Source organism: Zea mays, chromosome 6 (genome assembly GCF_902167145.1).
Source record: "Zea mays cultivar B73 chromosome 6, Zm-B73-REFERENCE-NAM-5.0, whole genome shotgun sequence".
NCBI lineage: Eukaryota > Viridiplantae > Streptophyta > Magnoliopsida > Poales > Poaceae > Zea > Zea mays.
In genome coordinates this window covers 10,707,848-10,779,936 of record NC_050101.1, presented here as the reverse complement: position 1 = coordinate 10,779,936, position 72,089 = coordinate 10,707,848, and the positions used below count along the sequence as shown (strand labels likewise).

Sequence of the window (72,089 nt, the reverse complement as noted above, 5' to 3'; positions counted from 1 at the left end):
GATTTAGAAGTCATCCTTATATGAGTAATTATAATCTCGCCAGATCGCCTTAAGTCACTGCTGACTTAAGTCGTTTGCTTTTGTCGGTAGGGCATAGTGGTCGCCCCGAGTTAAGTAAGCGTGAGCATGTCGCACTGCCTTAAGTCGTTGCCGACTTAAGTCTATTGCTCTGTTAGCAGGGCATAGTGGTCACCCTGAGTTAAGTGAACGCGAGCATGTTGCACCGCCTTAAGTCGTTGCCGACTTAAGTCGATTGCTCCGTTAGTAGGGCATAGTGGTCACCCTGAGTTAAGTAAGCGTGAGCATGTTGCACCGCCTTAAGTCGTTGCCGACTTAAGTCGATTGCTCCGTTAGTAGGGCATAGTGGTCACCCCAAGTTAAGTAAGCATGAGCATGTTGCACCACCTTAAGTCGTTGCCGACTTAAGTCGATTGCTCTGTTAGCAGGGCATAGTGGTCACCCCGAGTTAAGTAAGCATGAGCATGTTGCACCGCCTTAAGTCGTTGCCGACTTAAGTCGATTGCTCCGTTAGTAGGGCATAGTGGTCACCCCGAGTTAAGTAAGAATGCAAGTCAATCGTAAACAAACTGAGTATCTCGGAAACCCCTTTTTTATTGATGACATATTTCCATTTTACAGAGTACATCGTCGTACCGATAGCTTTTGAAATTCAACTAGGGATAAAACTTCCTGAGGTGTTCTATGTTCCTGGAGTTCCCGACCTCTGTGTCGTCCATCTGAGTGAGACGATATGATCCTGGCCGAGTGACTTCTGCTACCATGAAGGGTCCTTCCCATAAGGGTGATAACTTGTGCCGTCCCTCCCCCGTTAGAATTCGGAGGAGGACGAGATCTCCTACTAAGAAGGATTGTTGTCGCACAGCCTTGTCGTGATAGCGCCTTAGAGTCTGCTAGTACCGTGCTGATTGGATTACCGCGTTTAGCCGTTCTTCTTCAAGTACATCAATGTCCTCCAGCCTGGTGGCCTCAGCTTCTGCTATGCTTTCGAAGATCAACCTTGGCGCCCCAAACTTGAGATCGGCGGGTAGCACTGCCTCCGACCCATAGACCATGAAGAAAGGAGTGTTTCCATGCAAGGCTCGGCTAGGTTGGGTTCTTAAGCTCCAAACGACGTAAGACAATTCCCTTATCCACTTTCCTGCGAATTTTTCATTCTTATCGAAGACCTTTTTCCTGAGTGCCTCCAATATCATCCCGTTGGCCCGCTCGACCTGCCCGTTGGCTCTTGGATGTGCTACAGATGCATACTTGATCTGAATGCTCTTTTGCTCGCAGAAGTCAAAGAATTCCGAACTTGTGAAGTTGGATCCTAAGTCAGTTATGATGCTGTTTGGTATCCCAAACCTGAATATTATGTCCTGTATGAATTCTACGGCCTTAGCAGATGTTAAAGAAGCAATGGGCTTGAACTCTATCCATTTAGTGAATTTGTCGATTGCTACCAATATATGAGTGTATCCCCCCTGAGCTTTCTTGAAAGGTCCGATCATATCCAGTCCCCAGCATGCGAAAGGCCAAGTTACTGGTATGGTCTGCAGTTGCTGTGCTGGCAGGTGTTGTTGTTTTGACAAGTATTGGCAAGCTTCGCACCTCTGAACTAACTCGGCTGCATCGTTCTTTGCTGTTGGCCAATAGAATCCTGACCTAAAGACCTTCCCGACTAGTGTTCTGGAGGCTGCATGAATTCCACATTGCCCGGCATGGACCTCCTCCAGAAGTTGTTTCCCAGTGGACGGGAGGATGCACTTCATGAGGACGCCTGACGCACCCCTTCTATACAATGTTTCCCCAATGAGTGTGTAGTGAGCCGACTGTCTGGCAATGCGCTCGGCCGAGTTCTTGTCATCTGGTTCTTCTTCAGTCTTTATATATTTGATGATTGGCCTTCTCCAGTCATCAGAGTCTGACTCGGGTAGATCTATAATGTTGCACTCTTCTGTTTGATCCATTGAGATACTCGGCTGCAGTATTTCTTGCACAAAGACCCCGGGTGGGACTTGAGCTCGACTGGATCCTAGCTTGGACAGTACATCGGCTGCCGTGTTCCGATCTCTTTCTACATGATGAAATTCTAGACCCTCAAATTTATCTTCCAGCTTTCGGACGGCAGCGCAGTATTTTCCCATTGAATCGCTTGAGCAATCCCACTCCTTGTTTATCTGGCTGATGACCACCAGAGAGTCTCCGTATACCATTAATCTTTTGACGCCCAATGAGATGGCGATGTTCAATCCATGGATCAGAGCTTCATACTCGGCTGCATTGTTGGAGGCCGGAAATAGCAATTGGAGGGCGTATTTGAGGTGCTCGCCTCCAGGTGCGGTGAAGAGAATTCCTGCTCCTGCTCCCTGTAGCTTCAGCGAGCCATCGAAATACATTCGCCATACTTCTGCAGTCTCTGGATTATCTGGTACTTGCTATTCAGTCCACTCTGATACGAAATCAACCAGTGCTTGAGTTTTGATGGCAGTGCGAGGTCGGAACTCGATGTCATGAGATCCCAACTCGCAAGCCCACTTGGCTATTCGGCCAATGGCTTCCTTGTTGTGAAGAATATCCCCTATTGGAAAACCAGTGACTACTATGACTTTGTGGTCATCAAAGTAGTGACGCAGCTTGCGGGCAGTTAGAAGTACTGCGTATAATAGCTTCTGAACTTGAGGATACTTTTTCTTTGAGGGGCCTAGAACTTCACTGATGAAGTAAACAGGATGTTGTACTGGATAGGCATGTCCTTCTTCTACTCGCTCGACTACCAACGTGGTGCTTACCACGTGAGTCGTGCAAGAGATATACAGTAGCAGATCTTCAGCTGGTTGAGTTGACGTAGCTCGTCGGGGTGGCTTCAGTACTGGTGGTGTTGTCAAGAATTTCTTCAGTGCATCTAGAGCTTCCTGTGCTTCTGAAGTCCACTGAAACTTATCCACCTTCTTGAGTAGCTTGTAAAACGGCAAACCTTTTTCCCCCAGCCTGGATATAAATCTGCTCAGAGCTGCCATACATCCAGTAAGTCGCTGAACCTTCTTTTGTGATCGAGGCGCTTCCATTTTCATGATAGCTTCAATCTTATCTGGATTAGCCTCAATTCCTCGGTGGCTGACGATAAACCCGAGTAACTTTCCAGCTGGTACCCCAAAAACACATTTTTCAGGATTAAGCTTCCATCTATACCGTCTCAGACTGTTGAAAACCAGCTGTAAGTCTTCGATGAAGTTTTCCGAATTCTCCGTTTTGATTACCACATCATCTACGTAGGCCTCCACACGCTTGCCCCAGTGATCGGCTAAGCATGTCTGAATGGCTCTCTGATAAGTCGCTCCAGCGTTTTTGAGGCCGAACGGCATGGAGGTATAACAGAAAGCACCAAACGGAGTGATGAACGCCGTTTTTTCCTCGTCTTCCTTCGCCAAACTAATCTGATGATATCCGGAATAGCAATCCAAAAAAGGCAGCACAGAACATCCAGCGGTGGAGTCCACCACCTAATCTATCCTTGGGAGCCCGAAGGGATCCTTCGGACAGTGTTTGTTGAGATCAGTATAGTCGACGCACATGCGCCAATCCACTATTCTTTTTTAGTACAAGAACAGGGTTGGCTAACCACTCGGGGTGTAGCACTTCTCTAATAAATCCAGCTGCGACCAAGCGAGCTAACTCGGCGCGAATGGCCTCTCTTTTGTCGGGCGTGAAACGTCGTAGCTTTTGCCGAATCGGCCTTGCTTGGGAATAGACTTTCAGTTTGTGCTCGGTCAGTTCTCTTGGGACTCCCGGCATATCCGCAGGTTGCCATGCGAATACGTCTCGGTTATCTTGCAGAAACTGGACGAGCGCGCTTTCCTATTTGTCGTCCAAGCTGGAGCTGATGATGGCAGTCTTGCGTTCATCAGCGAACCCCAGGTTGATCCTCTTGGTTTCTTCAGTCGGCCGCATAGAAGTCGCGGCCTGAGCTTCATTTGCCGGTACTGCAAGGTCCTCTTCAGGCTTAGAGTTCGCCAGTGTCGAAGAAACCGCCGATGGCTTGGTGGTGAGGGCTGCTTGTATGGCCACTCGGAAACACTCTGTGGCGCCTTGGAAGTCGGCGCGCACAGTTATGATTCCTTGCGGTCCTGGCATCTTCAGTATATGGAGTATCATATACGTGTAATGAGGGATGGCCATAAACTTGGCCAGTCCCGGCCTTCCGATGATGGCGTTGTACCCACAGTCGAAGTTCACCACTTCGAACCTCAGGAACTCGGTTCTGTAGTTCTCTGGAGTTCCGAAGGTGACTGGCATGTAGATGTGGCCCAGCGGGTATTCCCCTTCCGTTGTCACGATGCCAAAGAAAGGAGTGTCCGACTCGTGGAGCTCTTTGAGGTGAACTCCCAAGCCTTGGAGTGTCCGGGGGAAGGTGACGTTGATGCTGCTCCCCCCGTCCACTAGCACCCTCTTTACCCGGCTCTCTCGGATCACCGGATCGACGAGGAGCGGGTATTTGCCTGGATGGTCGAAGTTGAGCCATTGATCCTCCCGAGTGAAAGTGATCGGATGTTCCGACCACCGATATGGGGCGGGAGGACCGGTGGTCGCCACCAGTATCTGGCGGTCGTTGAGCTTTTGTTGTCTTTTGTTCTCCTGCGACCCATGTCCGCCGAAGATGACGTTGACCTCCCTGTCAATGTAACACCTGGCTTTAAGGGACAAAACCGGGTGCATCTCATACATGCGCCAAGAAGACAACATATATAATAACAGAGTGTATAGAGATAAATGTCATAAAACATCAGAGTATTTATTACATAGCGGAAGACTTATTACAAAATAAAATAATAAAGATAAAGCGAACTAAGGATCGCCGGCGCCAATGTCGACCGAGACACGCCACCTAGATCAGATCGAACTCCTTAGTGTTAGGCGGCTCCTCTTCGACCACCTGTTCTTCTCCTGTGGGGGGGTGTGAGACAGCAAGAGTGAGCTCACATACGTTCATAGCTCAACAAGTCGTGGGGAATAATGTGGCATGAACTCACCAAAGGTGGGAGTTCATGAAGTGTAAGGCTGATCAATGAAATAGAGGTTGAGGCTGAGCATTGCTTTTATAAGTTGGTCAAAATTTTATTAGCAATTACTAAGTGTAAGTAAATACCAAACCTTAATAATAATAAAGAACAGTAATAGTAAAATAATCCCAAATGCGATGCAAATGTCAAATTGAATTTAAGTTCCATAATTAATCATGTGAGGGTCCGAGCCGCTCTTGACCGTGAGCACGGCTAGTATACTAGTTTTACACTCTGCAGAGGTTGCGCATCTTTACCCACAAGTCGTGTATCCCATGTCGCCTGGGTTTGCAAGGCCCTTAGACACTACCGAGGTGAATGGCTAGGGATCCACTACGAGGCCTTTACAAAGTTCCACTAGCTTCCGAAAACCCGCTACAGTTTATAGGAAGATCCAGTACAGGGTTCCTGGCTGACAGCCATCGCAGCAAAATCAACCAGGGACCTCCCCGCACTGACCTCTCCCCTACTGCCCTTGCCCCTTTCGGGTAAGGTAGTCTTCCACTAGCTTTCCTAATTAGTCAGCCAAGGGCGTCCCATTATACCCTTGTGGTAGCACTGTTTTCCCGGGTGGTCGCTCCATGTTCCCATTAATTTAATGATCTTAACATGAACAATAATAATAACAAGTTAATAACAGAATAATCATGAATAGTGTATCTCCATACCCAATCCACATAAAGCAATAGCAAGTACTACCCAAAAATATTTCAGGGGTGAACAAGGTATAGAGGTAATCAAAACTGGGGTAACATAAAGGCTCCCATCAAAATTATCCTATGCAGATCATTAAAATTAATAAGAACATGGCTGGGAAAGTAAGTGATCAAGGGCACAACTTGCCTGGCACTTGAGATTCCAGGTACCAACTTGCTTTTCAGATGACACGTGTCCTCGCGCTAGTCGTAGCAATACAAACAGACATGGTACAGATAAAATTAACATCACACCAAACATAAGAACATATCGTATAATAATGATCTACGCGCATGTACGAGACTAACGCAACTTGAACGGCTCAATTCGGAGTTAAAACGGATTAGTTATGATTTTCCTAGGGTTTCATGTGTTTGATACGGAAATAATTAAGTGGTCAAATTTAATATAGTTTTCATGCTAAAACAGAGTCATTAAGTGCTAAACAATATTAATACAAAATTATAGAAATTGGAACGGGTCAAAAACGAGTTAAAATGAATTTTCTATGATTTACACAAGTTCTAGTATTTATTTTTTGCATTAAAAATAAATTCCTATTTCAATTTTCCCGATTTTCTAATTTCCTAGACTGGGCGTCAATTATAGGAAAGCACAGGGGCCTCGGTGAAAAAGAGTACAAGACTCAGGCTATCACTGGACTGGACCGCGGGTTAATTTATAAAAATAACAGGGACTCATTAAGCAAAACGTCCACGGCGAAGGGGTATGGTGGCATCTTGACCGTAGGATTTGATATGGAGGGCTCAGATTAAATCTTTCCCCCGCCCGAACCGGTACGCATTCAGGGCCCTAGGATTCCAGATCTACGGTCGAGGTGCCACTACTCAGGCCCAATACGATCACGATGCTTTAATCCGTGTCGTTGCTTTCGCAATTGACGGTAATGGCATTATCTTCTACCTCCGGCCTGGGACGCAGCGGCGCACAGGTATCCCTACGATGATGCTCGCCGCCGAATAGGGGAACATCCCGGTGCCTATTTTCAAGTTAAGCCGAGTCTACGCATAGAGGCGATCCAACCGAACATACAGGAGGTCAACTCACCACGAATTTCGGAGACAGGAGCTCACCCCTATGGCGCGAAGTAGATCGGACGCCACCCACCATTCCGGAGAGCAGAACCCGGACGCACAGGTCCTGCCTTCGCACGACGAGGCCATGGATCGCTTTGGCATGTCCTGGAGCACCCCCTGGGTGAATTCCAAGGCCGGGTGCAGGCGCGCCGTCGCACTGCCCGTGGCCTGCCAGAGCCCTCACACATAGACGAACTACCAACCACCGGACCCGAACGTCGACTCGGACATAGTTGACTCCGGCGACTACCCCTCTTCTCCTTCTCTCTGCTCGACTAAATTCACATGGGATCTTTTGGTTTTGGGACTGGCTTTCTGGTGTTGACGAGCGAGGGCGAGAGGCTCGCGTGTTATATACCCCTGAGTTTGTTGCAGATATTTCATTTTCAATGCCGAAGAGGAAACTGATTCCCGAGCTACGCGGAGAAGATAACGCTGACAGGAGGCTCCACGTGCCGGTCTCCGCATGACGAGAACGCGCGAGCAAGCGTGCTCCAGCCGCATGCACCAGCCGCCAGAGGAGTTCGGGTCACGGAAGAAACAGGCGGGGTTCGGTGGAGTAGAGAAAAATCCGATCTGGTGAGGGTCTGTTGGAACGGCCGAATCTGTAGGAGCTCGACGGGGAGGAAGGGGAGGGCGCCGGCTTGGGCGGCAGGTGGACCAGGGGCACGGCGCGGCCATCAGGGCGCCATGGCTGGGCGTTGATGCACCCCTGGGGGAGCAGGGTGAGATTGGGCCGTCAGGACAATTTTGGCCCACGAGGGGTGAGAGGAAAGGGAGTCTGAGAAACTTCTTTATTTTCTACTTCCTTTCTTTTTTTTTTGTTTTGACTTTTGATTTAAAATGTCCAATCGAATTACAATATGAGGTAACCGTTACAGTTATCATTCATTTTTTTTAATGTTTACTTATAGGGAAATAATTCACTGAATCAAAGTGTTATTCTAAGAATCCAAGTATAATTATGGTCCAAACTTCAAATTCAACTTTAGATGTAACACCACAGATAAAACTTCAGCATGATGCATTATTTTGGATAATTATTCAAATTTTTTTTTACAAAGAGACACATATTCCATTAATAAAACACGAATTCAACATAACCCTAATATCATTTTTTGAATGGCTAATGTCGTAGAAACCTCTACTATTATTCTTATAAAGTAACCAAGAACCAGCTAAATATCCATACAACATTATTCAGGGTTTACAAATCCTACCCCCCTTAAAAAGAATCTCGTCCTCGAGATTTAGGAAGATCTAGGGAATAGGTGGGGAAAATCTATGCGAAGTTCTTCTTCTCTTTCCACGTTGCTTCATCTTCTCCATGGTGACTCCATTATACTTTACACATCTTTATAACCTTACTTCTTGTAACTCGAGTCAAAGTGACAAGAATCTTGATCGGGTACTCCGTGTAGGTCAAATCACCTTGAACACTGAGCTCTTGCATGGGTAACTGTTCCTCGGGAACACGGAGACACTTCTTAAGTTGAGACACATGAAATACATTATGCACATCAGATAGATTATCAGGTAGCTCGAGTTGATAGGCCCTCTCTCCAACTTGCCTAAAAACTCAGAATGGTCCAATAAAGTGAGGGAACAATTTGCCCTTGACTTTGAATCTTCTCATTCCATGAAGTGGTGACACTTGAGGTACACATGATCTCCTTCCTCAAATTCAAGTGGTCTTCTTCTATTATCAGCGTAGCTCTTTTACCTGGTCCGAGCTACCCTCAAATTCTCCTGAATTATACGGATTTGTTCTTCTACCTCTTGAATAAGTTCAGGTCCAAAGAACTGTCTTCCCCTAGTCTGATCCAATATAGAGGAGTCCTGCATTTCCTGCCATATAGGGTCTCGAATAGTGACATCTTCAGACTGGCCCGGTAACTATTATTATATGAGAACTCAGCATAAGGTAGACTCTTGTCCCAACTACTACCATGCTGAAGGGTACAAGCTCTCAACATGTCCTCCAATACTTGATTAGTCCTTTCAGTCTATCCATCAGTCTGACGATGGTAGGCCGAACTAAAATTCAACCTCGTATCCATATTCTCATGAATACTTTTCCAAAATCTGGGGGTAAACTATGATCCTCTATCCATAAAGATCTTCTTTGGTACACCATGTAAAGACAAAATCCAAACCATATATATCTCTACCAATTGAGATACCTTATAAGTAGTCTTGACAGGAATAAAATGAGCCACTATGGTCAGTCTATCCACAATAACCCATATAGAATTATATCCTTTCGAGGTACGAGGCAATCCATTAATAAAATCCATACCAATCTCTTCCCACTTCCATTCGGGTATCTTCAGTGGATGCAGTAGTCTAGCTAGCCTCTAGTGTTCAACCTTAACTCTTTGACACACATCGCACATAGCCACATGTGCAACCACATCTCTCTTCAGTCCATACCACCAGTACTTCTGCTTCAAATCCTGATACATCTTAGTACCACCAGGATGAACAGAATAATCTGAGTCATGTGCTTCCTTTAGTAGAGTCTCATGAAGGCTATCAATCTCAGGAACACATATCTGATCCTTGAACCATATTGTGCCTTGTTCATCTTTCGTGAATTTCGGACCTTGACCTTCAGTAATCAGATCCCTAATCTCTTGTATCTTAGCATCACCAATCTGTCCTTTTTGCGGATTTCTTGCTCCAAGGTAGGTTCCACATCAATAATAACTCCTTCAGTGTGAGCAACTATCCCCAGGTTAAGTCTCCTGAAATCCTCAACAATCTCATCGGGTAGCTAGGCAACAACAGATGAATGAACAAGCTCCTTTCGACTCAAGGCATCTGCAACCAAATTTGCCTTGCCCGGGTGATAGTGAATCTCCAAATCATATTCTTTAATAAGCTCCAACCAACGCCGTTGCCTAAGGTTGAGATCCTTCTGAGTGAATATATACTTCAAACACTTATGATCCGTGTACACTTGATACTTAGTTCCCAAGATATAATATCTCCAAATCTTAAGCGCATGCACAACGGATGCCAGTTCCAAGTCATGCGTGGGGTAGTTCAACTCATGTTTCCGCAATTAATGAGACGTGTAGGCAATCACGTGTCCTTCTCGCATAAGTACACATCCAAGCCTTGGCCACAGGCATCACAATCAATATCAAATCCCTTCTGTAGATCTGGCATAACCAATACTGGTGGTGACATCAACCTCTTCTTTAATTGATCCAAGCTTTCTTGGCATTTCTCGTCCCACTTAAATTCTCTTCCTTTCTCCAAAAGTGAAGTCATAGGTTTAGCAATCTTAGAAAATCCTTCAATAAATCTCCGATAATATCCTGCGAGTCCCAAGAAACTCCGAATCTCCGTAACTGTAGTGGGCACTCTCCACTCCATTATCTCCTTTACTTTAGCAGGATCCACAGCTATTCCTCCATTAGAAATAATATGACCAAGGAATGGCACCTTGTCAATCCAAAACTCGCACTTGCTGAACTTAGCATAGAGTTGATTATCTCGTAACTTCTGTAGCACCAACCTTAGATGTTGTTCATGATCACTTTCATTCTTAGAATAGATAAGAATATCGTCGATGAATACCACGACGAACCTGTCCAAATACTCCATAAACACCTTATTCATCAAATTCATAAAATAAGCTGGTGCATTGGTTAATCCAAACGACATAACAGTAAACTCATATAATCCATATCGAGTCGAGAAAGCCGTCTTGGGAATATCCGATGGTCTAATCCTCATCTGATGGTATCCCGATCAGAGATCAATCTTCGAGAACACTCTAGCACCTCTCATCTGATCAAACAAATCCTCAATACGGGGCAACGGATACTTGTTCTTCACCGTGACATCATTAAGAGATCTATAGTCCACACACATCCGTTGCGATCCATCCTCCTTCTGTACGAATAACACCGGTGCTCCCCAAGGTGAGGAACGCGAACGAATGTACCAATCCTCCTGTAACTCCGTTAACTGCTTCTTAAATTCCTTTAGTTCTTCTGTGGACATCTTGTATGGCCGTTTAGAAATAGGAGCAGTTCTAGGTAAGAGATCTATGACAAACTCAACTTCCGTATGTGGTGGCATCCCTGATAACTCCTCTGGAAAGACATCCAGAAAATCCTTAACCACACGGATGTTGTCACCAACAAACTTCCCATCGACCAAAAATGCCGCTTGTTTGGTGGCGGTAGTTACTGCAATTCCAACTTTAAATCTTTCTCTTTTGGAACTGGTGACTTCTATGGTTCCTTTAGCACAATGTATAAACTGCCTTTGCCTTTCTTAACCATGACATACCAAGGATCACGTCTATAGTGCTCTCTTCTAACACTATAGGGGTAGTTCATCTGGGTTAGAAATACAGGGTAAGAAAGGAAGAATTGTAGACAAGGCGAGTAATTACGAGAAATGTTACTGCGGGGGATTTATTAGCTAAGTAGATTAGTGTGTTATCCACTAAAGCTAATACATTACCTTATGGTGGTACATGCTAAGATGCCCGTCTATACTATTTCAATCAATCAAAGAAGCAAATCAGACATTGATCATCAGAACAATCAACCAACATTTTTAATAGAGAAAATAATTTTAATTTTATCTTAGGTTCCCTATCTCTGGAAAAGTTCATAGTTGTAGGATTCCAAGGTGTGAAATCCATCTTGTCTTGAAGTAGAAAAGGTAAGAATCATCAGAGTAGAACAGTAGAAGGTGAGACAGGATCAAGATAAGTGTAGAAAGAATCAGAGTAAGGTAAGTGTAGAATGAATCAGAATGAGATAAGTAGGTAAGGGTTTGTCCATTCTATCTAGGTTTCGTCCTACAGTCAACATTTCCTCTGATACCACTTCTGTAACACCTGGCTTTAAGGGACAAAACCGGGTGCATCTCATACATGCGCCAAGAAGACAACATATATAATAACAGAGTGTATAGAGATAAATGTCATAAAACATCAGAGTATTTATTACATAGCGGAAGACTTATTACAAAATAAAATAATAAAGATAAAGCGAACTAAGGATCGCCGGCGCCAATGTCGACCGAGACACGCCACCTAGATCAGATCGAACTCCTCAGTGTTAGGCGGCTCCTCTTCGACCACCTGTTCTTCTCCTGTGGGGGGGTGTGAGACAGCAAGAGTGAGCTCACATACGTTCATAGCTCAACAAGTCGTGGGGAATAATGTGGCATGAACTCACCAAAGGTGGGAGTTCATGAAGTGTAAGGCTGATCAATGAAATAGAGGTTGAGGCTGAGCATTGCTTTTATAAGTTGGTCAAAATTTTATTAGCAATTACTAAGTGTAAGTAAATACCAAACCTTAATAATAATAAAGAACAGTAATAGTAAAATAATCCCAAATGCGATGCAAATGTCAAATTGAATTTAAGTTCCATAATTAATCATGTGAGGGTCCGAGCCGCTCTTGACCGTGAGCACGGCTAGTATACTAGTTTTACACTCTGCAGAGGTTGCGCATCTTTACCCACAAGTCGTGTATCCCATGTCGCCTGGGTTTGCAAGGCCCTTAGACACTACCGAGGTGAATGGCTAGGGATCCACTACGAGGCCTTTACAAAGTTCCACTAGCTTCCGAAAACCCGCTACAGTTTATAGGAAGATCCAGTACAGGGTTCCTGGCTGACAGCCATCGCAGCAAAATCAACCAGGGACCTCCCCGCACTGACCTCTCCCCTACTGCCCTTGCCCCTTTCGGGTAAGGTAGTCTTCCACTAGCTTTCCTAATTAGTCAGCCAAGGGCGTCCCATTATACCCTTGTGGTAGCACTGTTTTCCCGGGTGGTCGCTCCATGTTCCCATTAATTTAATGATCTTAACATGAACAATAATAATAACAAGTTAATAACAGAATAATCATGAATAGTGTATCTCCATACCCAATCCACATAAAGCAATAGCAAGTACTACCCAAAAATATTTCAGGGGTGAACAAGTTATAGAGGTAATCAAAACTGGGGTAACATAAAGGCTCCCATCAAAATTATCCTATGCAGATCATTAAAATTAATAAGAACATGGCTGGGAAAGTAAGTGATCAAGGGCACAACTTGCCTGGCACTTGAGATTCCAGGTACCAACTTGCTTTTCAGATGACACGTGTCCTCGCGCTAGTCGTAGCAATACAAACAGACATGGTACAGATAAAATTAACATCACACCAAACATAAGAACATATCGTATAATAATGATCTACGCGCATGTACGAGACTAACGCAACTTGAACGGCTCAATTCGGAGTTAAAACGGATTAGTTATGATTTTCCTAGGGTTTCATGTGTTTGATACGGAAATAATTAAGTGGTCAAATTTAATATAGTTTTCATGCTAAAACAGAGTCATTAAGTGCTAAACAATATTAATACAAAATTATAGAAATTGGAACGGGTCAAAAACGAGTTAAAATGAATTTTCTATGATTTACACAAGTTCTAGTATTTATTTTTTGCATTAAAAATAAATTCCTATTTCAATTTTCCCGATTTTCTAATTTCCTAGACTGGGCGTCAATTATAGGAAAGCACAGGGGCCTCGGTGAAAAAGAGTACAAGACTCAGGCTATCACTGGACTGGACCGCGGGTTAATTTATAAAAATAACAGGGACTCATTAAGCAAAACGTCCACGGCGAAGGGGTATGGTGGCATCTTGACCGTAGGATTTGATATGGAGGGCTCAGATTAAATCTTTCCCCCGCCCGAACCGGTACGCATTCAGGGCCCTAGGATTCCAGATCTACGGTCGAGGTGCCACTACTCAGGCCCAATACGATCACGATGCTTTAATCCGTGTCGTTGCTTTCGCAATTGACGGTAATGGCATTATCTTCTACCTCCGGCCTGGGACGCAGCGGCGCACAGGTATCCCTACGATGATGCTCGCCGCCGAATAGGGGAACATCCCGGTGCCTATTTTCAAGTTAAGCCGAGTCTACGCATAGAGGCGATCCAACCGAACATACAGGAGGTCAACTCACCACGAATTTCGGAGACAGGAGCTCACCCCTATGGCGCGAAGTAGATCGGACGCCACCCACCATTCCGGAGAGCAGAACCCGGACGCACAGGTCCTGCCTTCGCACGACGAGGCCATGGATCGCTTTGGCATGTCCTGGAGCACCCCCTGGGTGAATTCCAAGGCCGGGTGCAGGCGCGCCGTCGCACTGCCCGTGGCCTGCCAGAGCCCTCACACATAGACGAACTACCAACCACCGGACCCGAACGTCGACTCGGACATAGTTGACTCCGGCGACTACCCCTCTTCTCCTTCTCTCTGCTCGACTAAATTCACATGGGATCTTTTGGTTTTGGGACTGGCTTTCTGGTGTTGACGAGCGAGGGCGAGAGGCTCGCGTGTTATATACCCCTGAGTTTGTTGCAGATATTTCATTTTCAATGCCGAAGAGGAAACTGATTCCCGAGCTACGCGGAGAAGATAACGCTGACAGGAGGCTCCACGTGCCGGTCTCCGCATGACGAGAACGCGCGAGCAAGCGTGCTCCAGCCGCATGCACCAGCCGCCAGAGGAGTTCGGGTCACGGAAGAAACAGGCGGGGTTCGGTGGAGTAGAGAAAAATCCGATCTGGTGAGGGTCTGTTGGAACGGCCGAATCTGTAGGAGCTCGACGGGGAGGAAGGGGAGGGCGCCGGCTTGGGCGGCAGGTGGACCAGGGGCACGGCGCGGCCATCAGGGCGCCATGGCTGGGCGTTGATGCACCCCTGGGGGAGCAGGGTGAGATTGGGCCGTCAGGACAATTTTGGCCCACGAGGGGTGAGAGGAAAGGGAGTCTGAGAAACTTCTTTATTTTCTACTTCCTTTCTTTTTTTTTTGTTTTGACTTTTGATTTAAAATGTCCAATCGAATTACAATATGAGGTAACCGTTACAGTTATCATTCATTTTTTTTAATGTTTACTTATAGGGAAATAATTCACTGAATCAAAGTGTTATTCTAAGAATCCAAGTATAATTATGGTCCAAACTTCAAATTCAACTTTAGATGTAACACCACAGATAAAACTTCAGCATGATGCATTATTTTGGATAATTATTCAAATTTTTTTTTACAAAGAGACACATATTCCATTAATAAAACACGAATTCAACATAACCCTAATATCATTTTTTGAATGGCTAATGTCGTAGAAACCTCTACTATTATTCTTATAAAGTAACCAAGAACCAGCTAAATATCCATACAACATTATTCAGGGTTTACAGTCAACACGTGGGAAAGCTCCTCCCCCTCCCTCCTCCTGCTGATGGGGTCGTCGTGGTTCATCTGGTCCTCCCCTCGGCGGAGGAGGAGGTAGAGGTTGGAAGGGTCGGCCGTGTCCGACGGAATGCTTGAAGTCCCGGCAGTTACGAAGAGTGTGGTGCATGTCCTTGTGGTACGGGCATTGGGCGTCGAGGATGTCATCCAGCGTGCGTTCGCCTCCGCGAGGTCCTCCTCGGGCGCGAGAGGCTAGTGGTCCGGCGGCGTGTACTTCTTCGCGAGGCCTCTTCTCCCATCGTTTGTCGGGTTGTTGGTTCACGTCACGTCGTGGTGCTGCCGGTGCGGGCTTTGCTCCTCCGATGAGGTCCTGGGCCCGCTCGTCGGCGGTGATGTAGAGGTCGGCTTCCCAGAATAGCTCCTCGGAGGTAGTCGGCGCCTTCTGTAGTATGGCTCGGACGAAAGCCGAGTCGTTGGATCCTCTGTAGAAGTCCTCGATTACGGCTGCCTCCGTGACCTCGGGGATACGATTTCTCATGGTCTGGAACCTTTTGAGGTACGACCGGAGAGTCTCGTCCCCCCGACGCTTGATGGATTTGAGGTCCCACGGTTGCGCTGGTTTGTCGGAGAGGGACTGGAAGTTGGCGGTGAAGCGTCGACTGAAGTCGCCCCAGTCGTCAATGCAGTGTCGGGGTAGATGTCGCAACCATTGCAGCGCGTCTTGCCCAAGGACAATGGGTAAATACGCGGTCATCACGTCTTCGGACGCCCTGGCAGCTCGAGCAGCGGTGGTGTAGACGGCTAGCCAACCCCCTGGATCCTGCTTAGGTTCATATTTGTCGACATTGGATACCTTGATGTTGGGAGGCCATTGGATGGCCCTAAGGCGCGGAGTAAGAGCAGACACTCCGCATGTGTCCTCCTGTCGTCGGGAATGGTGTCTGTCCCGGGGAGGGGAGTAGTGGTTGTGGTTCCTCGACCGCCCCCGGGTGGTACCGCCAGTTGAGGTCGTTGCCGACTCAATTCTGGTGGCTTGGCTCTGAGCTGGGATGCCATGATCCCTGTCGTACTCCTCCCGGCGGCGGATCTCGTTCTCATGCCGTCGTTCGCGCGAAGCATTGATGGAGCTTCGCGCGTCTCGGTGACTGTTGATGGTGTGTCGTAGATCGTTCGGCGGGTGAGCAAGCGGTAGAAGATGGTTGGTCGCCTGGGTGAACAGTCGTCGGTAGCCCTCAGCGTCGGGAGTTCGAGGGAGCCCATCAGCTATCTGAGCCAATACTCCTCCGACTTCGCTCGGTGTGTTCATGGCTCGGGCAAAGTCAGGGTTCAGGTTGCGCCCGAAGAATGGATTCTCCCGACGTTGCCTTGCATCCTGTTCGACTTATTCCTGAGCCCGGCGGCGATCACGTCGTCGGGAGTTCCTTCGTTCTCTGAGGACGCGCTCTTCCGGAGTTTCTCCTATCTCCGAGACCTCGTCTCGCGAGACAGGTTGCTCCGGATCCCGCTCTCCGGCCGCGTGATGTCGTCGAACGTTTCTGCGCCGGTTTCTCCGTCGGCGGGATTCTCGTTGAGGCGGTTCTTCTCCGGGTGCTGTCGGCTCGTCGTCGGAGACGGTAGGCGACTCCACTCTCCCGATGAAGAGGACGTCGGGGTAGAATGGTTCTGCTGTCGTGTAACACCCGGGTTTTAGGGGTCCAAAGCCCGGGCGTAAACATAAACACCAGGTGTGCTGGGACCAAGTCTCACACATATGATGCATAGTGGCACAAGATCGAATGTCACATCTTTACTATATAACAAGAGTTCTATACAAAATAATTAAATAATTACATCATATGAGGAAATGATCCAGCAACCCAAAGTTGACTGGGAGACGACGGCCTAGATCTCTCACGAACCCCATCGCAGCATCCTCCTTGCGCCTCATCCTGCGGTACCTGCTCTTGACCTGTGGGGGGGGGTGTGAGACAGCAAGAGTGAGCTCACATACGTTCATCGCTCAACAAGTTGTGGGGAATAATGTGCATGAACTCGCCAAAGGTGGGAGCTCACGTGAAGTGTAAGGCTTACCAAAGAGGATGGTTAGAGCTGAGCATTGCTTTTAAAGTTGGTCAAAATTTTATTAGCAATTACTAAGTATAAGTAAATACCAACCCAATTAAATAGTAGAACAGAAGTAACAACATCACCTGCGATGCAATGCATATGACAAATTGAATTTAGTTCCATAATTTAATCATCAGAGAGTCCTGAGCTGCTCATGACCGTGAGCTCGGCTAGTATACCAGTTTTACACTCTGCAGAGGTGGTACCCTTTACCCACAAGTCATGTTACCCATCTGCCAAGGGATCGCGACTTCCCATACACCTCTACCGAGGAGGCGAGGCAGGGTAACATTACGAGGCCTTTACAAAGTTCCACTAGCTTCAGAAAACCCGCTACAGTTTATAGGAAGCTCCAATGCAGGAATCCCTTGCAGGACCGCCATCGCAGCAAAATCCTCCCGAGGGCCTCCCTACACTGACCACTCCCCTACTGCCCTTGCCCCTTTCGGGTAAGGTAGTCTTCCACTAGCTTTCCTAATTAATCAGCCAAGGGCGTCCATAAACCCTTGTGGTGGCACGTGTTTCTCAAGTTAAGCTCTATGTTCCAATTAACATTTAATGATCTTTTCATGAACATAAATAGAATGACAACATAATTGGAACATAGATATAATGAAATATTAACCCAAAACCATATAAAGCAGTAGCAGAACTACCCAAGTAATTCAGGGGTAAACAAGGTATTCAGATAATCAAACTAGGGTAACCTATTGGGTCCCATCAAAATTAACCTATGCAGATCATTATGATTAATTAGAACATGAGTGGGTAAAAAGAAGTGATCAAGGGCACAACTTGCCTGGGACTTGAGATTCCAGGTACCAGGATGATCTTCAGGTGACTCGTGACCTCACGCTAGTCGTAGCAATACAAACAAACATGGGATAGGCAAAATTAACATTACACCAAACATACACAAAATACACAGTAATAATCTACACATTCAAATAAAATCCTAGGAATATGAATCATAATTTTTGGAGTTATAGATTTTAAGTTATGAATTTTCAAAGGTTTTATGTGTTTAAAATGGGATTAAGTGTGGGATTAATTTTCTTACTGTGGTTATGATAAAACAGAGACACTAAGTGCTAGAGAATAAAATTACAAAATTTTAGGAACTGGAATGAAGTAATTTAGAGTTCATATGCATTTTCTATGAATTATTGAAGTTCCAGCAATTATTTTCTTATTAAAAATCTATTTTCTATTTCATTTATTCAATTTAAACGATTTCTGGACTAGGCCTCATTTTCCAGAAAACCTAGGGGCTATCCCGCAAGATCGCCAAGACACAGTGAATAGTTGAGAGGGACGGCGTGTTCATTCTGAAATAATCTAGGGACTCATATGCAAAAAGGTCTGGGCGCAGAGGGATCGCGGGATCACGACCACACGATCAGTAATCGGTGGCCAAGATTAGATTTCCCATACACGAAACGGTACACTATTTTGACCGTGCGATCAGGGATCCAAGACCAGGAGTTCACCTTGACGCGAGTTCGCCCCAGCCCTCGGATCAAAATTCTACGGTCCCGATTTTCAGTATCCGCGATTTAACCCTATGCGTTAAATCTCAGATCAACGGCACCTGGTTGCTTGCGCCAAGTTCCAAACTCTACCTCTGATTAACTACCGGGCCATCCCCTAATCCTGACCGCTGCTTTTAGATCCCGCGGTCAGAAACGCTCCCACAACCCAGGTGACCGGACGGCGGCGCCCGCGACGGACACGGCGGCGCATCGCCGGAGTGCACCCAAAATCCCATCCTCGCTGCCCCCAAAACTCGATTAACACCCTCCTACTCGATGCTAGGCGAAAAGCAATACGTGGGAAGGGGTATTACCAGTAGGCACGGAGCGAAGCTTCCAGCGCGCGGTGAGTTGCGAATGGCGGAAGTGCTGGCCGGTCGGCGAGAAATTTCCCCAACACTTGAGGCATCCGTGTCCCCAATTCGCCGCGGTCACGCTCCACACGCCCGGGCGAGTTGCCAAGACCCCGCGTTTACCCCAAATCGACGGCGGACAAGCGAGTCAACGGCGGCGCAGATTTGGTTCTCCCTCGCCCACGGCGCTATCGGTACGCGGCGGTTGCAGGGGGTCTGCGGTAGAGGGAGAGAGGGCGAGGCGAACCCGAGGTCGTGGGCTCCTATATGGAGGCGACGCGGCCGGGCGCTTCAACGGAGTAGCGAGATCTCCGCGCCCCCGCCATGCACGGAGGTCCGTATACGGGGATGGAGCTGACAGCCGGGGCCGCTTTGCCCGTGACTGAGAGATCCAGCGAGCCAGCGCGGAGTCGCGGCTGGTACGCGGGTCCCACGCGACAGAGAGTGGGCAGGAGGGCGAGCGCGCGCAAGGGAAAAAAAGACTGGGCCGCGCAGAGAAAATAGGGACTGGGCCGAAAATGAGGTCAGGGCCCAGTTAGGTGTCTTATCCTTTTTCTTTTTATTTTTCTTTTACATTTTAGATTTTCTCAAGTTCAAATTTAAATTCTAGTTTAGATTCAAACTTGTGACCAATTTATCCTTAGGTTATATTGTGCCATGACAAGTTCTAATTTGGGGATATATTTATGTGTAGTATTTATTCCCCATGTGTTATGTGATATTTCCTTTCTTTATTTTAATACCATTGGTTTTAAATAAATAAATCTCAATCATATGTGTTCTCTTTTTATGATGCAGATAAGGCACATACAATAGGGAATTCGCTATTTATTCCTTGTAAACAATTTTGAGTGTTACAAATTCTACCCCCCTTAAAAATAATCTCGCCCTCGAGATTTGTAGAAAAGGGATGCAACCGGTTTGGTTTAGGAATCAAAAGTTTTGTTTCATGTTTTTTATACTAGCTAGTAGATGATTTGGAAAATATAGACATATATGTCTAGCCATCTATTAGGTTAGATGAGGTACGATTATGGCAAGTATAGGTAATAGGTTGTGGCAAGGAAGAGTATAATAAGGAAAGACTTCATCCAGAACTGTGGATCTTGATTCAACTTGATCTTTGATGCTTATCCTTCTTTGACGTGGTTGGTCTTCCTTGGGCCTTTCTTCTTGGAGTTGCCATCCGAGTTAAGGACTTATGGTTAAGATATATGTGAGTAGGATGGATTATGTGGTGTAGGTAGGTTAGAATCTCTTGCTAGGTTAAAATCGAGGGGTTATGCGACTATCGGATGGTTAAGGTAGTTGAATATGGCCAAGTTGGTCGGTCATTCTTATTTTAGTGCAGGGTGAACTAAGTTAAGATATGTTCTATAGGAGTAGAGTCTAATCTATTTCATCAGTATTATCTAACATGTTTGATAAATCACTTTAGATAAGATCAGATCTAGGTTAGATTGTTATGATTAGATAGACTAGATAAGATCTCATTAATTTGTGTTAGATCATGGTTGTTATTCTAAAGTGGGATAAATATATTAATTATGGCAAGATGAATCCATAGGGATAAGGTAGAATCTTTTGAGGTCAGTTAGATCTATTAGGGTGACATAAGATCTTTTCAAGATAAGATGAATATCTTTTAAGATAAGATGGATCGATGAGTGTAGGATAGAATCTTTTTAGATGAGATGGATAATGTAATGAGTAATAATCTAGTTTATCTAGTTATTTTTATAAGTATTTTTCCCTATGTGCATATTTAGATGTAATTGTGGACATTACTCCACGACTAATCACACTCAATCAAAGATCCAAATCAAACAAGTATCATAAGAACAAGCACTCAAGCGTATAGATACCTATAAAAATAGTTTGTTTTTGTTTCTAAGATTAGGTCTCATATTCCTAAAGGTCACTTTAGGCACAAGATTTCAAAGGGTGAAATCCACATTTGTCTTTAGAAGGAAAAAGGTAAGAGTAATCAGAGTAAAGCAGTAATAGATGAGAAAAGATTAAGATAAGTTTAGAAAAGAACAGAGTAGCAAAGATAAGTAAGTATTGGTTGTCCAGTTCTATCTAGGTTTCGTCCTACAGTCAACATTCCTCTGATACCACTTCTGTAACACCCGGGTTTTAGGGGTCCAAAGCCCGGGCGTAAACATAAACACCAGGTGTGCTGGGACCAAGTCTCACACATATGATGCATAGTGGCACAAGATCGAATGTCACATCTTTACTATATAACAAGAGTTCTATACAAAATAATTAAATAATTACATCATATGAGGAAACGATCCAGCAACCCAAAGTTGACTGGGAGACGACGGCCTAGATCTCTCATGAACCCCATCGCAGCATCCTCCTTGCGCCTCATCCTGCGGTACCTGCTCTTGACCTGTGGGGGGGTGTGAGACAGCAAGAGTGAGCTCACATACGTTCATCGCTCAACAAGTTGTGGGGAATAATGTGCATGAACTCGCCAAAGGTGGGAGCTCACGTGAAGTGTAAGGCTTACCAAAGAGGATGGTTAGAGCTGAGCATTGCTTTTAAAGTTGGTCAAAATTTTATTAGCAATTACTAAGTATAAGTAAATACCAACCCAATTAAATAGTAGAACAGAAGTAACAACATCACCTGCGATGCAATGCATATGACAAATTGAATTTAGTTCCATAATTTAATCATCAGAGAGTCCTGAGCTGCTCATGACCGTGAGCTCGGCTAGTATACCAGTTTTACACTCTGCAGAGGTGGTACCCTTTACCCACAAGTCATGTTACCCATCTGCCAAGGGATCGCGACTTCCCATACACCTCTACCGAGGAGGCGAGGCAGGGTAACATTACGAGGCCTTTACAAAGTTCCACTAGCTTCAGAAAACCCGCTACAGTTTATAGGAAGCTCCAATGCAGGAATCCCTTGCAGGACCGCCATCGCAGCAAAATCCTCCCGAGGGCCTCCCTACACTGACCACTCCCCTACTGCCCTTGCCCCTTTCGGGTAAGGTAGTCTTCCACTAGCTTTCCTAATTAATCAGCCAAGGGCGTCCATAAACCCTTGTGGTGGCACGTGTTTCTCAAGTTAAGCTCTATGTTCCAATTAACATTTAATGATCTTTTCATGAACATAAATAGAATGACAACATAATTGGAACATAGATATAATGAAATATTAACCCAAAACCATATAAAGCAGTAGCAGAACTACCCAAGTAATTCAGGGGTAAACAAGGTATTCAGATAATCAAACTAGGGTAACCTATTGGGTCCCATCAAAATTAACCTATGCAGATCATTATGATTAATTAGAACATGAGTGGGTAAAAAGAAGTGATCAAGGGCACAACTTGCCTGGGACTTGAGATTCCAGGTACCAGGATGATCTTCAGGTGACTCGTGACCTCACGCTAGTCGTAGCAATACAAACAAACATGGGATAGGCAAAATTAACATTACACCAAACATACACAAAATACACAGTAATAATCTACACATTCAAATAAAATCCTAGGAATATGAATCATAATTTTTGGAGTTATAGATTTTAAGTTATGAATTTTCAAAGGTTTTATGTGTTTAAAATGGGATTAAGTGTGGGATTAATTTTCTTACTGTGGTTATGATAAAACAGAGACACTAAGTGCTAGAGAATAAAATTACAAAATTTTAGGAACTGGAATGAAGTAATTTAGAGTTCATATGCATTTTCTATGAATTATTGAAGTTCCAGCAATTATTTTCTTATTAAAAATCTATTTTCTATTTCATTTATTCAATTTAAACGATTTCTGGACTAGGCCTCATTTTCCAGAAAACCCAGGGGCTATCCCGCAAGATCGCCAAGACACAGTGAATAGTTGAGAGGGACGGCGTGTTCATTCTGAAATAATCTAGGGACTCATATGCAAAAAGGTCTGGGCGCAGAGGGATCGCGGGATCACGACCACACGATCAGTAATCGGTGGCCAAGATTAGATTTCCCATACACGAAACGGTACACTATTTTGACCGTGCGATCAGGGATCCAAGACCAGGAGTTCACCTTGACGCGAGTTCGCCCCAGCCCTCGGATCAAAATTCTACGGTCCCGATTTTCAGTATCCGCGATTTAACCCTATGCGTTAAATCTCAGATCAACGGCACCTGGTTGCTTGCGCCAAGTTCCAAACTCTACCTCTGATTAACTACCGGGCCATCCCCTAATCCCGACCGCTGCTTTTAGATCCCGCGGTCAGAAACGCTCCCACAACCCAGGTGACCGGACGGCGGCGCCCGCGACGGACACGGCGGCGCATCGCCGGAGTGCACCCAAAATCCCATCCTCGCTGCCCCCAAAACTCGATTAACACCCTCCTACTCGATGCTAGGCGAAAAGCAATACGTGGGAAGGGGTATTACCAGTAGGCACGGAGCGAAGCTTCCAGCGCGCGGTGAGTTGCGAATGGCAGAAGTGCTGGCCGGTCGGCGAGAAATTTCCCCAACACTTGAGGCATCCGTGTCCCCAATTCGCCGCGGTCACGCTCCACACGCCCGGGCGAGTTGCCAAGACCCCGCGTTTACCCCAAATCGACGGCGGACAAGCGAGTCAACGGCGGCGCAGATTTGGTTCTCCCTCGCCCACGGCGCTATCGGTACGCGGCGGTTGCAGGGGGTCTGCGGTAGAGGGAGAGAGGGCGAGGCGAACCCGAGGTCGTGGGCTCCTATATGGAGGCGACGCGGCCGGGCGCTTCAACGGAGTAGCGAGATCTCCGTGCCCCCGCCATGCACGGAGGTCCGTATACGGGGATGGAGCTGACAGCCGGGGCCGCTTTGCCCGTGACTGAGAGATCCAGCGAGCCAGCGCGGAGTCGCGGCTGGTACGCGGGTCCCACGCGACAGAGAGTGGGCAGGAGGGCGAGCGCGCGCAAGGGAAAAAAAGACTGGGCCGCGCAGAGAAAATAGGGACTGGGCCGAAAATGAGGTCAGGGCCCAGTTAGGTGTCTTATCCTTTTTCTTTTTATTTTTCTTTTACATTTTAGATTTTCTCAAGTTCAAATTTAAATTCTAGTTTAGATTCAAACTTGTGACCAATTTATCCTTAGGTTATATTGTGCCATGACAAGTTCTAATTTGGGGATATATTTATGTGTAGTATTTATTCCCCATGTGTTATGTGATATTTCCTTTCTTTATTTTAATACCATTGGTTTTAAATAAATAAATCTCAATCATATGTGTTCTCTTTTTATGATGCAGATAAGGCACATACAATAGGGAATTCGCTATTTATTCCTTGTAAACAATTTTGAGTGTTACATGTCGTGGCGATCTTCTTTCCGTTCTCCTTTGAGGGCGGAGGAACGGAAAGAACAATTTGCTTCCCCTTGGTCTCTTTCTTCCTCGCGATCTGTGTCCATTCTTTTGTCGGGGAAGTAGACAGTGGAGTTTTCCTGGTCGGCGGGCCCTTGGCCCCCGACTTTCCGCAGACGATCTTTTTTCGGAGAGCTGGAGGTTGTGCTTCTCCGGCATTTTCGGAGTTTGTTGGAGGAGACTTCTCTTCCGGCAGATCCGCAATGTGGTGCAGAGTTCCCTCTTCATCCGCCACGGATGAGATTGTTCCGAAGCAGAATATGGATCCGGGACGCAGGGTGATCTTGCTGTAGAAGGTGACGGCCATTGAGCTAGCTTGGATCGTCGACACACCCCCTACCTGGCGCGCCAGCTGTCGGTGTTTTGGGTCCGACCGCACACCCGGGGTTGCCCCTCATGGTGTTTTTAGGAGTAGGACGGTGTCGACAACTGTAGCAAAATGGTTCGTGTCGATTGCACGAGGGACAGTGGACAAGATTTGCAGGTTCGGGCCGCTTAGAGATGCGTAACACCCTACGTCCTGGTGAGTATGCTTGGTGGACGAGGTTACAGGAGAGCTCTCTGAACTAGAGAATGCAGAGAGTTGATGTGGGTGGCTAAGTAATAGGGTCGATCGTTCTGAAGGGGTGCCCCCTAGGCCTTATATACTCGACCGTGGGGCAATACATGTGGATATGATAACAACCAGTAGCTAAAAGATAGTGAACTGCTTGAGTTTATCTTCATGTAGCTCTGCCGACTTATCCTCGCATGGCTCCGTTGCATAGGGGCTCCAACGCGGGAAAGTCGGATCTCTGTTGCGGTCACTCGCTCGACGTTGTGGGCCGTCCGGGTTTGCACCAATCCGGCCTCATGTCGATCTGCTTTGCTGGTTGTCTCTCCCTAGGCCCACGAAAGAATGACCTTACGATTTACTGGGCCCTTGGGCCTTTCGTGAGGTCTTTTACTCTTTTAGTGGACCCGGGGGATATCTATTCCCCACACTCTTCATCTGCCACGGATGAGATTGCTCCGAAGCAGAATACGGATCCGGGACGAAGGGTGATCTTACTACGGAAGGTGACGGCCATTGAGCTAGCTTGGATCGTCGACACACCCCCTACCTGGCGCGCCAGCTATCGGTGTTTTGGGTCCGACCGCACACCCGGGGTTGCCCCTCAAGGTGTTTTTAGGAGCAGGACGGTGTCGACGACTGTAGCAAAATGGTTCGTGCCAGATGCACGAGGGACAATGGACAATGTTTACAGGTTCGGGCCGCTTAGAGATGCGTAACACCCTACGTCCTGGTGAGTATGCTTGGTGAATGAGGTTACAGGAGAGCTCTCTGAATTGAGAATGCAGAGAGTTCGAGTGGGTGGCTAAGTAATAGGGTCGATCGTTCTGAAGGGGTGCCCCCTAGGCCTTATATACTCGACCGTGGGGCAATACATGTGGATATGATAACAACGTGTAGCTAAAAGATAGTGAACTGTTTGAGTTTATCTCCCTGTAGTTCTGCCGACTTATCCTCGCATGGCTCCGTTGCATGGGGCTCCAGCGCAGGAAAGTCGGATCTCTGTTGTGGTTGTTCGCTCAGCGTTGTGGGCTGTCCGGGTTTGCACTAATCCGGCCCTATGTCGATCTGCTTTGCTGGTTGTCCTTTCCCAGGCCCACGAAAGAATGACCTTACGATTTATTGGGCCCTTGGGCCTTTCGTGAGGTCTTTTACTCTTTTAGTGGACCCGGGGGATATCTATCCCCCACAGCTAGGGCCTAGGCCTCCGCGTCGAGTAGGAGCAGGATCGTGGGCTCCTCCTATAGCACCTCGCCCGATGGCGAGGGGAATTCGTGTGGTGGCGAGTTGGGTCTTGCTTGTCTACCAGAGCCTCTCTTAATTCAGATATTTGTTATTCAAACTGTTCAACCTAAAAGAAAAGGTGCAAATATGTAATGGTGTCCACCTTGATACAGAGTAGGATAAGCAGTACACACAAAAAGTTAGTTTTCTTAACTAAAATTATGCTTCAAACAAGAATTCGGTTTCAGCTATGCATATGCTTCAGTTTAAAAGATTAGTTTCCCCTCCATCCGTCACAAATTATAAGTGGTTTTGGCTTTTCTAGGTACATAGGTGCTATGAATCTAGACAACGTGAATACATAGGTGCATAGTAAAAGCTGTGCTAGAAATGCCAAAATAGCTTATAAAGTGAAACATAGTATAAAGCAATGCCAGAATAGTAAAACCATAAACTGACAGCTAGCTTGAAAAAATAAGATCCTACAATCCTCTCTTCAGGTAAAAAAGAAACGCTGACAAGTCCTATACATAGCCATGTACGAAATTTTTTCTAAAACTTGTGGTTTATTGGTAGAGGATCATTTCTTGCTAACAAATGCAACCAAAGGTTACTGAGCACCTCTGCAATTTTAGCAGCAATATTCACAAAGGTACAACAAAGTACTCAAAACAACACTATAGAGCATGGTAAACACAAGAACCGGTAGCTATAAGTTCCTTGATAGCTTGTATAAATAAATTTTCTGAAATCTGGTTCACTGTAAATAAACTGACCATCGATAGTAGATAAGAACACATCACTACATGGGGACATTTGTTGTACAATAAGACTTCTCTATTAACAGGTGAACATTTAATCTATTGACTGGTTTGAGTTTGGTTGATACCTTCAATTTTGCTATTATATTTATGCACAACAACAAAAGTGGTTCATGCACAATTTCCTCAAACCTAAAAATACCTTAGAATAACTAAGAAGCACAACAGCTTGTCAGATCGTATTGAACATTTTCTGCTACGTTCAGCCTGTTAGTTTGTTTAGTGTAGTATATAAATAAGTTTACCATGAAACTCAACCATCTTTTATTGGCAAGGTCTGAATGTTTATAACAGGTACTATTGGATCTAAGGTGTCATCCCACGACACTTCCCACTCTTGAATTAGTGCAGGTAGCCTTTTCCAAGAACTGGACGTAGAGAATCAAATTAGCTACCGTGGGTGCCCCTCCACGCCATCCCCCCCACGGTTCATGTTCTCAATTGTTGTGACAAGGGCGCATAATAATAGCTAGTGAGTATTATCATTAGCATGTGTTCGGATTGTAGCCCTCACCTGGAGCGTAAAAGCTGAGCATCCTGTTAGCATGGTACCTATCAGAAGATGTCGAAATCCCGCCAAGAATCAGGACGAGGAAGAGTTGTCAGATACAATAGGAGTATGTTCCAAGCATCATGTTGTTGCTAGACCCTCCTAAATTCTGGCCTAGGTTCAAGATCCACGATGCTTTATCCCAGTCACAGCAAGAGAAGAGCAAGGGAGCTAGTAACAGTAGTAGGTGAGGTGGCGCACGCACCAGGGGATGACAGGATCAGCGACAAAATTCAAGCTTCAGAACCCTCTTCTTTAGCTCCTGATCAGTTCACCGGTGCTTTTTTAATTGATCAAAAATCAATAAATTTCATGTAAATATACTTCAGTTCAACGTTATAGGAAACAAAGCATTTGTAACCAAGTTATGGGGGGCTCTTATGAACAAATAGAAGAAATATAGCATAACTGTGATTCAAGGTTCTTGGTTTTGTTCGTCCAGTGAGCAGACAATATTCTGATTTCCCCTCTCAACATCGCAATTTCAAAAGCTTTGGCAACTTCATCCATGATGTCGGTCTCGATCCTTATAACTTTATCTTTAAGTTGCATTTGTGAGACCTCCCTTGCTTGTACATCCTTCTGGAGAAGATCAAGCTGCTCACCTAGATTGTTCACTCGAAGTCTATGCTCTTTGGGTGAATTGTCCTTCTCATTCAGATTTTTCAGCAATGACATGCACTACATCTGAGATAACTTAGCTGATGCAACACCTGTTTCTCCTGTAGCTTGAGTAAATGACAGTTGTGTTCTAAGATCATCCAACTCATGATGGTACTGTACTACTGTATATAATTAGAAAACATATTAGATCGATTCTTCAGACGTTGTTCTTCCATTTCCTCCCACATCTCTATACCTTTCTCAATATTATCCTCAGCTTTATTGAAGAGCTCCAGAATTTCAGAAGAACAGATGTCCAAATCTGCATTACTACCAATTGCATAGTACCATGACAGTCTTGCATTATCTACTTATGACCAGGTTATCAACAATCAATACGACACACACAACGCGGGGGAAACAAAGTGGATGAGAGACATGAACACGTAAGCTGACTTACGATCACATGCAAATGTTTTTGCTGCTATGCTCGAAGGAGACGACCACAATGCCCAGCACCAGGATGGACACCTGCACACGAGAAGGATACATGGCGTGAGCACCGCGGTGAGGAGGGAGGACAGGGTTTTGGCCTTTTGGGAGAGGGAAGGTCGATACAAGGGTGGCGTGGAGGAGGGTTAGTGAGAGAGAGGTCGGTAAGAGGCCGGTGACAGCGGAGAGAGGCCAGGCGACGGCCAACATCGTGGTCTCAACGGCCGGTGCCGAGTGCACCCGCTGTTATACTCTTCGTGTACCTCTCGACGGCGGGCGCGGACTCCCGAACATCGCGAGCGAGTGTCTCGGCGGCTGGGGGGATCTAGGCGTACCTCTCGACGGCGGGCGCGGACTCGGGGGGCGAGGACCACACAGAGATGACACGCAATGATGTATGACGCATAGAGGAGAGGACGTCGAGGGATGCGCTCCGGTATGGCGAGATCTACGGCGGGGACGGAGTTCGAGGTGGGGGAGGAAGGTGATGGGGCTGCGACCTGGGGTGCGTGTGCGCCGCCATGGCGAGATCCGCGGTGGGTGCGGGGGGCCGGTGGTCTCGGGGGCACTATGGCGGATCCGCGGCGGTGGGGAGGAGGGGGTCCGTGGGCGTTGATGGCGTTGAAGGAGCGGCTGTGGGGCTGCCGCGGATGCGGGGCGAGACTCGTGGAGCCCAGCGCGTGGAGGAAGGCAGACAGAACTGTGGACGCCTATGTTAGGTACATAAGTAGTAGTAGAGATTTGTATATGAACTGAAAATATAGCTTTTGCCTCCACTTTGATAGATTAAAATAGTCAAAACATTTTTTTTCTTGGACGCGCAGGAGAACTGCGCCCCATGATATATTAAGCAGAAGAAAATAGAAACTGTCATCTGCTCATTAAACTGTCATCTGCTCATTATTATGGCTTCTTCTAAACATTGTGTAAAACATGGACAATTATATGATATCAGCTTGATAATAGCAAGGCTACCAGACTTCTACAACCAACTGAGCTATAACTCCTATCAGTTTCTGCTAACAGAATGAAACAACTATCACACGATTTCACTTTAGGAAAAATAACTAAAGAAAGGCATAAAAGATGGATTTGATACTGTTTGATGTGTAGGTGTACACACCATTTTTAAATGAACATTTGTATATGAACTAAAAATATAGCTTTTGCCTCCACTTTGACAGATTAAAATAATCAAAACATCAAGGACAGGGAAATTGTCATCTGCTCAATATTATGGCTTCTTCTAAACATTATGCAAGGATACCAGACTTCTACAACCAACTGAGTTGTAACTCCTATCATTTTTTGCTAACCGAACGAACAACTATCACACGATTTCACTTTAGGAAAATTAACTGAAGAAAGGCAAGTAGACTGCTAGAGAATTGTAGTGAGGTTAATAATCCAGGCTACAAAATACTAATAATCATGTAAACTACTATGACATGGTAAGTAACTCACATTTTCTTTCACATCTATCGACAAACCTTGAGAATATCGAATATGACGATCAATCACATCCAATAACCTTGAGAATATCTAATCTGACGGTCAATCACATCCAATAATCCGCTCAATAAGCTGGTTTTCATGAGGCAAAAAAGGAAACAGTCAGCAACCGTAAGTCCATAACAATACCATTTCACATCAAGCTAAGAAAGGAATTCAGAGTGAGCATACTTCTTCTCGGTACAGTTGCTTTGGCATATCATGGTGGGTCATAATTGCCAACGCAGCATGACTGGACTCCAAAGCAGAGAAAACCAGAGGTTCAGCATCAACGACATCAGACTGAAGGTATCCAATCATTTGTTAGTTGCTAAGTTATAACATGCAAGAAATTCGCTAAATGGCTCTGAAACAGAATAAGATAAAATTAAATGCAAATTTTAAAAATGTAAACTACTATGACATGGTAAGTAACTCACATTTTCTTTCACATCTATCGACAAACCTTGAGAATATCGAATCTAACGGTCAATCACATCCAATAACCTTGTAACTGTATCCATAGGAACCTCATGCAATATCCTTTTGGATCGAACAGATGTAATTTCATTCATGAGAACCTTAACATCACCAAGTGGGATTGACAACCAGTCACCGCCGTCTCCATTGTCAGGAATTTCGGTTTTTCCACAGAAATCCTCCACCACCTCACAGAAGGTAGTGATAACATATAAAAAGCATAATTATATCCAGAGTCAGTAGAACTCAAAAAAAGGGAAGCTACATGGGTAGGATATACAAACCAATAGAAACAAACCTTGAGTATTAGGAATGCTGGGAGCAGAACTTGAAACAGAATTGTTATTTTCTCTCTTCCTTATTTTTAGCTTCTTTGAAGCAATTGAATCTGAGAGCAGTTCATTCTACAACAGAAAGCCCCTTAGGCCTTAGCACAAAGAACTGGCATCTATAAAAAACTGGTGGTATCTAACTTACATAAAAATGCTCTCTATGGGAGAACTTGGAGAGCATCTCCCACACAGGCTGGAGGATCCTCCGAATAGCTTGGCCAGAAATTTGTACATCATATCGATCATTCACTGCTGCTGCTATGTACCGACAATGAGAGAGAGACCGGTCTATGTTAGGGTGGAATAGCGTCTCCGGCTCTCAGCCTGAGAAGAGGAGGAGGGACCACCAGTGATCTCAGGTACGCCTTGGGCAGCGCCATCAGCTTCTTCATCTTCAGAACGTAGGCCCTCCGGGTGAAGTTGTCGTAGTCGTTGGCCTCGATCTCGTCGAGGATCTACCCGTACAGGAGCAGAGAAGACCACACCTGAAACAACAGTAGTCACTCATCTGACTGGGTTCTGAAAACGGCAAGCGTTGTGTCTCACCGGCCATCGGATCTCCTGGTTGATCTCGGTGGCGCCTTCCTCTCGAGGGGCAGCCATGAGTGGGGCGTGGTGTGGAGCTTGGTCTCCTTGTAGGCCGACTCGGAGAAGAACAACTTCCTCATGGCACATACCACGGTGGGGGTCCAGATCAGGACTTCACCTTCACTTGTTCCTCTTGAATCCACTCAAATCCTCGCCATCCAGGGCCCCCAAATCACCCCCGCAAACAGCAACAACCAGACAATCTCAAAACTAACCACCACCGATTCAATTCAAAATTGCAGAGCAGACGAGGCTATGAGTACGTTGACTAAAGGGGAAGAGAGCTTGTTCGTGCGAGGGGATAAAAGGCCCGAGGACCGCTCAGCTCAACAGTAGCCCTCATGGAGGCGCTGAGGAGCAGAGGAGGGATAAGAGAGAGGGCACTCACGATATCATCTAGATGGAGGCAATCGACGTTGGTGGCACGACCAAATCAGAGAACGAGGAAACGCCAGGAATCAAACCCCCGTGCCAGCCACAGGCAACAGAGGAGTAAGCTGATGGCAGCGCCATCGAGCCTAAGGGGGAGTAGGTCACCATGGCGATGGAGGAGTAAGCAACGGCGTCAGGGGGCTCAATGGCCGGATCTGGCTGCCGTCTCCGGGGAGGCCCGCTCGGAGTCGAGCTCCTGCCGTAGCCCTCGCACAGCGTCCTCTGCGGCCTCCTTCTCCCGACGCAGCCACGGCGCCGCCAGCTCCTTGGGGAGGGAGCAATCTTCAGGGGGTCGAGCACGGTCCTCCGGCCTGCGCGAGCTCAGAGGGTGGCAGGGACGCACGCGGGGGAGGGGGTGGTGCAGGGGCGACGGTGGTGTCGATGTCGGCTACTCGGCTTGACGGGCGCGACGCTAGGTGAACACATCTTGTTGGAAGGCGGCACATCGGCGAGGATGCCCTCCTAGGAAAGGGGGAGGAGGCGACGATGACGACGAGCAAGAGGAGCTTTTGGGTTTGGGTCTAGGTCTGACCGACCCAGGGCGTGGAGGAGCGGGCGTGAACGGGCGAGCATCGCGCGCAGGATGAGGTGCGAGGGGGTTAGGGAGATTTGGGTCGCGGGGAGGTTGAGGAGAGACTGCCGGCTGGGGAGGCGGCAAGGGGAGGGCGGATTTCACGGTGACAGGCGCAGATTTCTCGGCGACGACTTTCACGGGGGAGGCGGGTGCACGGTGCGGACTGCGGAGGGGGTAGGCGGGAGCAGGCGCGGGCATCGCGTGGGGGAGGAGGGCGGAGCCGTGGTGAGGCGGTGGACGCCCTCCTTACACTCTTAAGGAGTAGTAGAGATAGGGTGACCATGAGATGTCTAATTTGGCCCAGGGAAAAAATATCAATGTCTTTAATTATTTCAGCAGTAGTGAGAGGGGCTTAGAGGATAATTCGCCCAGCAGTTGCTACCGGCCGGCACTTTGTCTCTTGCACTACCGGAATCAATCGCTTTGCCGAGTGCCTGAAGCACTCGGCGAAGCCTTAAAAACACTCGGCAAAGGCTTTGCCGAGTGTCACACTCGGCAAAGAAGACTCGGTAAAGACTACATCGGCAAAGGCTTCTTTGCCGAGTGCCAGAGAGCACTCGGCAAAGAAAAGCGGACGTTACGGCGCCGGGTGACGGAGACGGCGGCTTTGCCGAGTGTCCCTGGTGACACTTGGCAAAGAAGATATCTTTGTCGAGTGTCTTCCAGGCAGCACTCGGCAAAGAGCCCGCCAGAGAGGGTCCCCATGTCAGGCTCTTTGCCGAGTGTTCTGTGCGGCACTCGGCAAAGCTGACCTCTTTGCCGAGTGCCAGCGACATAACACTCGGCAAAGAACCTAAGCCGGTGCCCAGGTCTATGCTCTTTGCCGAGTGTTATGACCCTGACACTCGGCAAAGCGCCTCTTTGCCGAGTGTTACACTCGGCAAAGTGACCAGTATATACCTTTTTATTTGTTTTTTGTATTCCATCCACACAAACAGAAGATATCACATATATATCACATATATACATCACAGATATCATCACAGACATAAATAGCCAACACAAACATAAAACCGTCACCACAAACATAAATATCCATCACAAACATAAGTGTTCAACACAAGTATCAAACACAAACATAAGTCTCAAACGTCGCAAGGTCTCACATAAGTATCAAACACAGACATAAGTATTATACATAAGTTCTGAAGTCTAAAACAATGAAAACACAACACTCATGGAGGTGGGCGGTTTGACCGGGGCTGCGTTGGGCTGAACCCTTCCGGAGGGTTGTTGGATGCCGCTCCAGATTGGCCCTGCACAGAGAAGAGATTGCATGTGTTATACCAGATGCATTACAAAAATCTAACTACAATTTTGATACTCACAGGAGTGTGGAAGAGAGCAGGGTCAACTGGAGGGAACAATGGAGGTGGTGGAGCGATGCCCTGTGCGGCACCAAGGCTCTACATGTACTGGAACATCTCTGCCATCCTCTGATGATCTGCTCGGCGCTCCGCCTCCCGCTCCGCCGTCATCCTCGCCTCCATCTCGTGACGTTCCCTCCTCTCTTCTTCTAGTTGGGTCTGTAATATTACAAGTCAACGTTATAGTAACTCAAAGAGTAGGTATATAACTCAAGGAAGGACGAGTTACAGAAGCACTAACCTCGAGTTGCTGTATGCGATGCTGTGAGCTGTCGTGCCAAGGTCGAATGGCTGGACTCGAGCCCGTGCTCCTTACTCTCACCTGAGACAGAGTGGGAGTGGAGGACGAGTCGATTGCCCCGTCGGCAATCCAGTACCGCCCATGTCTCTTGCCTCCTCCGACCCTCATGAGCACATCGGGGTCGATCGGCTCGGTGCTCGGATCATAGTCTGGGCCATGGACCTCCTGCGCCATGGCGGTGTAGTCATGGAGGCGGCTGTAGACGGCAGGTGTTGGAGACTTGTTCTCAAATGCTATAAATAAAGAACAAGGCAACATAAAATGTTAAATGATACTGTCCTTCGTCCGTGAAGCATTATTCCTTTGAGGATAATGGATTTTGGACGAAGGTTGATGATAGTATTATTACGAAGTTGAACCTTCGTAATAAACTTTCAACGAACATTGTAAGATAATGCAAAATAAAAGGCATAAAATGGATGAATGAATCACAGATGCATTAAATTATATTCACTTAATATATTGAATCATTAAATACAATGATACCTCTGCCTTGACAAAGGTTGTATTCCGAGAGATGCGATTGCAAATACCAGAATGCGTGAACAGTAACGGAATACTGTTCACTATTTATAGGCACAGGACACAGCCTGTGAGAAATTACAAGTATGCCCCTTATAAAAACTTACAACATTGACTCAGACATTTATGGACTAAAAGGTCATTCTATCTTTAAGTCGGTTTACACTGTCGAAGCTTCATGGAAAGGAACCTTCGGCCGTCTCATGCAAACAGCCTCAGCCGAAAGCTGCTTCTCCCTTGAAGACCTTCGGCGACGAAGCATAGACCCAACAGTAGCCCCTTTCGCGGTGCTAGATCGTTTTTCGTAACGAACTTGATCCGTGAAAAAAGTCTCTTAAGCTTCGGGGAGCCGAAGGTCCAAAAAACACCTTCCCTGAGCTCGTTACCGAGAAACGATTTAATTTCCCGGCACGTAGCGGTCCCACCTTGCAGAGTTTACTGTTTGTCCTTGCGGTCCACCGTGCAGCGAGCGCAAGCGGGTATGCGCCTGGTGTAAAAGCTCTGGCGCTTCGCCTTCTTACCTGCAGCACTATATAAACAGACGAGTAGGTGTGAAGTTACCACAGCATTCATTGCTATTTGCACTGTTTTCCTGCCAAAATTTTTAACCATCACCGAAGCTTGTCTGTTAGAATCGAACGAAGCTCCAGTTTGAAATCTACTTCGGAGGAAGAAAATATTTAAAGTTTCACAAGTTCATAATTGAATGGCCAGAGTCCGCTCTACCGCCAAGGTGGAGCGCGAGGGGGAGGAAACTGAAGCTTCGGAGACTCTCCCCATCTCCGAAGCCATGCAACGATCGGGTCTAGTGACTTCGGAAAAGATCCCTCATGATGGTGCAGAACAAGCAGAACAAGCAATCGCTGAAGCAGAGGAAAAAGATATTGAGGAAACTGATTCCGAAGATGATTATCGCATTGCCATGCCAAGCAAGCCGAGCCACTTGGACTTCGGAAAATCTACTGTTTCGAAGGCTGATCTGTCCAAGATGGTAAAATCGGGCTTTTTCACTGAAAATCAGAAGAAGCTTTTGCGCTTCGGGGGAGAAGAGACTACCCCAAAACCGGAGAAAGATGAAATTGTTATTTTCAAGAGCTTTTTAAAGGCTGGATTAAGATTCCCCCTACATGGGATCATTGGAGAGGTGCTGAAGAGGTTCGGTATCTATTTTCATCAGCTGACCCCTAACGCTATCGTTAGACTTATTGTTTATATCTGGGCGCTCCGAAGCCAAGCAGTGGAACCATTTGCGGATAGCTTCTGCCGGGTTCACGAGCTGCATTATCAAACAAAGGCTAGAAAAGATGGATTGCACGATAATTTTGGTTGCTATAACTTTGCCTATCGGAAAACTACCAAGTTCCCTGTAATTAGCTACCGAAGCAAGTGGGCAGCAGGCTGGAAATCAGAGTGGTTCTATGTCAAGGTTGATGACGACAAGGAAAAGCTTGTACAAAGCCCGCTGGAATTAATCTTCGGAGAAACCCGACCTCGCTGCGACATGACACCCGAAGGTCCAACACAACAAGCAATGAGTGAATTCAGAATTATTGCAGAGCATATCAGCACAAGGGACCTGGTTCAAGAGTTTTTAGCATTCAAAGTTTTTCCCAGTTTGAAAGAATGGGAAATGCCGAAGCTACAGGGGGAAAAGAAAGAAGGTGAACTCGTACGTTTACCTTACTATTTCAAGTTTAAAAAGTACTTTAAAGCACCTTGCCAAGAGTGGCTAGATACGATTGAAGCAATGTGTAATGAAATACTTGGCAATTATTCCAAAAAAGAAGATCAATTGATGACCGCAGCCTTCGGCACCCGTCCGAAGCGAAGGCTAAATCGAGTGTTGGACGCTCTGGAGTTTGAATACCCAGACTATGAGAACTTAAACAAAAATGCCGGAGGCTAGAAAAGGAAAAGAATGACCGAAGCTTCAAACAAAGATGAAGAAGAGACACCAAAGAAGAAGATTCCAAAGAAGAAGAAAGCATCTTCTCCGAAACAAAAAATATCTGATGAAGAAAAATCCCCCGCATCACCCTCTACCACTGATGTAGAGGCCATTCTACAGGTAATGACTGAATCCATGCCTGCGAAGCTAAGTCCACTAGGGCGTCGACTGACAAAATTTTTTCCGAAGGAAAAGGAGCCCGAAAGAATGAAGAAAACAACTAAAGTAAAAAGACAGAGGATGATCGGTGTGACAGAAGTTATCGACAAGACACCGCCAAGAGCTTCAGCTCAAAAAATACCAGCGGCTGCGGAAGAGACAAATATTGAAATTGCACCTTCGGAGGTCACAGCCGCCGAAGCTGCCTCAGTTGAAGATCTGAATCTAGAGAGCACATTTGAACATATTGACCAAATGCTGCTAGACATGACTACAGAAGAAGTTACCGCCACCGCCGAAGAGGCCGCGACCGCAGCATCGGCGAAAGGGAAAGAAATTGCTGATGAAGCTTCGGAGAACGAAACCTTCATGTTCCGGAATTTAATCGGAGAACATTTATCAAAAGCGGAAATAAAAGAGCTTAAAGAATACGCCAAATCCTGCGGATACAAGCCTGGAGCGCTCCTCTTCGGAGGCGTTGATGATGAAAAATTGGGCTGTATCCGAGATCAAACTGGGGCCAAAATTATCAGTTCTCTGTCCAAGAATATCGGATTTCCGAAGCTAGAAACGGACATCAGCCGCTACCGACGACAACATGTCGTTGGCAGCTTATTTTATTCCAACTTCAAGGTGAACTGCTTTTTTCCCTTAACCTTTATTGTTTCTAAGAACGAAAACATGTCTGACGAAGGTTGTTTTCGTGCAGAGTATGCTTCTGAGCAAAGCTTTGCAGATGCAACAAGATTTTGAAGATAAAAAGCATGAAGTTATAATTGAAAATTTGGAAAGCAAAATAAAGGAACAATCAGATGCCTTCGAGAAAAAGAACTTTGAGCTCCAGGCAACCGAAGGACTATTGGCGGAAGCTGAAGCAAAAATAACAGAACTGAACACGAAGCTTCTCCACCAGTCTGAGCAGTTCGAACAAGAAAAACAAGATCTTAATGCAAAACTTAAAGCCGAAGCTCAAAAGAATTCAGATTTGAAAAAACTACTGGCAAGTCTTCAAGAAAACTGCTTGGAATTCAGCAACAGATGTATTCATCGGTTGAAAAAGATTTTTTACTCAGTTGGAGCCAGCAGTGGAAAATTTGCCCCCTCGGCTGAAGATCTACCAAAAACCTTCGAACATATTGAGGGGGAGATTGACGAGCTCGACGAAGTCATAGCTGGGCATGGTGACTTCTGTGCCTGGGTGGCTTCTCGAGGCACTGCTGCGGCTTTCCTGAAGGCTGGCTGCGAGCATGGAAGGATTGTGAATAGGCCAAATTTCACTTTGTCGCCATCAATCCTGGACGACATTCCTGATCTTGCCCGAAGTATCTCGAATAGATTCATAAAAATGATATGGACAAAAGGTGGGCGAGAAAAGGCAGGAGACGAAGCTCGTAGCCACCTTGAACCAGTAAGAAACCATACCTTGTGCTTACCTTTTCTTGTAAACTCGATTTTGACTTACAACGATCTTATTCATGTAGGATGATGAAGCTGAAGTCGAAGGTCAAAAATGATGCCGAAGCCACCGAAGCCGAAGCTCCTTGGTGATTAGATAGTAGACTGTAAACAATGCTTGAGAAACTTTTGAGAGCTTTTGTAAACGTTACTTTTGTAAATGTAAACAATGCCGAAGGTCTTTAATGAATTCTGTTCATACCTTATTATATATCCTTACCTTCCCATTGCTGTATAGGAAATGCTTTGATGTGGACGAAATTTTTCCTTTTTGAGCCGTCGGCGAAAAAACACCTTCCCTTCTTTTCGTACACAGCGAAGCATAGGGAACAACATTTTCCCCTTTTTTGCGAAGCTCTCTTTTTTGTGCACGAAGCTCTTTCTTCCCCTTCTTTTTCCTCTTTTTGCTGAAGCAACCATTTATGCCATGAAGATGTCTATCCTACTTATGCCTAGATGAATGTTTATGAATGCAAATGTTATGATGTAATGTGATGTGCAAATGCATGGCCAAACATGTATCCGAAGTCATATTTATAACCATTTTAAGAACCATCACACCTCAGCTCTGCATTCCCTTAGGAACGACTTTGGAGCTTCTTCGCCTTTACTTTTGGCGGAATCAGCGTTGACTTTTCGCTGTAAGCTCTGCATTCCCTTAGGAACGACTTTGGAGCTTCTTCGCCTTTACTTTTGGCGGAATCAGCGTTGACTTTTCGCTGTAAGCTCTGCATTCCCTTAGGAACGACTTTGGAGCTTCTTCGCCTTTACTTTTGGGCACTCGATGGTGCGCTCTCAGCTTTTACATTTACATTTTTTGGGGGATTTTGCTCTTATAAGACTAAAAAAAGGAAATTACACATGCTGGCCCCATTAAAAACCTTTCTCCCCCTTTGGAAAGGAAAAGGGTGCCATGAAAGGAAAAATAAAAAATATGAAAAATTACATCGAATTATACATAATATCGCCGAAGCTCATCCGCATTCCAAGACCTAGGAATGTCATTGCCGTCCATATCTTTCAATCTGTATGAGCCGGGTCTTGACGAAGATGCTACTAAGAAAGGCCCGTCCCATTTCAACTGCAATTTGCCCACTGTTTCCGGGTTGGCCACCCTTCGAAGCACCAAGTGCCCTGGCTCAATATTTTTTAGCCGAACCTTTCTATCCCGCCATTTGACTGTTTCAGCTTGATATTTATTGATATTCTCCACGGCTTGCAGTCTGATCCCTTCTAAAGCATCTTTTTCTATAGAATAAGCAGCTTCGGAATCTGATTCTGCCGAAGCTACTATCCTTATTGATCCAGCTTTAGCTTCCTCTGGAGTTATTGCCTCGTCACCGAATAACAACTTGAATGGGGTGAAGCCTGTAGACCTTGATGTTGTCGTGTTGTGGCTCCACACCACTTTGGTTAGCTGATCTGGCCATTTTCCTCTAGGTTGATTGAAGATTAGCTTCATTATTCCTGTCATTATAATGCCGTTGGCTCTTTCAACGAGTCCATTTGACTCCGGGTGCCTGACTGATGCAAAATGAATCTTCGTACCAATTTGGTTACAGAAGTCCCTGAAAGCTTCGGAGTCAAACTGTGTCCCATTGTCCACAGTGATGGCTTTTGGCACCCCGAAACGACAAACAATATTCTGCCAGAAAAACTTTTGGACGGTGGCCGAAGTTATTGTGGCTAAAGGCTTCGCCTCAATCCATTTAGAAAAATATTCCACAGCTACTACAACATATCTCAGGTTCCCTTGGGCCGGTGGTAACGGACCTAACAAGTCAAAGCCCCACCTTTGCAATGGCCAAGTGGGTTGTATGAGCTGTGTTAAGGACGAAGGTTGTTTTTGATCTCTTGCACATTTCTGACAACCTTCGCACTTTTGGACCAATTCTGCTGCATCCGAAGCTGCCTTCGGCCAATAAAACCCTTGGCGGAAAATTTTTCCAAGTAACGGCCTAGGTCCGATGTGAGATCCACACAGGCCTGCATGTATTTCTTTCATTAACTCTATACCTTCGGTTCTGGATAAACATTTGAGCAACGGAGCACAAACTCCATGTTTGTACAACTCCCCTTCTATCATGACATATGGACGAGCTCTTGCCGCTATCCTCTTGTTATAAGCTTCGTCATCTGAAAGGAACTTACCCTGAAGGTAAGAGATGATCTCGGTTCTCCAATCTTCGCTAAAAACAGGAGATATATTAAGAACTGCTCTTTCAAGAAGTTCCACCGAAGGTGCTTTTATTGTTTCGAAGAATACATCCGAAGGTAAAGGCAGCCCCTGTGCTGCTGACTTAGCTAGCAAATCAGCATGCTCATTTTGTCCTCGAGGGATATTTTTGACAGAAAACCCTTCGAAGGAAGCTTCAACTCTTCGAACCATATCCAGATATTTTTCAAGCTTCGGATCCTTAGCCTTGCAACTTTTGTCGATATGGCCCGAAACAACCTGGGAATCAGTTTTAAGTATGGCCCTTCTGATTCCCATTGCTTTTAGCTTCCGAAGACCTAGAATCAATGCTTCGTACTCAGCAATGTTATTTGTGCAGTTAAAATCAAGCTTTGCCGCATAACAAGTTTTGACTTTAGAAGGTGAAACCAACACAGCAGCCGCTCCTGCTCCGAAGGTTCCCCAAGATCCATCACAAAACACTGTCCAAGCTTCGTTGTCTTTATTCGTTTCGTCCTCCTGAGCCCCTGGCGTCCAATCAGCAATAAAGTCTGCCAGCGCCTGTGACTGAATCGAAGATCTATGAACATATTCAATACAAAATTCATTGAGCTCTGCAGCCCATTTTCCAATCCTTCCAGTAGCTTCTCGATTCCTCATGATATCCTTCAGAGGTTGTGATGAAGGAACAATTATGTTGTAAGCTTGGAAATAGTGCCGAAGCTTCCTGGAGGCCATCAAGACAGCATACAATACCTTCTCCAGCTCTGTATAATTTTTCTTTGACAAACTAAGAACCTCGGATACAAAATATATTGGGGCCTGCCTCTTGATTTGACCATCAAGCTTCTCCTGGACAAGCGCTGCACTTACTGCTGAGTGCGAAGCTGCCACATATAATAACAAAGGAGCCCCTGGCGTTGGTGGAGTCAATGTTGTTAGATCTATCAAATACTGTTTCAATTCTTCGAAAGCCTTCTGCTGGATTGGTCCCCATTGAAAGACTTCGGCCGACTTCAGCACTTCGAAGAATGGTAAATTTCTCTCTGCTGATCTGGATATGAATCTATTGAGAGATGCCAATCTTCCTGTCAATCTTTGAGCCCCCTTCTTTGTAGTTGGTGGCTCCATCCGAAGTATAGCTTCAATTTTACTTGGATTAGCTTCAATTCCTTTTGTTGAAACCAAGCATCCAAGAAATTTCCCTTTCTTCACCCCGAAGACGCATTTTTCTGGATTTAACTTTAAGCCAGCTTGCCTGAAACTGGCGAAGGTCTCCTGTAGATCAGCAATATGATTCTCCTGCTTCGTACTTTTGACAATGATGTCATCAACATAAGTTAGCACGTTTCTGCCTATTTGAGATTGGAGAACCTTCGCAGTCATTCGGCTGAAACTTCCTCCAGCGTTTTTGAGCCCCTCAGGCATCCGAAGATAGCAATATGTGCCACTTGGAGTTATGAAGCTAGTTTTCGGCTCATCTTCCCTCTTCATCCAAATTTGATGATAGCCTGAATAGCAGTCTAACAAACTCATGAGCTCTGAAGAAGCTGCTGCATCAACTAAAGAATCTATCCTGGGCAATGGGAATTCATCCTTCGGACAAGCCTTGTTCAGATCTGTAAAATCGATACACATTCGCCACTTGCCATTGGCCTTTTTTACCATAACAGTATTGGCTAGCCACTCTGGGTACTTCACTTCTCTGATAACTCCTGCACTGAGGAGTCTTTTGACTTCATTACGAGCACCTTCGGCCTTATCATCTGACATTTTTCGAAGCCTTTGCTTTCTGGGTCTGAAGGATGGATCGACATTGAGCGAATGCTCAATAACGTCCCTATTAACTCCGCAGAGATCATTGGCTGACCATGCAAAAACATCTTTGTTGTTGAACAAGAACCTTAGCAAGGTTTTCTCTTGTGTTTCGGATAACTGAGAGCCCAACAGCACCTTCTGTTCTGCTACATCCTCACATAAGAGCATGGGCTTCGGCTGATCTGCTGAAGCTGCTTTCTCCCTTCTGAATTTGTATTGTTCGCAAGCTTCAGCTCCATCTATGCTATGGATTGCTTTTGAATCAGTCCAGTTTCCTTCGGCCCTTCTGGCAGCTTCCTGGCTTCCATGAATAGCGATGGGTCCCTGATCCGAAGGTATCTTCATGCAAAGATAAGCAGGGTGAAGGATTGCTTCGAAGGCATTGAGGGTACCACGACCAATAATTGCATTATAAGGGTATTCCATGTCAACAATGTCAAACACAATTTGCTCAGTTCTAGTGTTATTGATGAATCCGAAGGTCACTGACATGGTGATCTTTCCCAGTGCTACAATCTGTCTCCCTCCGAAGCCACAAAGAGGATGTGTAGCATCATGAATCTTATCTTCTGGCTCTTGCATTTGCCTGAAGGCTTTAGCAAATATGATGTCAGCTGCACTACCTGTGTCAACCAAGACATTGTGAACCAGAAATCCTTTGATAACACAAGAGATAACCATGACATCGTTGTGTGGGTAATCTTTGAGCTGAAGGTCCTCTTGGGAGAAGGTAATAGGAATGTGAGACCATCTTGACTTGATGAAGGGTCCTGGCACCCCAACATGTTGTACCCTTCTCTGTGCTTCCTTCTTTTGTTTCTTGTTAGCTGGCTCTGAGGACGAGCCACCTGTGATCGGGAGCACCAGCTTCGGGTCCGAAGCAGCTCCAGCTTGGTTGTTGAACGAAGCCATCAGCTCAAAAAGTGGAAGTGAGTTCACCGGAGGTGGGCGCCAATGTTGGAGACTTGTTCTCAAATGCTATAAATAAAGAACAAGGCAACATAAAATGTTAAATGATACTGTCCTTCATCCGTGAAGCATTATTCCTTTGAGGATAATGGATTTTGAACGAAGGTTGATGATAGTATTATTACGAAGTTGAACCTTCGTAATAAACTTTCAACGAACATTGTAAGATAATGCAAAATAAAAGGCATAAAATGGATGAATGAATCACAGATGCATTAAATTATATTCACTTAATATATTGAATCATTAAATACAATGATACCTCTGCCTTGACAAAGGTTGTATTCCGAGAGATGCGATTGCAAATACCAGAATGCGTGAACAGTAACGGAATACTGTTCACTATTTATAGGCACAGGACACAGCCTGTGAGAAATTACAAGTATGCCCCTTATAAAAACTTACAACATTGACTCAGACATTTATGGACTAAAAGGTCATTCTATCTTTAAGTCGGTTTACACTGTCGAAGCTTCATGGAAAGGAACCTTCGGCCGTCTCATGCAAACAGCCTCAGCCGAAAGCTGCTTCTCCCTTGAAGACCTTCGGCGACGAAGCATAGACCCAACAGCAGGGTTGGTGTAGGCCTCGGGCCCATCATCCGGGTTGTAGGTGACGTCGGACGTCGCCTTACCCTTATGGGCCATAGCATAGTCCGAGAAGGTGGAGCAAGGCCTGCCACCATGTGACGTCGACTGCAATGAAAACCAACGAGATAGTTAGAAATAATATCTAACTTAGTGCTATATATCTAAATAAAAAAGGTGGCGTACCCATGCTTCGGCATATTGGCCCAGGCTCCGGCTGCCTTGGTGGTGGGAGGGGCCTTGCATCATCAAACGTCGTTCCCGGCTAGCTGTGTGCGCCTCGTCCCACTCAGCCGAACACCACCTATCCACCATCTGCTCCCAGCATAGAGGATGTGCGGCGCACCAATGTGGAATCACCTGCAAAGTAAACACATAAAGTGCATATCAGAAGATAAAATAAAATTCATGCATGGAGTACTGGTACCAAACATGCATGACTTTACCTGCAGGTACTGCTCCCTGGTCAACGACATGGTTCGGGCTTGAGGTTTGGTCACCTTCTCCCCAAGGACAGAGTCGTGGTAGGTGATGATGGCCTGGATGCGGGCCTCATAGTGCATGTCCACGACGAGCTTCTTACAGCTCGTGGTGGCCACCACATCCGCCCTAGCCTCGTATCCAGCATCGCATCTGAAGAAATCCTGCATACAAAAACGATGTATCCATACATTATTTCAAGAATTTGCAACGAATGCGACATATTTTACATTATACTAAGACTTACCCACAGCTCTTGCTTCACCCGCTCCGCCTTGTTATTGAATTCCCTGCCGTCCCGGTCTACTGCATCGAGGGCGACGGTGTAGTGGTCGAAGGTGAAGGCTGGGCCCGTCACTCCGGCGTACTCCACAAGTCCAGGGAAGTGTTCCCTGCACAGCAGGCCGAGCATGTTGTTGGGGGGGCGACGATGACCCCCAGCATAATCCAAAACCATCCAAGACCTGTCCAAGTGATAAATAAAAAGTATTAGTTTATATTATGATTTTGAACACATAATATGAACAAGAATGAAGAACATAAAGTTATATACCTCTCCCCTTCCGGTCGAATCAGCGGCCGTCTGTCCCGAAGTATGGGACGCGGCGGGAGACTCGCGGGGCCTCGCAGGTAGATGCTCCTCGAACTAGAGCCGCCTGAACCTGAGGCGTCCTGCTGCTGGTCGTTGTCGTCCTGAGGCGCCGCCTGCTGCTGCGCTGCCTGCTCTGCCTTGTCCTGCTGCGCTGCCTGCTCTGCATCATCCGCTGTCCTACTCCTCCTCCCCCTCCTCCTCCTCAGGAAACTGCCCACCATATTTGTCCAACAACCTGCAATTAAGAGTAAACAAATAAGCACATATAAAAAGATGTATTTAAAAACAGGTGTGAAATAAAAAGTCATATAGCATTACATCGATTAAAAATAATCTTCATATGTGTCGGGGTTAGCCGGATCATAACTCTCATCATCAATATCAAGCATTTCAATCTCAACACCATCAGAAGACGCAACCTCATCATTGCCTTCAAGGATTACTAAGTCATTATCATTTTGCACCTCATCATCCTCCTCATCAACAACCATTTCAATATCTACGTCCATTTCGATAGCTTCAGTTAAGTCTATCTCAAATCGCCCTTCTAGCCCATCTTCTTGGAAGAACTCTCCATCATATGTGTCCGGGTCTAAGTTGTAATCTTCATCGTTAGGAACAGGTAACCTCCCGTGCGGCGATACCTTATACACAACATCCCAACCCTTAAGATGTTCTTTCGTTTGACACGCATATGGGAGATAATACACTTGTGTGGCCTGTTGGGCCACGATATAGACATCGTCTCCTGCTAAGGTGGAATCTTGTCGAAATTCAACTATCCCAAGATTAGAATGTGTCCGTCTCGTCACTTGAGGGTCAAACCAATGACATTTGAATATCACTGGAGTAAGAGGTTTGGAACCATAAAAATTGAGCTCATATATTTCTTCAATTCGTCCAAAATAATCGACATTGTCAAGGCCCGGCGTAAAGACTCCAGAACACGTTGTTTTCCGATTGGGCCGACTTTTGTCGTAGTGTGTTGTGCAAAAACCGTATCCATTGACGTCATACCCAGAATATTTCTTGACCCTATAAGCAAAGCCGTTGGCTACTTGTCTCAACTCGGCACTCATAGACGGATCTCTTTGGCCCTGCAAGTATTCGCCTCGGCAACATTCTTTTCAGTGTGCATCACGTCAATGTTGTGTGGAAGGAGCAGGTCGTCATAATAGGGGAGCCGAGTCAAGCCAGACTTATGTGTCCACATATGCTGCTCACCATATCCCACAAAACCACCTTCTGTATTGGCCACGAGCCCATCTATCTGTTGACGAATTTCGGCACCAGTCATCGTTGCAGGTGGGCGGTCTGTCACTACGACACCTTTCGTAAAGTTCTTGATGTCTAGGCGGAATGGATGGTCAGCAGGAAGAAATTGTCGATGTTTATCGAAGGACGAATATTTGCCACCCTTTTTCAACCAAATGAACCTGAGAGCTTCCTTGCAAACTGGGCATGGGAACTTACCGTGAACACACCAGGCACAGAATAGCCCATACGCCGGTAAGTCATGCATGGAGTACTGGTACCAAACATGCATTCTAAAGTTTGTCTTCGTAGCTCGATCATACGTCCATACCCCTTCCTCCTAGGCACGTACCAATTCATCGATCAAAGGCTCCATGTACACGCCCATTTTGTTCCCCGGGTGTCCGGGAATTATCAACGACACGAATATATTCTGCCTTTGAAAGCACACACCAGGGGGGAGATTGATTGGGATAACAAACACGGGCCAACATGTGTACGGGGCAGCGCTCATTCCATAGGGATTGAACCATCTATGGCCAACGCAACATGTACATTATGAGCCTCTTCGGCTTTCTCACGGTGAATGTCATCAAAGTGTTTCCATGCTTCACCATCTGATGCGTGCACCATCTTGTCAGGATTGTATTGTTTTCCATTTTTGTGCCATGTCATCTGTTTCGCGGATTCCTCTGTCATGTACAGACGCTGGATCCTCGGAATGAACGGAAGGTGTCGTAGGATTGTCAAGGGGATGTCGAGCTGCCTCTTCTGTCCATCACCAGAGTCTACCTCCATAAACCTAGACGAATTACACTTGGGACAGTACTTTGCCTCCGCGTATTCTTTCCTAAATAGCACGCAGCCCTTCGGACAAGCATGAATCTGCTCATACGTCATCTTGAGTGCACGAAGTAGTTTCTATGCCTCGTACATGCTCTTTGGCAGAACGTGATCATCCGCAAGCAGACTCCCAATAACCGTCAACAAGCCATCGAATGCGTCTCTACTCATGCTGTACTGCGACTTGAACGCCATTACACGCCCAATGGCATCCAGTTGAGAAACCTTTGTCTGGCCGTGAAGGGGCTTCTGTGCCGCGTCGAACATGTCGTAGAACGCCTTTGCAGTCGGCTCTGGCTCGTCATCCATACATCCTCCCGTGTACTGTGCCTCCTGATAGTCGTTCAATATATCTGCTAGCCCCGCATCCGCGTCATAATCCTCGACACGTTGTCTCAGCACCTCCTCTCTCGTACGATGCGCTTCACCATGAAATATCCACCGAGTATAGCCCGGCGTAAATCCATTCTTCCAAATATGTTCTACCATGGTCTTCTTTGGTTTTCTTTTCCGGTTGTCACATTTGCTGCACGGGCATGGGACTAGACTCGCTCCTTTAGCAGCTTCGCCATATGCCCGTTCCACGAAATCATCGGTCTTTCTAATCCATTCAGTGGTGACATCGTTCCTTCCTCTATGGCCCGTGTACATCCACTCACGGTCCTCCATCCTCTAACAGAAGCCTAGCAACAGAAAATTTCGGCAGCACCTCCCCTGCACGGGGAGGTTTCGAAATCCTGCAAATAAAAGTATCAGCACGATGGCTGTCTTCCACGCATAATTCAACGGCACGATGGCCGGAAATCCATGCATAAAATGATAAGGACATTCAACCTACGCACAAATACCCTCATTCTCCTTCTCATTAAAAATGTGATTGTGTCTACTTTGATTACATTAATATAAACATGTCTACTTTGATTACATTAATATAAACATGTGTTTGTTCAAATTAAATCATGGTAAATAATATTGTTTATTAACTAATACCAGTTCATTATCAACAAATGACCAAAACAGTTAAACATGCATATAAATAATATTGTTTATTAACTAATAAACACGCAACATATAAACATGCATAAATTCATGAACACGCATATAAATAATGTAAACACGCATAATTTATACCTTCGGTGGCGGGCGGCGGCGCGACGAGCGAGCGGGTGCGGCGGGCACGGCCGCGGGGAGGGGGCGGGCAGACGGCGCGGCGGGCATGGTCGAGGAGCCCGGCGCGACGAGTGGCCGCCGCGGCGAGCAGGCGGGCGGGCGCCTGAGTGTGGGGGGCGTGGCGTGCTCCGGGCGCACGGCCGCGGCAAGGGGCCGGCGTGGGGAGGCCGCGACGGCGGGCAGACGGCGCAGCGACGGGCACAAAGGCGCGGCGGCGGGCAGAGAGTCGCGGCGACGCGGGCAGAGAAGAAGGAAGGAAGAGAGCGTGAGAGAAGAGAAAGGAGAAAGAAGAACGGTCGGATAGTTATTTTCCTTCTTTGCCGAGTGCCAGCGATCTGGCACTCGGCAAAGATTTTTTTAAAATTATAAAATATTCTTTGCCGAGTGCCAGATCGGCGGCACTCGGCAAAGTGTTCTTTGCTGAGTGTCCCCCATTGCGACACTCGGCAAAGATTCTTTAATACCTCTTTGCCAAGTGTCTAACAGCTAGCACGGCAAAGGACTCTTTGCCGAGTGTCTTCTCTAGACACTCGGCAAAGTATTTTTTTTATTTTTTTGATTTTGTCTCCCAAACTTTTTGTGGTATGTTCCTAAACTATGTAGACCTGCATGTATCATTTGTGGACAATTATAACATAGTTTCAATCGTTAGTAGATTTAGTTCGTTTATTTGAATTTCTTCGGAAAATTCAAATTTGAACTGCAGGTCGCTCGAAACTTGGAAAACCGTACATGCAAAAATGATATTCATGTTACTTAGCATAAGTTATGACCGATTCCAGGAGCGGACCGGAAACTTCGAGCAACATGCTCACTAAACATGGTCGTGAACTTGGCATCCACATGTTTAAAAATTGTATAAAACACAAACAAAGTCAGAAAATCATGAAACTTGTCCACGTGTCATGATATCATATGTATAGGCTGTGATAAAAATTTTAGAATGTTTGGAGAAAGTTGTGAGACACTATGTGTAGAAACCTAGAGGACTACACATGAAATCAAAGAGTTTCAATGTGGATCTCTTAGGTTTCTACACATAGTGTCTCACAACTTTCTCCAAACATTCTAAAATTTTTATCACAGCCTGTACATATGATATCATGACACGTGGACAAGTTTCATGATTTTCTGACTTTGTTTGTGTTTTTTACAATTTTTAAACATGTGGATACCAAGTTCACGGCCATGTTTAGTGAGCATGTTGCTCGAAGTTTCCGGTACGCTTCTGCAATCGGTCGTAACTTATGCTAAGTAACATGAATATCATTTTTTCATGCACGGTTTTTCAAGTTTCGAGTGACCTACAGTTCAAATTTTAATTTTCCGAAGAAATTCAAATAAACGAACTAAATCTACTAACGATTGAAACTATGTTATAATTGTCCACAAATGATACATGTAGGTCTACATAGTGTAGGAACATAATGTCACACCCGGTTTTAAGGGACAAAGCCGGGTGCATCTCATACATGCGCCAAAGAAGACAACATATATAATAACAGAGTGTATAGAGATAAATGTCATAATATAATCAGAGTATTTATTACATAGCGGAAGACTTATTACAAAAGAATAAATATAAAACGAACTAAGGATCGTTGGCGCCAATGTCAACTGAGAAACGCCACCTAGATCAGATCATACTCCTCGCCTTGCGGCTCCTCCTGGACCACCTGTTCTTCTCCTGTGGGGGGTGTGAGACAGCAAGAGTGAGCTCACATACGTTCATCGCTCAACAAGTTGTGGGGAATAATGTGGCATGAACTCACCAAAGGTGGGATTTCATGAAGTGTAAGGCTGATCAATGGAATAAAGGCTGAGGCTGAGCATTGCTTTTATAAGTTGGTCAAAATTTTATTAGCAATTACTAAGTGTAAGTAAATACCAAACCTTAATAATAATAGAGAAAAGTAATAGTAAAATAATCCCAAATGCGATGCGAATGTCAAATTAAATTTAAGTTTCATATTTAATCATGTGAGGGTCCGAGCCGCTCATGACCGTGAGCACGGCTAGTATACTAGTTTTACACTCTGCAGAGGTTGTGCATCTTTACCCACAAGTCATGTTACCCATCTGCCAAGAGATGGCCAATCCCATACACCTCTACCGAGGAGGCGAGGCAGGGTAACATTACGAGGCCTTTACAAAGTTCCACTAGCTTCAGAAATCCCGCTACAGTTTATAGGAAGCTCCAATGCAGGGTTCTTGCCTGACCGCCATCGCAGCAAAATCAACCAAGGACCTCCCTACACTGACCACTCCCCTACTGCCCTTGCCCCTTTCGGGTAAGGAAGACCTCCACTAGCTTTCCTAGTTAATCAGCCAAGGGCGTCCCATTATACCCTTGTGGTAGCACTGTTTTCCCGGGTGGTCGCTCCATGTTCCCATTAACATAATGATCTTAACATGAACAGTAATAATAAAAATATAATAAAAGAATAATCATGAATAGTGTATCTTCATACCCAAATCCACATAAAGCAATAGCAGGTACTACCCAAAAATATTTCAGTGGTGAACAAGGTATAAAGATAGCCAAAACTAGGGTAACCTATTGGGTCCCATCAAAATTATCCTATGCAGATCATTATAATTAATAAGAACATGGCTGGGAAAAAGTAAGTGATCAAGGGCACAACTTGCCTTCAATGAGCTCCTGCTCAGCTATCTCTACTTGTTGAACCTCAGTTTCCACAGTGGCTTGCTCGTCTATTCGCATCAACACATTACATACATAGTATAGCCAAAATCAACATCACACCAAACATGTAAATAAAATATACAGTAAAAATCTACACATTAAAATGAGATCATAGGAATTGGAATCACTAAATTTGGAGTTATAGAATTCAAGTTATGAATTTCCTAAGGTTTAATGTGATTAAAAGAGGATTAGATGAGAAATTAATTTTCTTACTGCTTTCATGTCAAAACAGAGACATTAGGTGATAAAGAATAATATTACAAAATTTTAGGAATTGGAATGACTCAATTTGGACTAAAAATGGATTTTCTATGATTTATACAGGTTCTAGGGTTTATTTTCATATTAAAAATCCAATTTCTAATTCATTTAATCAATTTAAAACAGTTCTGGATCGGGCCTCATTTACTGGTAAGTTCAGGGGCTAGTACAGAAAATTCCTAAGACTCTGCGAACAGTCCCAGTGGACTGCGGGTTGAATCCCTTAAAGTACGAGGGCTCTTTAGCAAATTCTTTCAGGCGAAGGGGTATCATCGCACGGGAACCACACGATTCGCAGCCCACGGATCAGATTACATCTACCTCTAACCGAACTGGTACTAAACTAAGGCCGCCAGATCTCCATCCAACGGTCACAGTTTAATAAATTCTAGATCGAATCTCCACCACCGGATACCGCATCAACGGTCACCGATTGCTTTGACTGAATCGATACCTAGCTCTAATCCTAGCCGTCCACGGCCCGATGAACAGACAACAGCCACTAGTATGCACCTTCACGGACAACGGCGGCGGAGCGGCCGCTGCACACGGCGGCGAGTCGCCGGAGCGCCACCCAGTTTGTCGCCCCGAGGTGCGCCCAGCGCGAGTTTTTTTTCTTTTTCTTTTGTATTCTCTCTTTTCTTTTCTGATTTCCTTTTTTCTCATTTTGAATTTCAAATTTTGACTTTTAAATTTTTTGTTTTGGACTCGTTCATATTTCAATTGTACAAATTCAAATCTAGTGATGAACACGGTATAATGTTTTATGTAGGTATTTCCTTCATGGCATCTTTCCTCTCTTTCTTTATTATTTCAAATTCTAAATTGTAAACCAAGTCTTAATTCCCATTTATGTAATCACTATTTTCAGTGAATGCACTCACACAAAATAAATTCAGCATGATGCATATTTTATTAAGGAATTATCCACTTTACCTTTGCCTTCTAATACTTTTCATGAATGAAAAGGTACTACACATGAAGATTTATTTCTTTCTCTTATATTTCAAAGTTGGGTATTACAAATCCTACCCCCCTTAAAAAGAATCTCGTCCTCGAGATTTAGGAAGGACTAGGGAAAAGATGGAGAAAATTTATCCGAAGATCTTCTTCTCTTTCCCATGTGGCTTTATCTTCTCCATGATGACTCCATTGCACTTTGCACATCTCTATCACCTTCTTCCTTGTAATTCTAGTCAAAGTGTCAAGAATCTTGATAGGATACTCCGTGTAAGTCAAATCACCCTGACACTGAGCTCTTCCATTGGTAACTGATCCTTAGGGACACAGAGACATTTCTTAAGTTGAGACACATGAAATACATTATGCACATCAGATAGATTATCAGGTAGCTCGAGTTAATAGGCCATCTCTCCAACTTGCCTAAAAAACTCAGAATGGTCCAATATAGCGAGGGGACAATTTGCCCTAAACTTTGAATCTCCTCATTCCACGAAGTGGTGACATCTTGTGGTACACATGATCTCCTTCCTCAAATTCCAATGGTCTTCTTCTGTTATCAACATAGCTCTTTTGTCTGGTCTGAGATATCTTAAATCCTCCCGAATTATATGGACTTGTTCTTCCGCCTCTTGAATAAGTTCAGGTCCAAAGATTTGTCTTCCTCTAGTCTGGTCCAAAAATAGAGGAGTCCTGCATTTCTGCCGTATAAAGCCTCGAACGGTGACATCTTCAGACTGGCCTGGTAACTATTATTATATGAGAACTAAGCATAAGGTAGACTCTTGTCCCAACTACTACCATGCTGAAGGGCACAAGTTCTCAACATGTCCTCCCATACTTGATTAGTCCCTTCAGTCTGTCCATCAGTCTGAGGATGGCCGAACTAGAATTCAACTTTGTATCCACATTCTCTTGAAAACTTTTCCAAAATCTGGAGGTAAATTGTGATCCTCTATCCAAAACGATCTTCTTTGGTACACCGTGTAGAGACATAATCCGAGCCATATATAACTTAAACCAATTGAGATTACTTATAAGTAGTCTTGACCGGAATGAAATGAGCCACTTTGGTCAGGCTATCCATAATAACCCATATAGAATCATATCCTTTCGAGGTGTGAGGCAACCCAGTAATAAAATCCATACCAATCTCTTCCCACTTCCACTCGGGTATCTTTAATGGGTATAATAGTCCAGCTTGTCTTTGGTGTTCTGCCTTAACTCTTTGACACACATCGCACATAGCCACATGTGTGGCCACATCTCTCTTCAATCCATACCACCAATATTTCTTTTTCAAATCCTGATACATCTTGGTACTACCAGAATGAATAGAATAATCCGGGTCATGGGCCTCCTTTAAAATAGTCTCACGAAGGCTTTCAATCTCCGGACACATATCCGATCCGTGAACCATATTGTGCCTTGCTCATCGTCCGTGAATTCCGGACCTCGTCCTTTAGTAATTAGATACTTAATCTCTTTAATTTTAGCATCACCAATCTGGCTCTTACAAATTTCTTGCTCCAAGGTAGATTCCACATCAATAGTAACTCCTTCAGTGTGAGCAACTATCCCCAGGCTAAGTCTACTGAAATCCTCAATAATCTCATCGGGTAGCTGGGCAACAACAGCTGAATGAACATGCTCCTTTCGACTCAAGGCATCTGCAACCAAATTTGCCTTGCCCGGGTGATAGTGAATCTCCAAATCATAATCCTTAATAAGCTCCAACCAACGGCGTTGCTTAAGGTTGAGATCCTTCTGAGTGAATATGTACTTCAAGCTCTTATGATCCGTGTATACTTGGCACTTAGTTCCCATAATGTAGTGTCTCCAAATCTTAAGTGCATGCACAACTGCTGCCAGCTCCAAGTCATGAGTGGGGTAGTTCAATTCATGCTTACGCAACTAACGAGATGCATAGGCGATCACATGTCCTTCTTGCATGAGCACACATCCAAGTCCTTGGCCACATGCATCACAGTAAATGTCAAATCCCTTCTGTAGATCTGGCATAATCAACATTGGTGGTGACATCAATCTCTTCGTTAATTGATTAAAGCTTTATTGGCACTTCTCATCTCACTTAAATTCTCTTCCTTTCTTCAAAAGCGAGGTCATGGCTTGGCAATCTTAGAGAACCCTTCAATAAATCTCCGATAATATCCTGCAAGTCCCAAGAAACTTCGAATCTCCATAACTGTAGTGGGTATGCTCCACGCCACTATCTCCTTGACTTTAGCAGGATCCACTGATATTCCTCCATTAGATATGATATGTCCAAGGAATGGCACCTCGTCAATCCAAAACTCGCATTTGCTAAACTTGGCGTAGAGTTGATTATCTCATAGCTTCTGTAGCACCAATCTCAGGTGTTCCTCATGATCACTTTCACTCTTAAAATAGATAAGAATATCGTCGATAAATACTACGACGAAACTGTCCAAATACTCCATAAACACCTTATTCTTCAGATCTATAAAATAGCTGGTGCATTAGTTAGTCCAAATGACATAACGATGAACTCATATAAACCATATCAGGTCGAAAAATCCGTCTTGGAAATATCCGATGGCCTAATCTTCATTTGATGGTAACCCGATCGGAGATCAATCTTCGAGAATACCCTAGCACCTCTCATCTGAATAAATCCTCAATGTGGGGTAATGGACACTTGTTCTTCATAGTGGCACCATTAAGGGACCTTTAATCCACACACATCCCTTGCAATCCATATTTCTTCTGTACAAACAAAACCGGTGCTCTCCAAGGTGAAGACTCGAACGAATGTACCCAGCCTCTTGCAACTCCGTTAAGTGCTTCTTAAGTTCTTTTAACTCTTCTACAGACATCTTGTATGGCCATTTAGATATAGGAACAGTCCCAGGTAAGAGATCAATGACAAACTCAACTTCCCTATCTGGTGGCATCCCTGGTAACTCTTCTGGAAAGACATCCGGAAAATCCTTAACCACACGGATGTTGTCACCAACAAACTTCCCATCTACTAAGAATGCCGCTAGTCTGGTGGCGGTAGTTACTGCAATTCCAACTTCAAATCTTTCTCCTTTGGAACTGTTGAGTTCTACGGTTCCCTTAGCACAGTGTATATACTGCCTTTGACTTTCTTAATCATGACATACCAAGGATTACATCTATAGTGCTCTCTTCTAACACTATAGGGGTATAGCCCATCTGGGTTATAAACACAAGGTAAGAAAGGAAGAATTGCAGACAAGGCGAGTAATTACGAGAAATGTTACTGCGGTTGATTTATTAGCTAAGTGGATTAGTGTGTTATCCACTAAAGCTAACACAATACCTTATGGTGGTACATGCTAAGATGCCCAACTATAATGTTGCAATCAATCAAAGAAGCAAATCAAGCATTGATCATCAGAACAATCAACCAACATTTTTAACAGAGAAAATAGTTTTCATTTTTTGTCTTAGGTTCCCTATCTCTTAAAAAGATCATAATGGTAGGATTCCAAGGTGTGAAATCCATCTTGTCTTAGAGTAGAAAGGATAAGATTAATCAGAGTAGAAAAGGTAAGAATCATAAGAGTAGAACAATAGAAGTTGAGACAAGATCAAGATAAGTATAGAGAGAATCAGAGTAAGGTAAGTATAGAATGAATCTGAATAAGATAAGTAGGTAAGGGTTTGCCCATTTCTATCTAGGTTTCGTCCTACAGTCAACATTTCCTCTGATACCACTTCTGTCACACCCGGTTTTAAGGGACAAAGCCGGGTGCATCTCATACATGCGCCAAAGAAGACAACATATATAATAATAGAGTGTATAGAGATAAATGTCATAATATAATCAGAGTATTTATTACATAGCGGAAGACTTATTACAAAAGAATAAATATAAAATGAACTAAGGATCGTTGGCGCCAATGTCAACTGAGAAACGCCACCTAGATCAGATCATACTCCTCGCCTTGCGGCTCCTCCTGGACCACCTGTTCTTCTCCTGTGGAGGGGTGTGAGACAGCAAGAGTGAGCTCACATACGTTCATCGCTCAACAAGTTGTGGGGAATAATGTGGCATGAACTCACCAAAGGTGGGAGTTCATGAAGTGTAAGGCTGATCAATGGAATAAAGGCTGAGGCTGAGCATTGCTTTTATAAGTTGGTCAAAATTTTATTAGCAATTACTAAGTGTAAGTAAATACCAAACCTTAATAATAATAGAGAAAAGTAATAGTAAAATAATCCCAAATGCGATGCGAATGTCAAATTAAATTTAAGTTTCATATTTAATCATGTGAGGGTCCGAGCCGCTCATGACCGTGAGCACGGCTAGTATACTAGTTTTACACTCTGCAGAGGTTGTGCATCTTTACCCACAAGTCATGTTACCCATCTGCCAAGAGATGGCCAATCCCATACACCTCTACCGAGGAGGCGAGGTAGGGTAACATTACGAGGCTTTACAAAGTTCCACTAGCTTCAGAAATCCCGCTACAGTTTATAGGAAGCTCCAATGCAGGGTTCTTGCCTGACCGCCATCGCAGCAAAATCAACCAAGGACCTCCCTACACTGACCACTCCCCTACTGCCCTTGCCCCTTTCGGGTAAGGAAGACCTCCACTAGCTTTCCTAGTTAATCAGCCAAGGGCGTCCCATTATACCCTTGTGGTAGCACTGTTTTCCCGGGTGGTCGCTCCATGTTCCCATTAACATAATGATCTTAACATGAACAGTAATAATAAAAATATAATAAAAGAATAATCATGAATAGTGTATCTTCATACCCAAATCCACATAAAGCAATAGCAGGTACTACCCAAAAATAGTTCAGTGGTGAACAAGGTATAAAGATAGCCAAAACTAGGGTAACCTATTGGGTCCCATCAAAATTATCCTATGCAGATCATTATAATTAATAAGAACATGGCTGGAAAAAAGTAAGTGATCAAGGGCACAACTTGCCTTCAATGAGCTCCTGCTCAGCTATCTCTACTTGTTGAACCTCAGTTTCCACAGTGGCTTGCTCGTCTATTCGCATCAACACATTACATACATAGTATAGCCAAAATCAACATCACACCAAACATGTAAATAAAATATACAGTAAAAATCTACACATTAAAATGAGATCATAGGAACTGGAATCACTAAATTTGGAGTTATAGAATTCAAGTTATGAATTTCCTAAGGTTTAATGTGATTAAAATAGGATTAGATGAGAAATTAATTTTCTTACTGCTTTCATGTCAAAACAGAGACATTAGGTGATAAAGAATAATATTACAAAATTTTAGGAATTGGAATGACTCAATTTGGACTAAAAATGGATTTTCTATGATTTATACAAGTTCTAGGGTTTATTTTCATATTAAAAATCCAATTTCTAATTCATTTAATCAATTTAAAACAGTTCTGGATCGGGCCTCATTTACTGGTAAGTTCAGGGGCTAGTACAGAAAATTCCTAAGACTCTGCGAACAGTCCCAGTGGACTGCGGGTTGAATCCCTTAAAGTACGAGGGCTCTTTAGCAAATTCTTTCAGGCGAAGGGGTATCATCGCACGGGAACCACACGATTCGCAGCCCACGGATCAGATTACATCTACCTCTAACCGAACTGGTACTAAACTAAGGCCGCCAGATCTCCATCCAACGGTCACAGTTTAATAAATTCTAGATCGAATCTCCACCACCGGATACCGCATCAACGGTCACCGATTGCTTTGACTGAATCGATACCTAGCTCTAATCCTAGCCGTCCACGGCCCGATGAACAGACAACAGCCACTAGTATGCACCTTCACGGACAACGGTGGCGGAGCGGCCGCTGCACACGGCGGCGAGTCGCCGGAGCGCCACCCAGTTTGTCGCCCCGAGGTGCGCCCAGCGCGAGTTTTTTTCTTTTTCTTTTGTATTCTCTCTTTTCTTTTCTGATTTCCTTTTTTCTCATTTTGAATTTCAAATTTTGACTTTTAAATTTTTTGTTTTGGACTCGTTCATATTTCAATTGTACAAATTCAAATCTAGTGATGAACACGGTATAATGTTTTATGTAGGTATTTCCTTCATGGCATCTTTCCTCTCTTTCTTTATTATTTCAAATTCTAAATTGTAAACCAAGTCTTAATTCCCATTTATGTAATCACTATTTTCAGTGAATGCACTCACACAAAATAAATTCAGCATGATGCATATTTTATTAAGGAATTATCCACTTTACCTTTGCCTTCTAATACTTTTCATGAATGAAAAGGTACTACACATGAAGATTTATTCTTTCTCTTATATTTCAAAGTTGGGTATTACACATACCACAAAAAGTTTGAGAGAAATAATTAAAAAAAATAAAAATATACTTTGCCGAGTGTCTAGAGATGACACTCGGCAAAGCCGCCTTTGCCAAGTGCCTACTATGTGGCACTCGGCAAAGAAGTCTCTTTGCCGAGTGCCAGACGTTGGCTCTCGGCAAAGACTGACGGCCGTCAACTTTGGGACGGCCGTTGACGGCCCTTTGCCGAGAGCCCCCTTTGCCAAACTTGTCTTTGCCGAGTGTCGTCCTGTGCCGAGTGTTCAGCACTCGGTAAAGGGGCTCTTTGCCGAGAGCCTAACTTTACCGAGTGCGGCACTCGGCAAAGCCTTCTTTACCGAGTGCGGCACTCGGCAAAGCCTTCTTTACCGAGTGCCCGACAAAAGACACTTGGCAAAGAATACAACACTCGGCAAAGACTCGGATTTCGGTAGTGTTGCTATACATATAATTGTCTGAGAGAACAAGTAAAATACTGAAAGAATAACGACGAAGCAATAGTATAAAATACAAGTCCAATTGAAAATTTGGGTTGTCCGAACCTAGGCAGCTAGGCAAAGGAATTGAATTTTATGGATCGATTCTTCATGAACGAGGTCGGGTGTAAGCCTAGCTATCTGCACTCATAATACTCTAAATTTCTACTTTAAAAAGAATATTCATTCTTTACCAACAAAATTATTTACCTTATACTACAATGATCATATGCATTCATATTTACTTTATATCTTAAACCTATATCAACAACCATATAGTTTATCATTTTTTTCACTATATTTCTTAATCGTACGTAGTGGACCAACAAGCAACAGATAGCGTTCTTTCGTACAAAGGCTACATCTTTTATGTTCTTGCGTCAATGAAATATAATGCGTTGCATATTTTCTTCTTATTTATATATATACGCACTGAACCAATGCAAGCAACGGATCAATGCCAACAAAGATCCTCGCCCCAATAAGGCCGAATGTTTCAAGATAAAAATAAAGACACAGAATAAAATGATGAACTGAACGGTTTAGTGCGCAGTGGTTACGTTGTGTGAGACTACATGATGCATATAGACTGCAAATTGTTTTCTAATTTAAATACTCGCCTCATTTTATTTTGATGGGGAAAAAAGAAACATTGGTGCAATACGATAGACCTTCATCGTAGTCATGCATCCAAATCGATCATCAAAACAATTAATGCACAAGTCAATCTCGCTCTGGTTGTTGCAGGCAGCCATGTGCATGCGATCGTCGCTGTTGGAACAATTTCAACCATGCATGCAATGCATTTAATCTAACGATTATTAGATTCTTTGCCGGCCTGTATACGTACGTCTCCTCCAGCTCGAGCTCGACCCTAACCCTAACCCTAGCTAGCTGGCTATATAAGCACCACGGTTGCAGCAGACATTCCTCACCTCTCCAAGCTCCAAATTTCCATTGTTTGCTGTAACTACATACTCTAGTAGCAGCATCGATCGCCGGCCGGCCGTGTTTCCGAGCAACATGGGGAAACGCTTCCTCCACCAGCTGCTCGCTGTCGCGGTGTCGCCCTGGCACTCTTCGTCTCGCCGGCGAGATCGGACGACTGGCTTCCGGCCACCGCCACGTTCTACGGTGGTGCTGACGGCTCCGACACAATGGGTATATAGATGTCATCAGCTTGTTCAGGGTTGCTTTAATATATTTTCACGTGCGTATTACAACGTTGCTGCACGCAGGTGGCGCGTGCGGGTATGGCGACCTGTACGAGCAGGGCTACGGCGTGAACAACACGGCGCTGAGCACGGCGCTCTTCAACGACGGCGCGTCATGCGGGCAGTGCTACGTCATCAGATGCGACAACAGCAAGACCGGGTGGTGTAAGCCCGGCAGCAGCAACTTCGCCGTCGTCTCCGCCACCAACTTCTGCCCGCCCAACTGGGAGCTCCCCAACGGCGGGTGGTGCGGCCCGCCTCGCCCCCACTTCGACATGTCCCAGCCTGCCTGGGAGACCATCGGCATCTACAGCGCAGGCATCATCCCCGTCCTCTACCAGCGGGTCAAGTGCTGGCGGAGCGGCGGCGTGCGCTTCACCATCGCCGGCTTCGACCACTTCTACATGGTGCTCATCACCAACGTCGCCGGCAGTGGCTCCATCCAGAGCATGGCTGTGAAGGGCGCCAACACGGACTGGATCCCCATGTACAGGAACTGGGGCGCCAACTGGCACTGCCTCGCAGGCGGGCTCATCGGCCATGGCCTCAGCTTCGCGCTTGTCTCCACCGGCGGACAGAACATCGTCTTCCAGGACGTCGTACCGGCGTGGTGGCAGTTCGGCCAAACTTTCAACACCTACCAGAACTTCGACTACTAAACATTATTTGTTACTTCCTTCCACTGTTCGGAAGCATTCCACTGACCCACAACATTCCATTGCTCATTCATTCTTCTTCTTGAGAGATATATTAAATATGTTGTCTTCTTTTCATCATTGTAAATCCAAGGAGTATTCAGTTGTGTTACACAGTTTGGGAGGGTTCCAACTTCCAACATATTTTTTATTGCATCACTCAATGCTTAGTTTTTTAAGTAAGCAAAAACACACATCCTCCCTCTCCTGAATGTATGTATCTCCCCTATCGATGATGTGGTTATTCTTGGCAGACATACTTTTCCCATCCACCTTGATACCATTATTTGCACATAGAAGTTAGTTGATTGTCACAGTTGCACATAAATTGAAGTATATGTTGCCCATGAATTTAGCATATCATGCCTCATATCGAGCTTCTGGACTCACATGAATCAACCATGGCGAAGATTTTGCTTGAAACGATTGGAGCGGAGCCCAAATACTCACCCAGAGCTCGTGTGCCGTCGTCGACCAACAACTCTTGAGGTTATAAACCCTTCCCTTCCCCTACCTAGGCTTTAGGTCAACAACATCTAGCCACGAGCACTCGATGCTGGCTAGCCATTGTGGGGGATAGATATCCCCCGGGTCCACTAAAAGAGTAAAAGACCTCACGAAAGGCCCAAGGGCCCAATAAATCGTAAGGTCATTCTTTCGTGGGCCTGGGAAAGGACAACCAGCAAAGCAGATCGACATAGGGTCGGATTAGTGCAAACCCGGACAGCCCACAACGCTGAGCGAGCAACCACAACAGAGATCCGACTTTCCTGCGCTGGAGCCCCCATGCAACGGAGCCATGCGAGGATAAGTCGGCAGAACTATAGGGAGATAAACTCAAACAGTTCACTATCTTTTAGCTACACGTTGTTATCATATCCACATATATTGCCCCACGGTCGAGTATATAAGGCCTAGGGGGCACCCCTTCAGAACGATCGACCCTATTACTTAGCCACCCACTCGAACTCTCTGCATTCTCAACTCAGAGAGCTCTCCTGTAACCTCATTCACCAAGCATACTCACCAGGACGTAGGGTGTTACGCATCTCTAAGCGGCCCGAACCTGTAAACATTGTCCATTGTCCCTCGTGCATCTGGCACGAACCATTTTGCTACAGTCGTCGACACCGTCCTGCTCCTAAAAACACCTTGAGGGGCAACCCCGGGTGTGCGGTCGGACCCAAAACACCGACAGCTGGCGCGCCAGGTAGGGGGTGTGTCGACGATCCAAGCTAGCTCAATGGCCTTCACCTTCCGCAGTAAGATCACCCTTCGTCCCAGATCCGTATTCTGCTTCGGAGCAATCTCATCCGTGGCAGATGAAGAGGGAACTCTACACCGCATTGCGGATCCGCCGGAAAAGAAGTCTCCTCCAACAAACTCCGAAAATGTCGGAGAAGCGCAACCTCCAGCTCTCCGGGAAAAGATCGTCTTCGAAAAGTCAGGGGTCGAGGACCCGCTGACCCGGAGAGTTCCAATGTCTACTTCCCCGACAAAAGAATGGACACAGATCGCGAGGAAGAAGGAGACCAAGGGGAAGCAAGTTGTTCTTTCCGTTCCTCCGCCCTCAAAGGAGAACGGAAAGAAGGTCGCCACGACAGCAGCACCATTCTACCCCGACGTCCTCTTCATCGGGAGAGTGGAGTCGCCCACCGTCTCCGACGACGAGCCAACTGCACCCGAAGAGGAACCGCCTCAACGAGAATCCCGCCGACGGAGGAACCGGTGCAGGAACATTCGACGACATCACGCGGCCGAAGAACGGGATCCGGAGCAGCCTGTCTCGCGAGACGAGGTCTCGGAGATAGGAGAAACTCCGGACGAACGCGTCTTCAGAGAACGAAGGAACTCCCGACGACGTGATCACCGCCGGGCTCAGGAACAAGCCGAGCAAGACGCGAGGCAACGCCGGGAGAATCCATTCTTCGGGCGCAACCTAAACCCCGACTTCGCCCGAGCCATGAACACGCCGAGCGAAGTCGGAGGAGTACTAGCTCGGATAGCTGATGGACTCCCTCGGACTCCCGACGCCGAGGGCTACCGACGACTGTTCACCCAGGCGGCCAACCATCTTCTACCACTCGCTCACCCGCCGAACGATCTACGACACACCATCAACAGTCGCCGAGACGCGCGAAGCTCCATCAACGCTTCGCGTGAACGGCGGCATGAGAACGAGATCCGCCGCCGGGAGGAGTACGACAGGGATCATGGCATCCCAGCTCGGAGCCAGGCCACCAGAACTGAGTCGGCAACGGCCTCAACTGGCGGCACAACCCGGGGACGGTCGAGGAACCACAACAACTACTCCCTTCCCCGGGACAGACATCATCCCCGACGACAGGAGGACACATGCGGAGTGTCTGCTCTTACTCCGCGCCTCAGGGCCATCCAATGGCCTCCCAACTTCAAGGTATCCAATGTCGACAAATATGAACCTAAGCAGGATCCAGGGGGCTGGCTAGCCGTCTACACCACCGCTGCTCGAGCTGCCGGGGCGTCCGAGGACGTGATGACCGCATACTTACCCATTGTCCTTGGGCAAGACGCGCTGCAATGGCTGCGACATCTACCCCGACACTGCATCGACGACTAGGGCGACTTCAGTCGACGCTTCACCGCCAATTTCCAGTCCCTCTCCGACAAGCCGGCGCAACCGTGGGATCTCAAATGCATCAAGCGTCGGGGGAACGAAACTCTCCGGTCGTACCTCAAAAGGTTCCAGACCATGAGAAACCGTATCCCCGAGGTCACGGAGGCGGCCGTGATCGAAGACTTTTACCGAGGATCCAATGACTCGGCTTTCGTCCGAGCCATATTACAGAAGGCGCCGACTACTTCCGAGGAGCTGTTCCGGGAAGCCGACCTCTACATCACCACCGATGAGCGGGCACAGGACCTCATCGGAGGAGCAAAGCCCGCACCGGCAGCACCACGACGCGACGGGAACCAGCAACCCGACAAACGCTGGGAGAAGAGACCTCGCGAAGAAGTGCACGCCGCCGGACCACCTACCTCCCGCGCCCGAGGAGGACCCCGCGGAGGCGAGCGCACGCTGGACGACATCCTCGACGCCCAGTGCCCGTACCACAAGGACATGCGCCACACCCTTCGTAACTGCCGGGACTTCAAGCACTCCGTCGGGCACGGTCGACCCTTCCAACCTCTATCTCCTCCTCCGCCGAGGGGAGGACCCGACGAACCACGACAACCCCATCAGCAGGAGGAGGGAGCAGGAGGAGCCTTCCCACACGTTGACAGGGAGGTCAACGTCATCTTTGGCGGACATGGGTCGCAAGAGAACAAAAGTCAACAAAAGCTCAACGACTGCCAGATACTGGTGGCGACCACTGGTCCTCCCGCCCCATACCGGTGGTCGGAGCACCCGATCACTTTCACTCGGGAGGATCAATGGCTCAACTTCGATCATCCAGGCAAATACCCGCTCCTCGTTGATCCGGTGATCCGAGAGAGCCGGGTGAAGAAGGTGCTAGTGGACGGGGGGAGCAGCATTAATGTCACCTTCCCCCGGACACTCCAAGGCTTGGGAGATCACCTCAAAGAGCTCCACGAGTCGGACACTCCTTTCTTCGACATCGTGCCGACGGAAGGGGAATACCCGCTGGGCCACATCTACATGCCCGTCACCTTCGGAACTCCGGAGAACTACAGAACCGAGTTCCTGAGGTTCGAAGTGGCGAACTTCGACTGCGGGTACAACGCCATCATCGGGAGGCCGGGATTGGCCAAATTCATGGCCATTCCACATTACACATACATGATACTGAAGATGCCAGGACCGCAAGGAATCATAACTGTGCGCGCCGACTTCCAAGGCACCGCAGAGTGTTTCCGAGTGGCCATCCAAGCAGCCCTCACCACCAAGCCATCGACGGTCTCTTCAGCACAGGCGAACTCTAAGCCTGAGGAGGACCTCGCAGTACCGGCAAACGAAGCTCAGGCCGCGACCTCTATGCGGCCGACTGAAGAAACCAAGAGGATCAACCTGGGGTTCGCTGATGAACGCAAGACTGCCATCATCAGCTCCAGCCTGGACGACAAATAGGAAAGCGCGCTCGTCCAGTTTCTGCAAGATAACCGAGATGTATTCGCATGGCAACCTGCGGATATGCCGGGAGTTTCGAGAGAACTGGCCGAGCACAAACTGAAAGTCTATCCCCAAGCAAGGCCGATTCGGCAAAAGCTACATCGTTTCACGCCTGACAAGAGAGAGGCCATTCGCGCCGAGTTAGCTCGCTTGGTCGCGGCTGGATTTATTAGAGAGGTATTACACCCCGAGTGGTTAGCCAACCCTGTTCTTGTACTCAAAAAGAATAAAGTGGATTGGCGCATGTGCGTCGACTATACTGATCTCAACAAACACTGTCCGAAGGATCCCTTCGGGCTCCCAAGGATAGATCAGGTGGTGGACTCCACCGCTGGATGTTCTGTGCTGTCTTTCTTGGATTGCTATTCCGGATACCATCAGATTAGTTTGGCGAAAGAGGACGAGGAAAAAACAGCGTTCATCACTCTGTTTGGTGCTTTCTGCTATACCTCCATGTCGTTCGGCCTCAAAAACGCTGGAGCGACTTATCAGAGAGCCATTCAAACGTGCTTAGCCGATCACTGGGGCAAGCGGGTGGAGGCCTACGTAGATGATGTGGTAATCAAAACAGAGAATTCGGAAAACTTCATCGAAGACTTACAGCTGGTTTTCAACAGTCTGAGACGGTATAGGTGGAAGCTTAATCCCGAAAAATGTGTTTTCGGGGTACCAGCAGGAAAGTTACTCGGATTTATTGTCAGCCACCGGGGAATTGAGGCTAATCCGGATAAAATTGAAGCTATCATGAAGATGGAAGCACCTCGATCACAAAAGAAAGTTCAGCGACTCACTGGATGTATGGCAGCTCTGAGCAGATTTATATCCAGGCTGGGGGAGAAAGGTTTACCATTTTACAAGCTACTCAAGAAGGTGGATAAGTTTCAGTGGACTTCAGAGGCACAGGAAGCTCTAGATGCACTGAAGAAATTCTTGACCACACCACTAGTACTGAAGCCGCCCCGACGAGCTACGTCAACTCAACCAGCTGAAGATCTGCTACTGTATATCTCTTGCACGACTCACGTGGTAAGCACCACGTTGGTAGTCGAGCGAGCAGAAGAAGGACATGCCTACCCAGTGCAACATCCTGTTTACTTCATCAGTGAAGTTCTAGGCCCCTCAAAGAAAAAGTATCCTCAAGTTCAGAAGCTATTATATGCAGTGCTTCTAACTGCCCGCAAGCTACGTCACTACTTTGATGACCACAAAGTCATAGTAGTCACTGGTTTTCCGATAGGGGATATTCTTCATAACAAGGAAGCCATTGGCCGAATAGCCAAATGGGCTTGTGAGCTGGGATCTCATGACATCGAGTTTCGACCTCGCACTGCCATCAAGACTCAAGCACTGGTTGACTTCGTATCAGAGTGGACTGAACAGCAAGTACCAGATAACCCAGAGACTGCAGAAGTGTGGCGAATGTATTTTGATGGCTCGCTGAAGTTGCAGGGAGCAGGAGCGGGAATCCTCTTCACCGCACCTGGAGGCGAGCACCTCAAATATGCCCTCCAGTTGCTATTTCCAGCCTCCAACAATGCAGCCGAATATGAAGCTTTGATCCATGGATTGAACATCGCCATTTCATTGGGCATCAAGAGACTAATGGTGTACGGAGACTCTCTGGTAGTCATTAGCCAGATAAACAAAGAGTGGGATTGTTCAAGCGATTCAATGGGAAAATACTGCATTACCGTCCGAAAGCTGGAAGACAAATTTGAGGGCCTGGAATTCCATCACGTAGAAAGAGATCGGAACACAGCAGCCGATGTGTTGTCCAAGCTAGGATCCAGTCGAACTCAGGTCCCACCTGGAGTCTTTGTGCAAGAAATACTACAGCCGAGCATCTCAATGGATCAAACAGAAGAGTGTAATATTATAGATCAACCCGAGTCAGACTCTGATGACTGGAGAAGGCCAATCATCAAGTATATAAGAAACGAAGAGGAACCGGACGACAAGAATTCAGCCGAGCACATTGCCAGACAGTCGGCTCACTACACACTCATTGGGGAAACATTGTACAGAAGGGGTGCATCAGGCGTCCTCATGAAGTGCATCCCCCCATCTACTGGGAAGCGACTTCTGGAGGAGGTTCATGCTGGGCAATGTGGAATACATGCAGCATCCAGAACACTAGTCGGGAAGGTCTTCAGGTCAGGGTTCTATTGGCCAACAACAAAGAGTGATGCAGCCGAGTTAGTTCAGAGATGCGAAGCTTGCCAATACTTGTCAAAACAACAACACCTACCAGCACAGCAACTGCAGACCATACCAGTAACTTGGCCTTTCGCATGCTGGGGACTGGATATGATTGGACCTTTCAAGAAAGCTCAAGGAGGATACACTCATGTATTGGTAGCAATCGACAAATTCACTAAATGGATAGAGTTCAAGCCCATTGCTTCTTTAACCTCAGCTAAAGCCGTGGAATTCATACAAGACATAATATTCAGATTCGGGATACCAAACAGCATCATAACTGACCTAGGATCCAACTTCACAAGTTCAGAATTCTTCGACTTCTGCGAGCAAAAATGCATTCAGATCAAGTATGCATCTGTAGCACATCCAAGAGCCAACGGGCAGGTTGAGCGAGCTAACGGGATGATACTGGAGGCACTCAGGAAAAGGTCTTCGATAAGAATGAAAAATTCGCAGGAAAGTGGATAAGGGAATTGCCCTATGTCGTTTGGAGCCTAAGAACCCAACCTAGCCGAGCCCTGCATGGAAACACTCCTTTCTTCATGGTCTATGGGTCGGAGGCAGTGCTACCCGCCAATCTCAAGTTTGGGGCACCAAGGTTGATCTTCGAAAACATAGCAGAAGTCGAGGCCACCAGGCTGGAGGACATTGATATACTCGAAGAAGAACGGCTGAATGCGGTAATCCAATCAGCACGATACCAGCAGACTCTAAGGCGCTATCATGACAAGGCTGTGCGACAGCGATCCTTCTTAGTAGGAGATCTCGTCCTCCGCCGAACTCTAACGGGGGAGGGACGGCACAAGTTATCACCCTTATGGGAAGGACCCTTCATAGTAGCAGAAGTCACTCGGCCCGGATTGTTCACGATTGACTTGCACGCTTACTTAACTCGGGGTGACCACTATGCCCTGCTAACGGAGCAATCGGCTTAAGTCGGCAACGACTTAAGGCGGTGCAACATGCTCACGCTTACTTAACTCGGGGTGACCACTATGCCTTGCTAACGGAGCAATCGGCTTAAGTCGGCAACGACTTAAGGCGGTGCAACATGCTCACGCTTACTTAACTCGGGGTGACCACTATGCCCTGCTAACGGAGCAATCGGCTTAAGTCGGCAACGACTTAAGGCGGTGCAACATGCTCACGCTTACTTAACTCGGGGTGACCACTATGCCCTGCTAACGGAGCAATCGGCTTAAGTCGACAACGACTTAAGGCGGTGCAACATGCTCACGCTTACTTAACTCGGGGTGACCACTATGCCCTGCTAACGGAGCAATCGGCTTAAGTCGGCAACGACTTAAGGCGGTGCAACATTCTCACGCTTACTTAACTCGGGGTGACCACTATGCCCTGCTAACGGAGCAATCGGCTTAAGTCGGCAACGACTTAAGGCGGTGCAACATGCTCACGCTTACTTAACTCGGGGTGACCACTATGCCCTGCTAACGGAGCAATCGGCTTAAGTCGGCAACGACTTAAGGCGGTGCAACATGCTCACGCTTACTTAACTCGGGGTGACCACTATGCCCTGCTAACGGAGCAATCGACTTAAGTCGGCAACGACTTAAGGCGGTACAACATGCTCACGCTTACTTAACTCGGGGTGACCACTATGCCCTGCTAACGGAGCAATCGGCTTAAGTCGACAACGACTTAAGGCGGTGCAACATGCTCACGCCTACGCAGTTCAGGGTGACCACTACGCCCTATTAACAAAAGCGATCGACTTAAGTCAGCAGCGACTTAAGGCGATCTGACATGATGATAATTACGCATATAAGGATGACTTCTATATCCTGCAAACAAATTTCAAAACCATCGCGCATCGTTTTACTACTGCAAATTTACGAACTGATGAATTCTGAAACAATATGAGAACAACAATGTCGTTTAAGTACTGAAATGACGTCCTCTAACAAATGTCTGACCATGCTAACCGCGCGCTCAAAGCACGCAAAATGTTTCTCTATTTTGTGATATTTTTCTCAGGAGCAATCGATGAGGAAGGACGACTCGAAGAATCAGGGGCAACACTCACATCAGCCCTTATATCTTCGGGAACAACCACGCCGGGTCTCCTCGTCAAGATTCGCCCTGCCCGAATAGCCTTGTCCATGGCTCTATCGCGCTGGGCTCTGAGAGTAATAGAAGTTTCTTCGGCGACCTTGGCAGCCAACCGAGCAGTTTCTAACTCTTGAGCGATGGATTTCTTGGAAGCTCGGAGTTCTTTGATAGTAGCGTCCTTCGCTGATATCAACTGCTTGAGCCGGGTCACTTCATCCGCGGATTCCTGCAGCTTACAGCGTTGGTTGTCCAACTCTTCCATGGTGAAGCGATGACTCCTCTCCAGGATAGTCAGCGAGTTGCTTGAATCACGGTACAATCTGTCAAGACTGTCACGAGAAGCAGCAAGGATACGTTTTTCTTCCTGCAAACAAAAGACAACTACCTCAAAAACCAAGCAAGTAATAAGAGCACAACAAGGAAAAGCATAGCTTCATGAATCACCTTTTCAGAATTGAGCTGAGCGTGAAGAGAAGAACTCAGTGCATTGGCATCATCTAAGGCAGCAGAGACCTGAGTTAGTTCGGTTTGACTTTGAGAGTACTTTTCCTCGAAGTCAGCGCACCGCTGGGCCAATTCAGCCTGATCTCGGGAATGTTTTTCCTCAAGAGTGGAAATCTGCCGAGTCATACCTAGCAAAAGACAATCAAACAAGGAGGGGTCAGAATGTAAAGCAGTCTACAGTGAAGACAAAGAGAAGCAAGAAAAGCACTAACCAGCATTGGTCGCCTCCAATTCAGAGACACGATGCTGAAGTGACACTGGATTCCAACATGCCAGCGACGAAGCTACTCCTGGGATAGAAGCACCCTGTAACCTCAGCTGGCTAGCCATTCCGTCCACCAAAGCCTGATGAGGAGAACAGATAAGCGTAATGACAGCAGCATGTGCAATGTAAAAACCAAGCTAAAATACATCACAGTACCTGGAGGTTGGAAAAGAACGAAGGGATTCCCAAATCAGGAGAGATCAATTGATAACCGGGCGTAAGGCCACTACCCGAAGCAGCTTGCAACGAATCAGCAGGAATCAACTTGGCGCCATCAACAGAGCCCAACACTCGGTCAGCGGGGACGCTGCCCTCTAAAGCGACCTCCTGGTCCAAGGTTTGAGCTACCACCATACAGCCGGAGTGAGAAGGCGATCCCGCATGAACGTCCATGGAAGTACAGGAGGGAGACCCCGCTCGGGCACCCTCGGGGGCTGGGTCATAGTCTGCACTGCCCACTTGAGCCGGATCATCCCCGGCAGCACCCTCGGGGGCTGGGCAGTGGCGTACACTTCCCACCCGAACCAAGTCATCCCCGGCAACATCCTCGGGGGCTGGGCATGTGTCAACACCACCCTGGGGGTCCAGGTTCTCTGCGGTAGCCACCTCTAAGGCTGATGGGCCCTCAGCTACTTCCATGGGACCAGAACGATCCAATTCAGTCTCTCGACCCTCGAGATCACGCTCCAAGGTCGACGAGGCACGGGATGACCTCAACCCAGCATCTGGCACATCAACACAAACTTCTGTCACACCATCATCCACTGGCTCCGATAACAAATCCTCTGGAACTATATCCTCAAGAGCCTGATCAAAATTGGCCAGGGACAGTTCTTGCAGGCCAATGAGAGCAGACAAAGCAGGAGAGGGAACTCCACTACTTTCACCGCTGACGATGAACTGTCGACTATTTTTCCGAGTCAAAGGAACTTCATCTTCCTCCTCATCGTCCACATTGGCAACACAAGCAGCACACCCATTGGGACTTCAGTCAACAGCACGGAAGATATGATTACACCAACCGTCACATCGCATTACTACTCAGAAGCAGCCGGCTAAAAATACTCAGCGTACCAAGTCGTCCCTTGCCCACACCCATTGGGGGGGACGCCCAGGAATTATCAGTATATTTTTTAGAACGGTCACATCTGTGCAGGGCACGCAATGAATACCTCAAGACAAAAATGAGATATCAGCAAGGATCAGAGGAAAGCCAAATATAGCCAGCGAAGTACAAAATACGGCCGATAGAAGCGACGTGAAGACTAGACAGAGAACGTCCATCAAATGTCCAATCAGTCACAGAGCAAATAAATTACACTACCCAGCAAGATATGGATGGATTGCGAACTCGGCTGCAAAGGACAAAATACATGCTGACCTCTGAAGCATAATATTGATGACATAATGCTGACTTCCAAAGCATAATGCGGATAGCTTCATGCCAATTTTTACAAACAGAAAGGATAATCTTCAGCAAAAAGACACAAAAGGAAGACCTTCGAATGGATTATCCTCAAAAATCCACTTGAAGGTCGGGGGCTACACCCATTGGGTGCACCGGAGGTGCACCCCATGGATTATCATTCCAAGCCAAGATAGTGCCGACTTCTAAGGCATGGGACAAGGTTAAAGACAAGGCTGGCCCTCAACCAAAACGCAGGAGTACAAATGGAAATAATTTCTGGTGAAGACCTTCGAGTAGATTATTTTCTAAAATCTACTCGAAGCTCGGGGGCTACACCCATTGGGTGCACCTCTGGTGCACCCAATGAAGTTCAGGGTCCAAAAAATTGAAATGCCGACCTCTAAGGCACAAGCACGAAACAAAGCTTCGGTTTACGAGTGATCAAAGCAGGAGGAGACAGTAAGAAGTCGTTTTCTTCAAATCACCCGTAAGCTGGACCTGGGATCTTTGGGCTGATTACCTCTAAATTAACTCAAAGATCGGGGGCTTGTGGGGGATAGATATCCCCCGGGTCCACTAAAAGAGTAAAAGACCTCACGAAAGGCCCAAGGGCCCAATAAATCGTAAGGTCATTCTTTCGTGGGCCTGGGAAAGGACAACCAGCAAAGCAGATCGACATAGGGCCGGATTAGTGCAAACCCG

General features: G+C 46.2%; 1 long non-coding RNA gene and 2 pseudogenes across 1 annotated transcript; 1 reads left to right on the top strand and 2 right to left on the bottom strand.

Annotated features, from left to right (window-relative positions):
* Positions 1-27,468: 27,468 nt before the first annotated feature.
* LOC103655361 (nuclear envelope-associated protein 2-like) lies at positions 27,469-29,085 on the bottom strand (annotated as a pseudogene).
* A 1,159-nt stretch (positions 29,086-30,244) lies between these two features.
* Positions 30,245-30,766, bottom strand: LOC109940356 (uncharacterized). Its single transcript, XR_002263162.1, has 3 exons — positions 30,611-30,766; positions 30,363-30,537; positions 30,245-30,263 (listed from the first exon to the last, which is right to left on the bottom strand). It is a non-coding gene; the product is annotated as an uncharacterized lncRNA (long non-coding RNA).
* A 29,160-nt stretch (positions 30,767-59,926) lies between these two features.
* LOC109940309 (expansin-A19-like) lies at positions 59,927-60,972 on the top strand (annotated as a pseudogene).
* Positions 60,973-72,089: the final 11,117 nt, after the last annotated feature.